Below are 72,089 nucleotides of genomic sequence, written 5' to 3' on the forward strand. Positions count from 1 at the left end.
CACGGCCTTTGTGTATAAGCATCAAGATCTTGGGACTCTGCCCTTTTCATTATCACACATACACGCAGGAACCAACGGTGTGTCCAGTGCCCTGTGAAAACAGTCGTGGCCACCTATCCAAGCACGACCCCGTCCCGAGAGTGACCTCGTGTCACCCCCATCACTAGTAATGTGGGCACCATGCTAGTATCGGCCTAGGTAATCAATAATGCCCCGTCTCATAAGGGGTAGAGTGGTTGTACATGTATGGTTGGAGTAATGGTCGCAACTTAAACCAATCCGTTTTCGAAGACAACACACTCACTTGCCTCAATACACCACTTCTTCATTAAGTGGTTACTCGACTCAAAATCTCCCTCGGGCATAAGTGGCACCCGACAGGGTTTTCAAAAAGTCTTTTGAAAATACTTTGTTTTCATCACCATGCATATACCCATCCCATTTGCTTAGCAACTACATTAGCATCCTATCTACTCCCACCGGCATAACCCTCATAGGAAGGTAGGGTCATGCACAATGCAAGTATCAACAAGGAAGTAACGGAGGCAATCCATCAAAGTGGTTACCACATCATCATGATTCCGATGCAACAACAATATGGTGCTATATGACATGCATATAAAGGGTTTCATAGACATGGTCAAAGGGCTGCTTGCCTTGGTTGGCTTGGTATTCAAAGTCTTCAAGTCCTTCTCCTTCTTCTTCTCCAACTACTTCGTCAAATACGGGGTCAAATCATCGCAAAGAAACAACAGAAAAAATAAGACAATAGCAAAACAGAAAAAACAAAGTGCTTAGATAAATGTCAACACATTTTTTAAATACTAGGATGAAAACTAAGAATGTGAAAATTCTTAGTTTTGGATTCGGAGTAATAGAACATGAGAAATGGATTTTTAGAGGGGTTTATATATATATATATATATATATTCAAATTTGAATTTCAATTTGAACAGTACATAAAAGTTGGTTGGACATGTATGAAAGTTACACCATTAAATAGGTGGGACTTTTACAAGAATTTAGGAACTAGAATTATTGCATTTGGATTATTATTTAATCCTGTGGAATTTTTGGAAATTTGACAGAAAAAGAAAAGGGAAAAGGGCACTGTGCTACTGGGCCAGAACAGCTGCAGTGCAGCAGGCCCAGGCGGGCTGGGGCGGCGAACACACACCAGGTTTAAACCTGATGGGCAGGGCCCGGCGTCAGTGAGAGAGACAGAGAGGCGAGGGAGAGGTGGGGATAACAGGCGGGGCCTACCTGTCCTCTTCAACCCTGCGACAGGGGGCCGGCGTGCTCACCAGCGGTGATGCAGGGCACGGCGAGGTTGGGCGATGGCACGGCTGGACTCAGCGTCGAGTCGCCGTTTGGGTGGTGGTGGTCATCGTTGCCGGAGTGGTTTGGTCCGCCGGCGACGAGGTCTTGTGGCGGAGGAGCGTCGGGCGTCGATGGCTCCGGCCGTTCCCAGCTGCAAAAGAAGCGGGGAGGAGAGGGGAAATGATCAGTGTCCCGCGGGCGGTTCCAGAGGAACAAGAAAGAGAGCCGGGGGAGGCCTGTACCGCGGGATCGACGGCGACCCGAGGTGGCGGAGCTCGAGCTCGATCTCGAGCTCGGGCGCTTCTGGGGAGGAGTGGGTGGTGCAGGGGGTGATTAGGTGTGGCAAAGGGCGAGTGGTGAGGAGAGGGGAGCTCGGGAGGGCCTTATATAGGCTGGCCGAGGCTCACCATGGACAGGGCGTACGGGCGGCCATGGAGATGGCTCTAGTGGCCATGGGAGGGAGCAGGGGAGGCCGTGTCGTGCTCGTGGGGGTGGTGTAGGGTGCTGGGAAGAGAGAGGAGGAGCAAGGCGAGCTCGGGGCGGGGCCCATGCTCGAGCAGGGAGTGCCGGAGCTAGGCGGCGCCAGGTTCACACGCGGGGCAGCCAGGGGAGAGAGAGGGAGGAAGGGCCGACCGCGTGCCGTGTCACGGATGTTGAGGCGCCTCGTCGAGCGCGCTGGGAGGCCCGAGGTGGCCGGAGGTGCTTGGCAGGGTGCGGCTACAGTGCAGGAGCGCACTGTAGCGCGCTCCAGAGCGCCCAAATGGCCGGCATGGCCATTTTCTATGCAATGTGGGCATCGCCAAAGGTGTCTGGTAGCTCTAGGGGGAAGTAAAGAAGTGGGCTATGGCCTTGGATGCCCAGGGGATCTACTGGAGTGAGGAGGGAGGTTGAAGGAGAGAGAGAAGCTGCTGTCCAGGGAGGTAAATGGGGGTGTTTCACCCCTCAATCATTGATCAATGGACAGGGGAAAGTTACTGGAGGTAGAAGAGGACAAGGAGGGGTTGTGGTAAAATTTTGAGCCCATGGAAATTAGTGGAAGGGGTCAAAATGGTGTTTTTGGAAATGTGGCAGAAGGTGTTTGATGCTTCTTTGAGTCACTTGCACCCACCTCCTTCTTGTGCCACTTGGTGGGGGTGATGCACATGACCATTTGGCAATGTGGTAAAAATTTGGGCTCATTTGGACAAAGTTCACAATGTAACTTTTGCAAACCCTAGAAATCAGCAAAAATGGACTTGCTTAGATCTAGCTAAGCTAAACAGTTCTCCTTGGGGCACCACTTGGTGTGGTGTCATAATTTAGGGTTTAGAGCATGTTCACAAAGTTTGAGAGAAAAATAAGAAAGTTGACAATGTAAAGTTATTCAAACTTGGATCTAGACAGAGAGGGTTTTGGGGCACTTTTGTGAAACAAAACTATTTTGATAGAGATGATACTTTGGAAGATCATCACATTATGCACATGTGACTTGCTAGAATTTTCCTGGATTTATTTGAAAATATTTCTTATAGAAATATTTTAAATGCTTGAAATGAGCAGAAATGGTTTTGGTGGGTTTTCTCCAATATTTTGCTCATAACCATGTGTGGAAACTCATATATATGGAAAATATATGTCCACTGAGTTTACCTAAATTTTCTCAAATATTTTTGAAGCTTAAAAATAATTTTAACCTATTAAAGACCATTTCTGGCCTTAAGAAAAAGCCTTTAAATAAAATAGCAAAATAACTTTTAAAATCATAATTTTGTGGCTTATGGGGGTCCTGTATCTAGTAGGAGTCAAATATGTTCTTGGAAAGATTTTTACTGCCCTTAATTAAGTACTTGTAGTGCAAACCTCAATTCAGGGGTTTTTGGAAAACCTAATTTTAAAAATCCTTTTTGGCCAAATTATTTTTATAAGAAAATACTATTATGATATATACACATGGCGTGATCAGTGGGAGAAACCTTGGGTCAAGGAGATAAAGTATAGGTGGTGAAGCTATGAGGTGACTTTCATCAGCACTTGAAACCAAAGGCAGAAATTCAAATCAATTAAAAAGCCAAATAATGCAAAAGTTTTTGTTGGACCAAATTTTCATGCTTTATTAATGCAAGTGACATGTTACAAAACACTGAGTGTGACATACTTGTACAAGGGACACCATTCGGGAGGAATCATGGCGGGCGCCTCGCCGGTCACGAGGTGTTGCACCCCGCACAGCATGTTGGAGGGGAGCGAAGGCACCTGAAGCCATGGTATCATCAGGGCTGGTGAAGGCCCACATTGGGCGAGAGTGGCGCTGGAGTTGAGCGATGTGCCGCCGGACGAATTCCCTCCTTGAGCTTGGCCACAGCCTGTTCAAGACACGCGCGAGCCGCGGGTCAGCAAGCTCCGCGTGCTCCCAGCCGGAGCTCGGTTCCATCGGCGCCGACGAGATCAGGAGCAGGGGGCTGTCCGCGGTGGCATCAACGTACACCCATTGATTCCGGAACACCTCCGCGTCCGGGCGGAGCATGGTCTCGATGCAGGAGCCCGAAGTCGCCCCCGCTGCACGGAGTGGCACGCACCCCAAGCTTTTCCCGCTGGCGCCCTTCTGAAGGGAGAAGAAGTGGCGGAGTAGAGCCACGGGCGGGGCAACGCCCACAACAAAGAACACTGGACCCGGGGTCAAGGTGTAGCGCATGGATATGGTAGTGCGTAAGCACGGCGTTGAAGAATTCTGAGAATGGCGGCAGCAGGCCGAAGAAGACGGAATGAAGATGGAGGGGTATGTTGGTGGCCTCCATGTCAGCTAAAGTCCAGGAGGCATGCCAGATATTCATCGCCTTCCACACGTTGGAATCGGCGGCGATTGCGTGCCGAACCTTATCCAGCCACTCGTGGTTGATCACCATGGACTGGCCCAGCGCTGGTTCCGGCACCGGCGAGGGTTCCGCCGCCGCAGGGGTCTTGCCCTTCTTCTTCCTGGGAGCCATGGCGGCAAGATGGATTGGAGCTGTCGGAAAATCTGGCAAAGAGGACGCGAATCTGCGAGGAGGAGAAGAAGCAAAGGGCAAGAGCGCAGCAAGGCAATGATGGCTCGGATGGAAGCACCAGGCAGTTGTCAAGTTGGGCAGTTGCCGAGGCAGCATGGGGAAGCGAAGGCGCCCACGTCCCGTCAAGCGCCATGCGTCAGCCTGGCCCGCAGCCGATTGGGGCCCGCGGTGATTCGCCCTTGTCCTTTGGCTTCGCCTTGAAGCGAAGCCCGAGCGCGCATTGGGCCCAGGGGCTACTTTCGGCATTCTGGGAACTAGGGTACCCAGACATGCCTACCTGTAGCCCACAGCATGGGTCCTTCGACGGCCTGGTATGGCCCATCTGCAAGACCACCAAGACAAGACCCTCGCGTGGGGTGAAGCCTCGCGAGGCAGACGACATCAAGACCTCCCGAGGGAGTGGCCTCCCCAGGTTGCCTCAGAGGAGCGGAGATTTCTATGGAGGTACCTAGCCTCACGAGGCTGTCATGACGCAAGCCATGACGACCAAGGCAGGCGGGCGCCACCGGGCGCAGAAGAGGCATTTTCCTCTTTGGTGCTAAGGAGGCAACGAGAGGCGTGGGTTCCTGAGGAATCTGTCAAAGGTTTCCATTCCGGCGCAACAAGACCAAGACCACCAGCACGGCAGGGAAGATGTCATCTCCGAGCCCACCGCTGCATCACGACTAGAAGCTTTGCAGGCGAAGACCACCTTTCATCAGGATAAGATGTGCTACTTGTCCCCTTTCGAATTGGCCGCTGTGGGATCACTTCCCGCCTAAGTTTTGGGGGAAGAGGACCAAGGTCACTATAAATATAGGTTAGCCACCACCGTAGAAGGGGTCAACTGATTCCTCACCCCTAAACCTCACGAGGTAGTTCATCCTCTGTAACAATTCAGCCTCAGCTCCTCATGAGGCCAATCCACCACGAAGCAGGAGTAGGGTCTTACACCGCAAGGTGGCCCGAACCTGGGTAAACTGCCATGTTTGTCTTCTTCCTTGCTCGCGCGAATCGGGCTAGGCTGTGGGCCGACGAGTTGGTAGGCTTGAGAGGTTGAGTTCTTCGCACACGCCCCAGAGTTCGAACCGTCTTGGGTCCACAGGGCCCAGTATCTGACATTACCGCCCTTGCTAATGGTTGATGGTGTCAAAATTGCGAAGTTGTTGTTGTCGATGACGAGTCTGTGACGAAGATGAGTGGTGGTGATGCCACTGTTGAACCGTCCCTAAGTAGCCGAAACACGTTAGGAAACAAAAAAACAACTGAAATTCTCAAAGCAAATGTTTCAAAATTATCGAAAGTGGTAGCGGGTAAGCAATGGTGGTTGCGGAAAGTCGTGGTGGTATGCAGAAGTATTGGTGGTAACCCAGTCAAAATTGGCGGAAGTTAGGCGGTAGAAGGAGTAGATGAGGTGATGTTGCGGTAGGCCGAATGTCCGAGCTTGCAAGACGGATGTCCACGGCCATGGGCCAGATGTCAGGGGCTCCTAATCCGTGACGAAATCGGTGGATCTCATGGGAAAAAGAAAATTTCTATGCAAAATTCAAGAGATTTCGTGGATGGAATTGGGGAAAAAGTTTGGGTAAGCTAGATCTATGAGTAACACATCAAATCCACGGATCAAATCCAACAAAACATCATCACACCAATAAATCACAAAAAAATTGGGAGGGCTATTTTTGTGGGGATTTTTCAAATTGGGACAAAACACAACAAAATTAGGATAGAAAACGAAGGGAGATACTCCAAAATCGTGATCAACCTTGGCTCATGATACCAAGATGATGTAGGGTGGAACCCTAGGGGCCGATCTTTCATGATTTGGAGGGGGATTCCCGAACAACACGACGAATACATGAGGGGAAACATGACGGGAAACGACAGGAAACACTCAAATCAACGAGAAATGATCACACAAGTGCTAGATCCATGAACACAAAGAGAGATAGATGATTCAAATCCAACAAAGGGGGATACAAAGGTCACTAGTTCATCTCCTAGAAGGATGTCATGAAACAACTTGGGGATCTTCTTCGTGAAGAGGTCGTGAATCCACTTGGGGGATCTTCTCCTAGATGGAGGGTTAGGCCTCCAATGGAGTAGGTATCAAGTGGATGAGTAAAGCTCTGTCTCTCGTATGAGCTAAATCAATGCTAACCCTAAAATTGTGGTGGAGGAGGAGTATATATAGTCTAGGGGGAGAAGGGGGTACATGAGCTTCAACACTTTTACTATGCGCAGACAGGGGCTGGATGTCCAAGCATTGGTCCAGATGTCCGGGCCTTCAAGGGGGGGCTGATGTCCGGGTTGTGGGGGCTGGATGTCCGGGGCCTGTGTGGTCAGACTTCGGGTGTGTTCTGTGAAGGGTGGCCGACTTTCCGGGGCTGCGCAGGATATCCGGGCCCTATAGCTTTGGCTGCTGGGCGGCGGTTGCGGTTGATGCTCTAGGGGCCGGATGTCTGGGACTTGGGGCCAGATGTCCAGGTCCTTGGGGCTTCTCTGTTTTCTCTTGACGGTCCTCTGCTTCCAAGCAATTGGGAACTTGTCCCTTATCATGAGCATCTCTGAGGGGGTGTTCTTCATACCTAATCACACATAGTGTTCCGGCTTTACACTACAAAAAAATACATTTCCGTGATGATACGTGTTTGTCACAGTAGGTCACGTTTTCTATCATGCATGTACATCCATGACAATTTTATGACAGAATCAAGATAGTCATACCTGTGCTATCGTAAAAGTGTTCCATGACATTACCAAAATTATCTTCATAGAAGTGTCCACTTCCATGACGTTAAATCACGCGTCATAGAAGTGCTTTCATCAAGGGTGACCGACATGTGGCATCCACCGTAACGGGTCGCCTTTAAGCTATCGGGTCCGCTTTTGGATCCGATAACCTGCTAACAGCCACGACCAATGTCGATTTTCCACGTGTAAAATTCTCATTGGCCGATGGAACCACGTGCCAGCTCCACGTTGGCACAGGTGTCACTCATCCAATGGGCGAGATGCGCCTATGATATGTTGACACGTGGACCGGCCCAAAAGTCGCCCATAAATATTAAATGGGCCAACCAAACTAAAGGCCCACAATATTTTGCGGACCATAATGGGCTGGCCCAGCTAAAGGCCCCCAAGATTTTGCAGACCATAATGGGCTGGCCCAGCTAAAGGCCCACAAGATTTTGAAGACACTAGTGGGTTGGCCCGTTAACATGATGCCATGTTTCGGACCAAATGCCGGCCCATATTAGATCTGGTCCATTAACAGCCTGCCATGTTCTGGGCCTAATAAGGGCCCATATGAGATCCGGCCCGTTAATAGCCTACCATGTTTTGGGCCATATTACGGCCCAGATCAGATCCGGCCCTTTAAGATCCTTTGGGCTAAATTATGGCCCATATCAGATTCGGCCCGTCAACTGGACACTGTGCTTTTGGGCCCACTTGAGGCCCGGTGAGGATTTCTGTTTGCTAAAGGCCCATTTAGTAACACGGCCTGATATTAGTTTCGCCCTATTAAAGGCATGTTTAACATTTTAGCCCTATATTTATTTCAGCCTGTTAAAAGTCCGTCATATAGTTGGGCCTAACTATGGCCCGCTTTGCATCCGGCCTCCTCACAGCCGATGATCTGATTGGGCCAAACAAGGACCAAGACAATTTTGGCATGTTAACGGCCCGTGATGTGATTGGCACAATCATGGGCCGGGGTCTATTTCGGCCTGCTGTCGGCCCGTGAGCTATTCGGCACGTTTCAGGCCCAACCAACTTTTCAGCCTACTAAAAGCCCATCGAATTTTCTTGCAAAAATAGGGCCGGCGGTTTACTCGGCCTATTAAAGGGTCAAAACTACTAGTGGGCCAGTTTACATTCAGGCGTGTTAACGGACCAAGATGACTGGGCCCATCATGCGGATCATACATAGTAATTTGCATGACGGCCCGATTATGTACCGTAATTTTATGGTTTTGCCGGTTTACTGCGAAGACAGGATATATATACAGTAAAATAACTGCAGTATCGTGAATAAGAAAAAACCTAGACTATACAGTAAAGAAATTACAGCATATTACATCCACTGGGCATCAAAGTTCGCCACTATGATAATAAAGCACAAGCAGGCAGCAGATTACATACACTGGGCATCAAAGATCGCCACCAGTGCAAATAAATACACCAACAAAATAATATACGCAACTGATAGCACTTTAATAGAGTTCAAGAAAGGTTAGCCCTGCTTGTGAGGTGCAGTGCAAGCAGTTGAGCAAGCTGATGAGGCTGCGCTTGTTTGACGCTTATATCCTCCTCACTCTGAAAGAGAAACAAGCAGACAGATGACAGGTTTTGCACATATAAGTATCAGTGCTGACAATTCATCACATTTCTTATTAACGAATAAAGTGACACAGTTTAAAATAACATTAACACAATATGGTATTGTTCATGTTAAGACATGGTAGGAAATGACATTGTGAAGGAGTTGCCAGCTTCACGACATCACTAGATTACAGATCAAGAACTCATAAGTATCAATGGTTAGTGTACTGTCAATTTATCCCATTTCAGATTGGCAAATAAAGAGATGGTTTAAATAATAGTAGAATGATATGACATTGTTCATAGTTAAGAAATTGCAGAATATGACATTGTGCTGTAGTGGGTAGGTTCACAACACCAATTGATTACGGATCAAGAACAGAAGCATACATGTAGTGCAAAAGAACATAACTTGTTCTGTATAGTTTAATTTACAGGGTAGGAAGAAGGAACATGGTTGTACAACTGAAAACATAAATTGAGAAGGAAAAACTTTTGTTTATGAAATACATAATAAACTTTAAACATGCAATTTGATGCAAACACCAAAAATAATCAGTTGTTGCAGTCATGCCTAACCAAATATACACAACAAAAAGTTTGAAGGCTTGAGAAGGACAAACTTACATTAGTGGTGAAGACAGGCTCTATAAAGCCGTTGTCCATGCTGATGGGGGGGGCAATTCAAGAAGTTTACCACAAGATCTTCATAAGCATTGCCTTATCCTAAATTTTGTTAAGATTAAATATAGACGTGATGATATAAGAAAAAATGGAGAATATTTAATATAAGATGAAGAGTGATGCTACATAACCAAGTAGCTATAAATGTAAGTGCAGCGATACAGGCAAAACCTACAGCCAAGAGCAATGCAGAGCTAAACTTCTTCAGTACCATCGGTGTTATCCTACCTTATGGTAAGAGTAAATATAGATCTGATGTGTAGAAAATGGAGGGCAAAGGAAAATAACATGCAAAGTGATGGTACATGAACAACTAGCTGTCAATATAAGTAGACTGATAAAGGACAGCAGGTACTTACAAGAACAATGCAGAGCTAAAAAATTTCATTGGCATTGGATATATTCCACAATAATGTAACCATTCATATAGATCAGATAATTTGGAGCGAACAATTGATAAGCAAGCTATCATGCATACTACTGTCACATAATGAACGAGGTACAAATGCAAGTATAGTGATATAGGACAATAGGTACTAACAAGAGCAAAGCAGCGGGCAGCATATTCGCGATATCCTGTCGTCCTTTTCAAACCGGAATTCTTCTTCGAGCAGATTTCCTGCAAAAGAGATCCGTAAGGCACATGCGGAAAAGTAGAAGTACAAATTGCCATGGGATATCATAGACATTACCTCATCCTAGGAACAAGACCAGTGCATAACAAGGTTTTTCCATTCAATGTCTTCTAAATTTAGCAGAGGAGGCTTCACCGGAAATTCGTTTATAGACTTGCCATCAAAGTGTGATTTCCTCGGGTAACACTTATACTACTGCAATGCTTCCTTGAAAACTGCAAGCAAGCTTTGGTTGTCATGACTTTCCAGAATGACCCTCGCCTACTTACTGTAAATCATTGATGTGTTCAATCAGCAGAAAATAGGAAAATAATCACCATGAATAATAGTACTTACACGTAAGTGGGATAGGAAGATGTGAAAATGGTGTTTGTCGTCACTATAATCTTCCCATGATGGGAGTATATGCACTTAGTCCCTAACCACATTGAAAGCATTGTCTTTTAAATTGGGAATAACTGGAATGGGGTTCCTGTCGGCGTCCTGGGAACGGGGGTACCCAGACTTGCATGCCTGTGGCCCACGGCGTGGCTCCATCAACGGCCTGGTATGGCCCAGCCTCAGCATCAACAACTCAAGACCCTCGCGAGGCGCACGACACCAAGACCCCCACAAGGAGCGGCCTCATCAGGCTGGCTCCCGAGGGGTAGAGAGTTTTATGCAAGCCTCACCTCATGAGGTCCAGATGACATGAGCCATGATGACCAAGGCCAGGCGGGCGCCAGTGGGCGTAGTGTACCAGTTTCCTCTTTGGTGCTAAGGAGGCAAGCGCAGGCGCGGAGTCCCGAGGAATCAACCAAAGGTTTCCATTCATGTGCAACAAGACCAAGACCGCCAGGACGGCAGGATGGAGGTCATCGCTGAGCCCACCACGGCGTCACGACTAGAGGCTTTTGCAGGCGAACACTACTTTTGTCAGGATAGCATGTACTAGTTGGCTCCCTTCAAATTTGGCCGTTGTGGGATACCTTCCCGCCTTCATTTGGGAATAGGACCAAGGCCACTATAAATAGGACTTAGCCACCACCATAGAGGGGACGGATCCGTTCCACCCTCACATCCACCAGCTCACTCGAGCTCAAGAACACCTTTCCTCCTGAGGTTGTTCACCATTGTACTAGTTCATCCTCAGCCCCTCGAGGCTAATCCACCACAAAGCAAGAGTTGGGTTTTACACCGCAAGGTGGCCCGGACCTGGGTAAACTGTTGTGTCTCCTTTCCATTCAGTTCGTCGAGCTAGGCCATGAGATTAGTGAGTAGGCAGACTGGGGAGGACGAGTTCTTCGCATGCACCCCAGAGTTCGAACCTCTCAGTGTTTGCGGAACCTGAAATCCGACATTTGGCGTGCCGGGTAGGGGTGCGTCGGAGCCTCTCTTCCACTGTTCGACCCGCCACCGCTCCACCGGTTCCATGGCTGACGCCCGTCGAGCTCGTGCTGAGCACCGGGCCGCTCTTGCCACCCGCGTCACTCAGACAACGCCAGCGGGTGACAGCTGTCCTCACCGTCCCCCGTCTCCAGAGGCGATCGCTGCTACCGACCCGACGAGGCACGGGCAGCAAGCTTCATCGCTACACCCTTCTATGCAGCGTGATGGGCGCACCGCCACCCCGTCAATGACTCCGGCTATTCGTCGTCCCATGCACGTCGCGGGCCGGAGAATGTGCAAGCTCTGTTGCTCATGGCGCGCGAGCTCCAGCGCTATCGCCTCGTCGAAGACCTCTACAAAGACTGGCTGGAGCGCATCGCCGATCTTGTCAGCGCCGCCGGGGGCTCTCCTACACCGTCTCTCTCGCTGCCTCGCCCACCGCCGGCTGTGGGTGACGTAGCCCACGGAGCACCTCCTCCACCTCCCCATCAAGATGTCGCCATCGGGCCTAGGCGCGAGGCCCCGCAGCACGACCCACCACACAGGGCGCTGGCGCGTGAAGAAGAAAGCTGACAGGATATCCGGCGGCCGCAAGAAGGTGCTCGTGCACTCCCAGGACCACCACGTCAAGACCGCCCGCCTGCGGCAGTGGCACGCGAGCGCCAGGATCAGGCTCCACCTCCATGACGGGCTCCCGTGACCACAGCGGGTTGCCGCGCCTTCACTCCGGAGCTGCGCAGAGTCATTTGGCCGGGGAAGTTCAAGCTCGACCTACCTCCACGCTAGGAAGGCACCCCCGACCCTACTGAGTTCTTGCAGCTCTACGAGCTGAGCATCGAGGCCACCAACGGCGAAGAGAAGGTTATGGCGAACTAGTTTCCCATGGCCCTCAAGGATGGCGCGTGCTCGTGGCCCTGAACCTGCCCGCAGGATCGATCTCCAACTGGGACGACATGTGAGAGTGTTTCGTCGCCAACTTTCAGGGCACCTGTGACCGGCTGCCGGCTGCGGGTGACCTACGGCGCATCAAGCAGCAGCCAGGGGAGACCTTGCAGAAGTATATACTGCGCTTCAACACTGTTCGCCTCAAGATCCCCAAGGTGTCGGACGAGGCCATCATCTCGGCATTCTCCGATGGCGTCCGCGACGTCAAAATGAAGGAGGAGCTCGCCATACATGAGGACCTATGCACGGATCTAGAGATGTTCAACATGGAAACCAAGTGTGCGAGAGCTGAGGAGGGTCACCTCTCCCTCTTGGAGCTCCCGGAGGCTGACCCAGAAGACAAGAAGGCCAAAGCCAAAGATGTGAACCGCAAGGGACTGGTCGTACTCGCGGCTGAACCGGAGATGAAGCGCGGCTGCGATCACCCGGAGTCATCCAAGGGCAACCGCCCATTCTGCGTCTTCCACAACGTGCACAACCACAACACCAATGACTGTCAGGAACTCAGGGCCATCCGCGACGGGCGTCTCGATCATCACCCCGAGCGCAACGATCGTGGCTACGGCCACGGAGGAGGCCAAAGTGGAGGACGCTGGGACGACCGCGACCTCCGCCAAGAGTGGCACGATCAGCCTCGTGAGGAACGCTGGTAGGGCCAGCCTCGCGAGGGCCCCTGGAGGGACCAGCCTCGTGAGGACCATCCTCGGGGCAACGCTAGCCTCCCTCCGCTGCCACCACCATGAAGAAGGAACGACGACCACCACCAGGACGAGGGGGTTGGGGGCTTCCAGGAGCCTCATGCCACCGACTGCATCCTAGGCGGCACTCAGGCCCCTGCCTCTTATTGCATCTTCAAGCAGTTTGCCCATGAGGTGAACGTGGCCCTCCCCAAGCTCGAGGCTACGCATCCGCTCAGGTGGTCCAAGTGCACCATTACCTTCAGCTCGTCCGACCAGCTCAAGTGCGCGGCAACCGCCGGTGCTCTCCCGATGCTCTGCTTGCCAACCATCAGCAACGTCCTCGTCACCAAGACTCTCATCGATGGCGGCGCGGGGCTCGACGTTCTTTCCATTGAGACATTCGACCGACTCCAAGTGCGCTATGACCAGCTGCAGCCAACCAAGCCCTTCTCAGGAGTGACCGACGGCCTCACCACCCCGATAGGGCATATCCGCCTCCCTGTCACCTTCGGCAAGCGTGACAACTACCACACTGAGCTCATCGACTTCGACGTCGTCCAAATTTGCCTTCCATACAATGCCATCCTTGGATATCTGGCCTTGGCCAAGTTCATGGCAGTGACTCATCATGGTTACAATGTCCTCAAGATGCCAGGGAGTTGCGGCGTTGTCACGGTCGCCTGTGAGGAGAAGGACGCAGTATGCTCTCTCGAGCGCGCCTGCCAGGCTGCGGCAATCGAGAACCCCGACGACAAAGGCACCGTCCACCCTCCTGAGGCCGTCCCCAAGAAGAAGAAGCAGCTGGTCTGCCAAGGACCTCAGGAGAGCGGGGTGTCCAACAGCACCACCTCAGGACCTGCGCCCGCCGATGGGACGCTTCCCTTCCTCGCATAGGAAGGCGCGCCAGGCACCCCTGTCAGGCTAGGCTCGGGGGCTCTCCTCTGGAGGGCCTCTGACCTAGCCAACGTCACGAGGGAGGTGCTCGCGCACCACATGGATGAGTGCTTCAGCGCGCGCTTCCGCCAGAAGGGCACGAGGCACGGGGTGCCAGGTGCTCAGGAGTTCATCAGCAAGGCAACCGAGGAGCTTCAAGAGGCGAGAGCTATACGCGGCGATGGACTCCCACCACCTGGCACGGCTCCTTGTCCTGGTGAGGATAGCGAGCTGCGCATGTGCGTCAACATCCCAGGGCTCAACAGGGCCGCATCTCAGGAGCTCTTCTGGCCGTCCCGTGTTGGTCGGTGCGAGGGCCGCCCTCACAACTATGTTCGCATGCCTTTTTGCCTACCGAATGCGGCTACTACCTTCCAGCAACTCATGCAGGGCGCCCTGGCAGCTAGCGAGGCCAGGCGTCAGGCAATCCTGATGGAGGAGGAGCCAGAACCTCCGGGGTCCCCCGGAAATCGGCACCGGACGACTTGTGAGGAGCGACTTCTGGAGCACGCATCTTCTGGTTTATTCAGTTGGGGGCGCCCCTGGGACTGCATTATCCCAAGGCCGCGTGGGTCTGTCCCTGCGGCTTGTATCCTTCTTGCATCTATCAGAGCTGGCTTTTACCTTCTTCCATGAGTTGCTTTATGATTATCAGTTGCCTGTCTGGTACTTCGTTGCCATGAACGTCATACACCCTTGCAAACCCACCCACGACTGCCTCATCATTAAGGACTGGCACGGCGTCTGTGCTCGGGTCCATCCCTACAGTGTCCCTAAACCCAAGAGGCTGATCTCTAGCTCGCGGGCCAGCTCCCATGCACGTCACCTCCCATGGTCCTTGGTGCCTTGTTCTCGCATGAGCAAATCGTGGGCGGATGAGTGAGGGCATGCGACCCGGTGCCTCGTCACCTCTGGAGCCATGCGCCGGTTGTCTTTCTTCAGGACCTTCGCATGAGAGACTGGGCACGACGTATGTGCTCGGGTCTGTCCCTGCAGCCTCGATAAACCCAATGGCTGATCTCTGTCTGGCGGGCCGGTCCCGTTCACGTCACCTCCTGGGGTCGTTGGTGTTCGGCCTTCTCATGCGATAACCTCAGGAGATTCACTCGGCGTAGGTTGTCTGACCATCTCGCAGGACTGCCAATAGTGTACCAAGCCAAGTTCCGGCACAACCCGCCTTGAGGTAGGGCCTCGTGAGTGCCGTGCTGGCTCATGAGTGCCCATAAACACCTCCTCTAGCCCTGTCGTGCAAGCCACGTGTCAGGGCAGGGCTGTACATGCCCCGGGGGCTCCACTCAGAGGGAGCCTCCACCCACACACTGGTGGAAGCACCATGCTCCGAGCTGGCAGTCGACATGGTCGAGGAGCGGCTATGCCCATGCAAGACCAGAAGCGCCATGCTCCGCGCTAGTGATAAACAACTGAGGGTGGCTTCACGGCCGCAATAACCTCAGGGACACACCAGGGTCGGTGTTCTGCCTCACCGCAACGCTTTCTCTTCGGGAGAGTCGTGCGAGGGGGCTGCGCACAGGGGCTACGCTCAGGTCATGCCTAGTGTATGCTACCCTGCCAGGTCCCTTGGACCTGGTCCTCGCGCGCCCCTCCCGAGCGGGATATCGGCGAGGAAAGGTATGAAGGTTTGTTCATACGTCAAGGGGGACTCCTGAGCATCGCGACTCAGGAGCCTAACAAGTCACGTAGCCCCTCACCTCTTGGGCTCGTCCTGGTGATCTGGACGACCCAACGACGGCTGAGGTATGCGCGGGGCCGGGCCCTGCCGACATAGAACACTAAGACCTACTCTTGCATCTCCTTCCCGAGGGCTGTTTGTACGTCAAGGGGGACTCCTGAGCATCGCGACTCAGGACCCTAACTGGTCACATGCCCCTCACCCCTTTGTCCCGTCCTGGTGATCCGGACGACCCAACGGCGGCTGAGGTACGCGCGGGGCCGGGCCCTGCTGACGCAAAACACTAAAGCAAACGGAAAGGAAATCGCAGAACCCTAGCAAATTATTACAAAACATATTGTCTCTTAAAAGTACCAAGCATAAGTTCTTATGCCTCCATGAAGCACAATACATGTTGTAGGGCTTAAACAGGGGGAGCGCCACCATCAAGCTTCTTCTTCAGCCTTGGACGCCACCATCGCCCACTTGGGGAGCCTCGTGGTCGACGACGACGCCGCTATCACCGTCGTCCGTGCCGCCAGCTGTGCCCACAGGGTCGACGGCAAGGAACTTCCGCAGTAGGGCCTCCACCTGGTCCTTCACGGCTTCGGCAGCGGTGGTGTAGCGTTCCGGGTCCACCGGCTCAAGCAAGGCACCAAGGTCGAAGCCGGGGTCACGAAGATGGAGGTGGCTTAAGACGCGTGTCATGGCCGAAGTGGAGAGCATGCGGGCTTCTCCTTCCACAATGGGGCCAACTCGGACGACAACACCCTCAAGCACCGTGACATGCTTGAGGAGCAGCTCGGCGGGGCCTTCCTCCGGAGTCACCAACGGCTCCTTCAACCCGCTCCCGTAGAGATCCTGTAGTGCCTTGCGAGACCTATGCTAGAGCGAGCCGAAGGTGGCATGCCCCGCGGTGGCCGCCTCCTCAGCCTTGGCAAGGAGTTTTGGCCTGGCCTCCAGCCGAGCTTTCTCGTCAGAGACAAGCTTGGTGTGAGACGCCTGGGAAGCCTCCACCTCCTCCTTCAACTTGTCCAGGTGACTGCGTTCGGTGGCCTGTTCCCAGGCTACCCTCTCCAGCTCGCGTCACGGTCGGCAACCGCGGCTTCTCGGGCCTTCAGCTTCTCCTCCCGCACTTCGAGCCGGCGGGCCTCGGCGGCTTGCTTGTCACGGAGAGTCTTCAGCTCAGCCTCCATTGCACGGCAGCGCTCCACGGTGGCCTCGGCGTCCTTCACCGCCATGTCGCAGGCGGCCTTGGCTAGGTCGACTACCTGCCGGCCCTCCTCTGTGGCCGCCATGGCCTGGCCCCAAGCCGCCCCGACGGACGCGTCGGCCCGGGGCCGCCTTGAGATCAGCTCTAGGCACCCCGACGCCCTACGCTGGTCGGGGCCCTAAAGATCACACTGAAGCTGGTCCAGCATGGAGAAGGCCTCCTCCAGGACATCGGGCGCGGTGGAAGAATCACGGCCCGGCGGTGTGATGAACGGGGGAGGAGACGGCGCCAGCGCCAAGACCGGCGAGGCAACAACAGCAGAGAGGTTTGGGGGCTTCGGAACCCTCGGGACCTCAGCAAGCGAGCTGAGGGCGGGCGCCTCTGGAGCCGGCTTGGCCGCAGGAACTACCTTCTCCTGAGGTCAGTCCTCCTAGCCTCGGGAGGACAACCCTGCCGTAGGAGCACGCGAGCCGTCCTTGTCCTTCCACTCCGGAGGCGGCGCGGCCGCGGCAGGCTGCTTGGCCTCGGTGTTTTTGGCATCCTCCTCCTTCTTCTTCACCACCGGCGTCGGCCTGACCGCCTAGCGAATCACTAACAGATCCAAGGGTAAAATACATGTTGGCATTTATGCTACTCGCTTAGCGAATCACTTTAACGTCCAGATACGCCAGCATGATTACCCCATGCCCAAGGTTTACTTAGATCACACGGCTATGGCACACCACCTCTTTATTGATATCGAGAACACCACTATGGATGTTCCTTATATCTTGGTCTTTAGCGAGATTACCCGTGATGTTATCCCTGTTTTACCCATTTACCTCTGTTTTAAAAACTTGAGCTCTCGCACCTCTGCAAATCCATAGTGGTGTTCTCGATATCAATAAAGAGGTGGTGTGCCATAGCCGTGTGATCTAAGTAAACCTTGGGCAAGGGGTAATCATGCAGGCGTATATGGACGTTAAAGTGATTCGCTAGGCGAGTAGCATAAATGCCACCATATATTTTACCCATGGATCTGTTAATGTGGAGGAGACGTGCCACAATATCTCCCAAGCTATAAGTATTTTCATCGTCCCCTTCCTAGGCATCACCGTCGTCCACCGCCCTGGTGCTCTCGGCGCGGCGTGGTCAACATGGTCAAGGAACGACTTCCATCAAAAGAGTACTGTACGTGGAGAGGCTGACAGCTGGTTCCACGGCCGCAGCAAGGAAGTGCCTCCTTATTATGCGGAAAATAATGATTCCTCCACCTAACAGCAAGGACCCATCGGATGGGCCACTGTATTTCTCAAAAAAAACATTTCCCCCTGACTGCTCGGACTCACCAGCTACATCTTCTCATGCAAGGAAGTGCGTCCATATTACGGGCAAAACAGTTGATTCGCCCCCTGACTTCTGGGACCCACCAGCTACATCTTCGCACGCAAGGAAGTGCCTGACAATCAAGACCCACCTGGTCGAAGCGTACGTAGTGTTGTCATTCTGGTCATGAACGTGTACGTACATACAGGTCGATTGGTCTGTGTGCAGGCTGCAGCAATGAACCATGGCCGTATAAGGAAGGGCACGTGTCGTAGTAGAGGCGTGCATGTAGCATGTACACGTACGTACAGCGAGGGTGCAAGAAAGTAAATACGGCCACGTATGTACATACGGGCGGGGTCTCGAACGCCTAGTCGCGCATACGTACAGCCAGGGCTCGTGTACATGGCTGGGTCGAAATGCAGAAACTGTGTTGTCTGGTGTTCATGGGGAGGCAACGGAATGCATCATGTTCATCGGGAGGCAACGGAATATGTCGTGTTCATCGGGAGCCAACCGGCTTGGACGGAATAGCCGATCGAAATGAGGCATGGCGTACCGCAGAACGGAGGGAACGGCCTTGTGTTCGACCGGCCACGGTCGAAACGGGATCATGTTCATCAGGAGGAGTCTGGCGTACCGCAAAATGGAGGAAACAGACTTCTCTTGGACCTCCTACGGTCGAAACGGGGCCCTGTTGATCGGGAGGGGTGTGGCGTACCGCAAAATGGAGGAAACGGACTTGTGTTGGAGCGCTACGGTCGAAACGGGGGTCCTGTTCATTGGGGAGGATGTGGCGTACCGCAAAACCGGACTCCACGGGATAATGTTCATCTCCACCGTAGACCTCCTCCAGCCTCCACGGGCTACTGTTCATCCACCGTCGACCTCCTCCAGCCTCCACCTGCGACTGTTCATCCACAGGCTCCTGTTCATCCAGCCTCCACTGCTCCTCCACCCTCTAATGTTCAACAAGCCCTCTCCATGGGGTCCTATTCAACCACCCTCCACGGGCTACTTTTCATCCAGCCCTCCACCGGCTACTGTTCAACCAGCCCTCCACGGGGCCCTGTTCATCCAGCCCTCCATGGGGTCATGTTCATCCACCCCCCAACCAGCTCGATCGATGGGGGTCCTGGTCATCCAGCGGTAACGGCCTCTATTACCACGGGGTCTTGTTCATCCAACCCCCCACCGGGAACTGTTCATCAAAACTCCCCCAACAATGCTCACTGTTCATCTATAGGCAGCATTGATCGGCTTCAGTTAGCAGGAGTAGCGAAGGAATCGCTCGATCGGTTTCAGTTAACAGCCATCGATCAATCGCTTGGGTTCAGTAAAGCGTAGCCTGCAGTGCAATCGCTCGGGTTCAGTAGGCGAACGCCTCGCTCGGGTTCAGTTAGAGCCCAACGCCTCACGCCCACGCGCGTACGTGTACGAGAGAAACGCGCATCGCTCGGCCCCCGACCACCCACCGTAACCGGGAACTCCCCGATATTTTCCTCGCCCTCGCTTCTACCATTGTTTTTTCCGTCATGGACGGCCCAAAGAATGTCATGCAGCTGCGTCTCCGACCTGCCTAGGACGAAAAGCCCATTTTCTGTCATGATTTTTTGTCATAGAAGTAGGAGCCCACCACATCTATGATGATACCGGGTTTTGTCACAATTATCGTCATAGAAGTGTCATAAGCATGACAGGAAAAAATTCGTTCAGCCCAAAATGTCCCGGATGAACTTTTTTTTGTAGTGTATCCCGCAGTGAACATATGTTACCAAAGGAGGGACGTTTTAATTAAAAAAACAGAGATCATTAAGACTTTTTAGTGCATTAATTGATTGATTTTCTACAGGTATAATGTGCAAAAATCAAATTTGAGCTACATGCACACGTGACAGTGCACTTAAATGGATTGCAAAAACACATGTGTCTCACTGGGTGCATGTTTACTCCCCATGCAACAAATTTCAAACATTGAGAATCTTGATTTTTAAATTCTAGTACATCCAAAACTTATTTGAAGTTCATGAAACTTATCGTGTTATCATATGGACACCAATACGAAGTGACATGTTACTTTTTTGTCAAATTTGAGACCAGTTTTGATGTAATCTTTATCTAATTACAAACGGGAGATTATTAATAATTGGGAACCAATATCCCAAACATATTATTTATTCGAACCGTGAGCGTTAGACCAACAATGGATACGTGCCATGCTTCAGTTAAGCAATAAAGCGGCAACATTAATCATCTGAATAGAAAAACAATATATGTGCCACCGCGCGACTCGTGTGCCGTGCGAGCAGGCATCAGTTGACGGGACGCATGCGAGCAGTCCGCCGCACAGGCAGACCGGGAGGCGTGCGTGAAGGTGTGTGAATTGACCGAGGCGTGCTCGCTGCGTAGTGTCATCGGGAGGCATGCGAGTAGTTGTGTGAAACTTTGGTAGGCATGCCAGTAGTCCAGTGCACAGGCTCGTCGGGAGGCGAGCCATCGGTTTGACCACCGCCCACCTCTCTCCCGCTACTCCCAATATTAATGGTGCGCATGAGTGGCCGCACCCCCATCCTCGCCACACACACAATCCTCTCTCTCCGCTTGCATCCTCGACGCCGCCCTCAGTCCTCAAAGCCGTCAGTGTATGAGGATGCTGCCGAAGTGCCCCACCAGAGGGAGTGGCGACGTTGGGGCTGCTAATGCACGGGAGCACGGCGTGGAGATGGAGACAGAGGTTGCCGTCACCGCCGGCGAGTTACCGCTGCACCCTGACGTCATCGACGGCGTCAAGCTTCCATAGCCGGAGGCGGAGTTCCACACCGACTCTGGTGACAACCCCGACGACGACTCTGACGACCACTTCGGCGATGACTCTGATGACGACGAATGGCTGGTTAGTCATCTGTACCCATTTATGTGTTAAATAGATCATAGGATTTCTCTGGTTACTCCTGCCTCCCCCTTTTTGGAATAGAAATCCTATGGTTATGTTCTCCCAATCCATGAAATCTTAGTAAGTTTCGTTAGATCCGTGTAGTGTATTGATTGTTTGAATGGTACAAGTGATTAGTTGTTTCATCTGTGCAAATGATTTCTGCTAGTAATCCGTCTAGGGTTAGTGTTCGTGATAATAATTCCTAGCCAGGACTTGACAATTGATTTTGAATGACCTACATATGTTTGTGCCATTATTTTCTTCAAGATTTGTCTGTACATAGATGACTGTGCTTAAAAATCAAACCATAATCTCTGAATATGTATAAATAAATAGCCATAAATTCCTAATCCTACTTCACGGCATGTAAACATTGATTTGATGCCAAATTTGTTTTACTATTTGTATAGGTGCTGTCTGACGATGTGGACGGCGAGGATGAAGATGGCCAGAGGAGGTACAAGAGCCAAATCCTGAGGGAGCTTTAAGCGGGAATGCATAACAGGTGTATTAGGACCTGGAACGACGGCTATCGATGCCCATTTTGCAACCACAAGCTTCATGACGCGTATCTAAGTGTTCTGGCGCATGCAAGAGGACGTGCCGTTGGCTCCTTCAAGCAGAAGTATTCTCGCAGGGTGGCGCACGACGCATACGCCGAGTAACTGGAGAAGCTTCAGGATCATGCCGGCATGTGAGATGAGATGTGGGATCGAACTATGTATGCTTGAATATGCTTAATGACGGTTGAACTATGTACTTATGGTTGAACTATGCTTGTGTACGTGTACGCCTATTATCTATGCCTGAGTATGTTTAATCTATGTTTATTTATGTCTAACCGTAGGATATGGATGCAATCAGTTCGATTGATGGAATCTACCTCCGTCTTGGTTTATTCGTCCCCTTTGTAATTTGTGTTAAATTTGGACCAAAGGTTTAACTGACAAAATGTTAGTGCAGGTCAGCACAAATTATATCGTTGGATGGCTATTTGAGCATTGTGTTCAATGATATAATTTTTGGTGACATGCATAAACATTTCTTAGTTAAATATTTGGTCAAAATTTGGTAAAAATTACAAAGGGGACCAATAAACCAGGACGGAGGTAGTACTCAATCACACACGGTTCCCAAAATTGGAACCGTGTCAATGACTTTCATTTTTCCTATTGCGTCAATCACACACGGTTGGCTCTAGCAAACTGTCGCCTCCAAAATTATTTGTGGGACATAAAACCCTCACCACCCAATTCAAAAAAGAGAAAAGAAAACCCTCACCATCCCCACATCACAAAAAAAACCACCCCGCCCCCACCCCTTCTAGTCCTCATTCACACCTGCACAAGGTCCTCTGCGTCTATGCATGGAACCGCCTATCGCGGCGGTAACCACTTAGCTCGACGCCTGCCGCCAGGCTGCCAGCAAAGCCCACCGCATTTCGCCACTTCCACTTGTCGCCGCCTATCGCCATTGACTTTCTCGACGCTGCTCGCGGTTGACCCAGCTCCTCTCTGTTGGGGAATCTGTCATACTGAGGGTTCTTTCTCATGGACAACAAGGTAAGTAATTTATTGAGATATTATCTCATCTCTTATCCCAGTTCATCTGCCTCTTTTAATCACCCGGCCGAAATCGCCGTGAATTCAGTTTTATTCGAACTGATTTGAGGGTTTTCTTCCGTTCATAGCGTGTACAGTGCGCGGACACATCAGGACCTTGCGGCCTTCGCCACACATTCCATCTCACTGTACCAGATGACTCGAGGATGCGCGCGGTATGTTCAATCTCACCTTAAATCGGCTGGCATGGCCTACTTTCCTGAACATATTCTAAATATTACTACATTTGGATAAAAGGTGCCACATGCACCATATACGTCAAAGGGGGATTTTTCCCTCTCATCTTTCTATATTAGGCAAATTAATGATGCATTGTTCTTTCGACTACTATCATATTTCCATGCCATCATGTTTACCCTATCTGTTTAATTATAGATTTTTGTCCTTCGATTTCGACTGTTGTACAGTTCTTCCAATTTGGGCCCATATTTGCATGTTACCATATTTTCTTTAACAATCCTACCATTTTCTGCAGAGCGTCCCTTGCTATGCAACAGAATCTGTAGTGCACAATCTTTCCCCTTACATAAATCAAGACTGCAGGGATGTCATACTGCACACAAACCATGGATTTACAATCGTTCCTACTTTAAGACTTGATGAACATGGTGACTCCTATTTTGGCACTGGCTTTTGGAAATAAATTTATAAGCTTTATGAACTGAAGCTGGCACTAGAATTGCACTGCACATAAAAGGACCTGATCATGAGATATATGCTAACTTCCCCGACGATATCATCCGTCTAGAATTTGTTTGAAGTAAGTTTTCCTTTCAACTATCTGCATGTTGACTTACCCAGCAATATCAAATGAATTGTGTAGTATTTAAGCAACCAATTGTTATTCCCTTTTCTTACTATATTCCTACCTAATAACTTCTACTCCCTCTATTCCTAAATATAAGTCTTTTTAGTGATTTCAAATGGACAACCACGTTCGGATGTATATAGACATATTTTAGAGTATAGATTCACTCATTTTTCTCCGTATGTAGTCACTTGTTGAAATCTCTAGAAAGACCTATATTTAGGAACAGAGGGAGTAGTTACCAATACTCTTTTCTATTGCCCTGTTTTAACTAAATATTCCCTCACTCCCATTTCTATCAGAAAGCGCCACTAACAAGGAGACATTGGAGGTGGAGAACGGGGCTGCCAACAAGCAGAGGCGGGTCGAGCTAGAACCACAAGTGAGTCCAGCAGGCCTAGACTTCGTTAGCAACCTCCCCGATGATATGTTGACAGTCATCATCTCCCTCCTGCCAATCAAATATGGGGCACGGACAACCGTCCTTTCCCGGTGGTGGCGCCCCATATGGAACTCCAGCCCGCTCGACCTCATCGACACCCACGAGCTCTGCCATGGCTATCGCGAAAGCTTGGATGTGTTCTCTCAGATCCTCGGCAGTCACCTTGGCCCAACCAGAGGCCTTAGAATGGGCAAGTTCCGTTCCAACGGCAAGGACCGAGCCAAGCTTGACGACTGGTTCTGATCCCCCGCCCTAGATTAGCTCGAGGAGCTCACTTTTGATGATGGGCATATGCGCTCGCTGCCAACGTCTGCGCTCTGCCTCGCGCCCACGCTGCGCGTCGCCAAGTTCAGGAACTGCCATCCCCCCTTAATGACGCGCCTGCTCTTATTCTACCATGACTAAAGCACCTCGAGCTCGTCGTCGTCTACCTCTCAAACGGTGACATGGAGCGCCTGCTCCGTGGCTGTACTGCACTCGAGTACCTTTGTCTTCAGGCGATCAATGGATTGAGTACCTTCCACATCACCTCAATGACTCTCCGAACTATTTGTGTGTGTTGCTGGTGCGGCAGGAAGACATCACCAGTTGTGTACCACATTATGGTCACTGAGGACACACCTGCACTTGAGAGATTACTTGTAGTTGATCAAGAAGATCCAACAAGAATCAATGTCATTTCTACGCCGAAATTGACAGTGGTGGGCTACTCGTTTGACAAATACTCCGAATTGTTATTGGATCCACACCCGTTCACGTACAACAGCCGCCTTCTGCCTCTCCTTCTACAAATTAACATTATTTCTAATTTTGAAGATGTTTGTTCGTCTGTCATTCAGAAAATGATTCCGACAAGCTTGACCCCGAAACTGCGCACAGTGAAGGTCTTGGCACTAGAATCTATCGGCCCCAACCTGGAGCAAGTTGTCAGTTTCATCAGATGCTTTCCGTGCCTGGAGAAGCTATATATCAAGGTGATGTTCCTTTCCTGTTAAATGTTAACCATAAGGGAGTTCAATTTGTGACACCTTTTTCCAAGTTTACAATGATAATGTACTACGATTTCTGAAGAATTCTTTTGGAGGATTTCAGTACATACATGTGCCCTCCCCATATTGGTTGCTTGATCCATATGGTTACAATCAATAAGCATTTCTCCTTTGGATTCATCTGTACTAGTTTTCTTAGGGAACTTTTCATCCACTCCAACCTCTTGTGAAGAAGGCTACATTTTTCAAGAATGCAATCAAATTCCCATGTTAATCATGTCGGATCAAAGATGGCATGTTAGTGCACACTACAGCAGGATGCTGCTAATGCGACACTACGATCAGAGACCCTTTGATGAAACTGTGTGCGATGCATTAATCGCAAATGGTGGTGTAAAAAACCGTCAAAAAAGGTGCAAAACATTTTCGATGGAGGATGCATCAAACTCGGTTCAGATTATAGTTGCGTGTGCGATGCTGGGCATACAGTTCAGTTCAATTAACTATTTGCGATGTGGTAGAACAAAAGAAACGGGCAGCCAGATGAAGGCGTGTGTGATATACGGCTTATGGTTCACTCGGATAAACTGTTTGTGATTAGGCAACACAAAAGAAATGGTCAGCCAATCAAGGTGTGTGCGATATACGCCATGCGGTTCACTCGGATGAACTGTTTGCATTGAGACAAGAGTACAGAAACGATTCAATATATCAAGATGTGTGTGATACGCGGCAAACAGGTATGTAATCAGAAATGTGTGCAAAGACCGATAATAACACAGACGATTGCTTCTAATAAGACGTATGTGATATGCTCTATCTACACAACATCTATTGCCCATAAGGATGCGAAGAGGCATCCTATATGAGCAAGGACTAGCTGTTCCATCAGTAGCTCATCTAAGAGAACTCTCAAGTTAAGTGTTCCCAGGCTGGAGCAGCCATCAAATGGGTGACTGGATGGGAAGTTGTCTTGATGTTAAATTAACTGATGGGATGGGTCATCCCGGTCAAATTAAATTACCTTTCACTTGGATGATCCATCCCATGAGTTAATTTAACCTCGAGGTCCTTGTTTTTTAATACATGTTAAAGAAGGTCTACCGCATTACTTTTTGACAATGTGCGATACGTGGCATACAGTTGATCCATCGGACCTGTTTGTGTTGGAATAAGCCGTGTTTGTTGTGGGCAAACGCTTGCTAGTACTCAACCATTTGCGATTGATGAATTCATCACCGACGAGTTCCCTAGTGTGGTCCGTGCTTGTCTGATCATCATCTACTTCTTGTGCTAGCTCGATGTTCCTTCTATGCTAAGTTTCCATTAATTGATGGCGTTTTATGAACATGCCACCATTTCCCGCCATTTCCTCACCTGTTTCCCGCCACCTAGCGATATTGCGCATAAACCTAGGCGGCGCGCGACGCACGGAGGCGACAAGCCCAGCCTGTAGCATATCCACCTTTTCCAAGCATGCCAACCCACCAAAGCGCCGCCTCTGCCATCAACCTCGTCAACGAGGAAAACGAGCAGGCGCCACGACCCGTCGAGGCCGAGGTGCTCCCCAGCAACATGATGGACGACGCCGTGATGCGCGTCATCGCCAGGGTGGAGTAGACCTTTGGCGCATGGTGCTTGAGCGCCGCGGATCAAGATAGGCATGTCAGCGCCGACAGGCTGCAGCTCGCCGCACAACATGATCGATGGCGCGTCGCAGAGCAAGCTAGGCGCGTCCGCGTTGATAGGCTGCGGCTCGCCGCACGGCGAGACCGTTGGAGCGCCGCAGAGCGAGAGGCGCGGCTCGCTGCACAGCAAGAGTGGATCCATCGGCGCTTGCCTGCTGTCGACACGGCGTCGCAGCTAGGTACACGTCCCGTCAGTACCCCCATTCCTCGCCAGGAGTGGACAGAGGCCCTCAGCGTCGTACTTGCACCAGAGACCGGCCGCGCCGTACTTGCACTGGACGCCCGCCGTGCCATTCGCATGGGTGGCGCCGTTCGCCTTGTCTGCGGCCCGTTGGATGCCAAGCGCTGGTCCGTAGGCTCGGCCGTCTCCTTGGCCCATGTGTCCACCTGGGCGATGTAGAGGAACATGGCCGTTGCATCCTCGAGCTGGTGATCTCCGATGAAATAGCCAAATTGGAGCTTGAGATCGCACTCCAGATGTACCGCGAGCGTTTCGACCGCTTGGATGAACGCCCGCACGAGTTCAGGCAGAACCAAGAGCTACCGTAGGCAAGGGCTGCTGGTCATAATCTCATGGACGCATTTTATTTTGTTGAGTCGTTTCGACGTGGATAGCTATGTATTCACAGCAATCATAGTATTGCTCTATTTATTCCTCTGTTTCAATGTGTGAACTCTGTTTTCCGTTCTTCTATGTTCTGTTTCAATGTGTGTATATACGCTTTCCATTCTATATATGTGGATGATAACAGCTAGATTCAAATTAGTATACAAAAACAGATAGAAAATGGAATTCATAATATATATATATATATGTGAATTGTTCATCAGTTCATCACAGAATATATATATATATATATATATATATATATATATATATAATATCATCACATATACGTGATGATACTTAACTACTAGGTACAATGCATAAAATTGAAAATGAACAATACTAAAACTAATAATCCCTCCTGGGGGCAGTATTTTGGCAGCCGCTCGCCAGCAGCTCCCTGGTGCGCGGCGTCTTCCCAGTGCGGAGGCAGTACTCCGCCTCCTCCACCTCGCAGCGCTTGACGTACCGATTTGCCACTTGCTGGCGGATGCACGCGAATGATCCTGCCATTTCGTTGGGCGCCCACCGGAGCTCCTCGTCGGTGGCACGATGGAGCTTATCGGCCCACCTCCATGCAGCAACGAGGCGCCCAACGCCTATGACCTTCCTCGCGAAGTACCCATCTTCGTACACCACCCCGGCACGACGACGCGCCCACCCCCAAAGCTCCGCCGCCTCTTTTTTTCAGGCGGCATCACGGGCTTCACAGGCCGCCTGGTACCTGGCTTCCTCCTCCGCCATCTCCTTCTTGAACGCCCCTTGCCTGGCTTTCTCAACCGGCGGCAGCGACTTCCACAGACAAAGATTGTACTGGCCCCAAAACCAATCCAAAGTTGGGGGGTCTGGCGCAACCTCGTCCGGACGCGCGTAGGGGTCCTCGTTGCTGCAATTCGAGTGAGCGTCTTCGGGGGGCGGCGACTCCTCGTCGGTGCGTGGGCAGGCCGGCGGCGCCATGGCAGAGATTTGAGAGAGAGGGGGGAGCGAGGGCAGGATGTAGATGAGAATGCAGGCAGGACTACATGAGCAAGGTAGTATTTATTGGTGGTTGGAATCTAGATCGACGGGCACAGTACACACGCCGGCCGCCAGAATTTACGAGTATTGTAGTTTGAATTACACACGATTCGCGCAGCAAATCCGTGTTTGAACATAATAGCTGACGGTTTCCAATACAGAACCGTGTCTGATTAATGATCCCCGCCACTCACCTACCAAACCTCGAGCCGCGATAGAGTGCCAATCGTGTGGGGCCGGTTGTCTAGCCAGATCTTTACATTTTCTTTTTGGAACACTAGATATTTACATCGTCTGATGATTTTTAACTCGCACACAAGTACACAAAAATATGATTTTTCAGACCTTTATGGTTAGGCGTTGCATGTAGATGTAGTTCAAATTTGACTTACGGTTATTAAATGTCTTTAAAAGGTCAAATGACCCCTGAAATTTTCCAATTTTTCACATGACAGTTGTATTAGTGCATGTTAAACTTAGAAAACAATTTGAAGGCCGTAAGAGGAAGCTATCTCCCATTCGTCATCAAACTTGCATTGTTCCCTCTCGGAACCACGAACCTTCTAGTGAGTTGCTCCGGTTTGTGAGGGGTGTGTGTACAAACTTTCGTCAAAAGGGCCAATTTATATACCACATCATCTTGGTGGCATGAGATTAAATCAAGCAAGGTTTCATGTTTTTCTGATCATTTTTTAATTTTTTTGAATTAAAATGCCATGGCACTCCATGCATGTGCCCATGCCGTGAGACCAATATGTTTGAAAATTCCTTCTAATTTACTGCACATGGAATTAACTCGCACACAAGTACACAAATATGATTTTTCAAACCGTTACAGTTAGGCGTTGCATGTACATTTAGTTCAAATTTGAATTACGGTCATTAAATGGCTAGAAAATCACTTAAATTTCTTTAAAAGGTCAAATGACCGCTAGAATTTTCCAAATTTTCACAGTACAATTGTAGTAGAGCACGTTAAACGTAGAATAAATTTTCAAGGCCGTAATAGGAAGCTATCTCCTATTCGTCATCAAACATGCATTGTTCCCTCTCGGAACCATGGAATTAACTCGCACACAAGTACACAAATATGATTTTTCAAACCGTTACAGTTAGGCGTTGCATGTACATTTAGTTCAAATTTGAATTACGGTCATTAAATGGCTAGAAAATCACTTAAATGTCTTTCAAAGATCAAATGACCGCTGGAATTTTCCAAAATTTCACATTACAGTTGTAGTAGTGCACGTTAAACGTAGAAAAAAATTGGAGGCCGTAAGCGGAAGCTATCTCCCGTTCGTCATCAAACATGCATTCCCTCTCGGAACCACGAGCCTTCAAGTGAGTTTCTCAGGTTTGTGAGGGGTGTGTGTCCAAACTTTCGTCAAACATGCCAAAAAATTTACTACATCATCTTGGTGGCATGAGATTACATCAACCAAGGTTTCATGTGTTTCTGATATTTTTTTAATTTTTTGGAATTAAAATGCCATGTCACTCCATGCATACATATGCATGTCTCCATGTCGTGAGACAAATATGTTTGAAAATTCCTTCTAATTTACTGCACATGGAATTAACTCGCACACAAATACACAAATATGATTTTTCAATCCGTTATGGTAAGCCGTTGCATGCAGATGTAGTTCAAATTTGAATTACGGTCATTAAAAGGCTAGAAAATCACTTAAATGTCTTTAAAAGGTCAAATGACCCCTAGAATTTTCCAAATCTTAAAATTACAGTTGTAGTAGTGCACGTTAAACATAGAAAAAAATTGAAGGCCGTAACAGGAAGCTATCTCCCGTTCGTCATCAAACATGCATTGTCCCCTCTCGGAACCATGAGCCTTCTAGTGAGTTGCTCCGGTTTGTGAGGGGTGTGTGTCCAAACTTTCGTCAAACATGCCAAATTTTTTACTACATCATCCTGGTGGCATGACATTACATCAACCAAGATTTCATTTATTTCTGATATTTTTTTTAATTTTTGGAATTAAAATGCCATGTCACTCCATGCATACAGATGCATGTGTCCATGTCGTGATACAAATATGTTTGAAAATTCCTTCTAATTTACTGCACATGGAATTAACTCGCACACAAGTACACAAATATGATTTTCCAAACCGTTATGGTTAGCCGTTACATGTAGATGTAGTTCAAATTTGAATTACGTTCATTAAATGGCTAGAAAATCACTTAAATGTCTTTAAAAGGTCAAATGACCCCTAGAATTTTCCAAAATTTCACATTACAGTTGTAGTAGTGCATGTTAAACATAGAAAAACAATTGACGGCCGTAACAGGAAGCTATCATCGCCAAACATGCATTGTTCCCTCTTGGAACCACGAGCCTTCTAGTGAGTTGGGTGTGTGTCCAAACTTTCGTCAAACATGCCGAATTTTTTACCACATCATCTTGTTGGCATGACATTACATCAACCAAGGTTTCATGTGTTTCTGATATTTTTCTAATTTTTTTTTGAATTAAAATGCCATGTCACTCCATGCTTAATTGTGTCATAGCCGTTAGACCAATATGTTGAAAATTCCTTCCAATTTACTGCACATGAAATTAAATCGCACACAAGTACACAAAATATGAGTTTTCAAACCGTGATGATTAGCTGTTGCATGTACATGTAGTTCAAATTTCAATTACGGTCATTAAATGGCTAGAAAATCACTTAAATGTCTTAGAAGGTCAAATGACCCCTGAAATTTTCGAAAATTATACATGGCAGTTGTATTACTACAAAATTTTCGAAAATTACTACAAAATTTCTCGTACATTTAAAACACCATCCGTTGCCACTTTACTCCAAATTCGTCTTTCAAAGCTAATAAACAATATCTACAACATCACACACAGTTGTTTTCTCGGAACAGTTTGCAATGAAAATATCTGGGTATATTTAAGTCTCCCTCCTCAAGCGTCACCGGCTCGTCTGCTCCACTGCCGGCAACCCCCAAATCCATGAATCCCGATCCCCATTCCCGCACCCCCTTCTTGCAAAGATGATGTCGTGGAAACGCTTCGTGAAGGCCCGTACGGTGGGCGCGTCCCCCCGAGCGCGGCCGCCTATGCCGAGAGTGTCGCCGCATACGCATTGAGCACAGCCGCTTCCATCAAGAGGGCGTCTGCGGCAGCCGACAGGGCAGCTGCAGCAGCCGAGATGGCTGCAGCTGCTGCGACGGCGGCTGGAAACACCGAGAGCGCTCGATCTGCCGTTCGTGCCGCTGATGTCGCCCTGGCCTAGGTCGAAGCCATCCACGCCAAGATCGAGCATGCACACGCCAAGATATTCCAGGCCACCTGGGACTCCAGCATGCAACCCATGTCCAAAAAGGCGACGGTGGCCATGGAGCCTCTGCTTCCTCGTGAGGTCACCGAGCGGGAGCTAGAGATGGGAGGCGGCGGAGATCGAGGAGCGTCGGGAGGAGGAGTTGCACATGGCTGAGGTTGAGGTAGAGAAGAGTTTGTCCGTCGAGGAATCAGCGGTGGAGTACCAACGCGAGCTCTGGCGCAGCCACTACTACGAGTACTACAACCTTGAGGACGGCGCCGAGGATGAGGATGTGGTCGACTTCAGCAGGGGGGACGCGGAGTCACGAACGGCGGCATGTCGCCAGGATAAGTCATCGATGTCTCATCTCACACCCGCGATGCATAGGCCGGCGCGGTGGCGGACTTGTTAAAATTATGCGTACTTAGGCTTTGTTTTTAATGCTGGTCTTTTGTTAGAGCAATGTTTAGGTCAACTGGCTCTGTTTAATTAATAAAATTGCTCGATTCGGTAAGTATGGTATGTCTCGTGTACGCTCTTTTGTGTGCCCAAATTAGCAAGCGATGTTAAATTAGGCAATGACGTACCCGGGGAAATTACCACCAAAATTTGAATTATCAAACTCATCCCATGCGCGTAAAGCAGAAGAATCGTCTGCGATGCACACAATCGTTCAAAGTGAATGGTCCAGCGGCACCGCATGCAAAGTTTCCCTCCACATTTCCAAAATTTTGGCCTACCGCCAAAATATCTACCCCCGCCCCCTCCCCCATTCCCCACCCCCTTTTCTCCCCGACCACAAGTCACATTTCCCCTGTTTCCTCCTTCCTTCCTTCCTAAGCTATAACCGCTTCCTCGCTCTCGCCGTCTCGCATCCTACCGCCGGGGTCGCCATGGTCTTCTTCAAAGACCTCTCCAGCGGTTCCTCCTCCGGCGACGACTCCTTCACCACCCAGGTATGCCACTCTTCTCTCTCTCAGGCTATGACTTGGAATGAAGGATTTTAACCCGGCGGTCGATTTGAGTCATTTCTTCCTCTTGCAGCTCCCTAGGACCATCAGTGGCAACAAATGGAGCGGGGTAGCTGAAAATCTATCTGCTCGTTGTCACCATCAATCTCCATCTGTGAAGCTAGTTGCGTTTGAATCTGTGGACAATGGGAGGAAGTTTCTGGCATGTGCAAAGAAGGTTAGACCCTCTTTCGTTGTTACAAATCATTTGTTAGATCTGATTCGGACACTGTCATGGTCCCAACCCATTCATACTACTCCTCCAACCAAACGCATCCTAAGACAGTGTCACAGTTTGTACCTAGTATCTTAAGTTGTTGCCATCTCATTGGTGGTGCCATTAGCAAATTATTTGGCACCGCTTCAGCAGTTTGTGCATCCAACTTGTGTCCACACATCCGAGAAGCCAAGCAGTAAAATACTAAATCTTTATGGCACGAAGGAACTGGGCATCGGAGCAACTATGTGCTCCGGAGTCTGGGTCCCTGATTTTTGTCCGCTACATCGGCTCGCCAGTGGAGGGCACCGGTGCGAGATGTAGCAACAGTTTTCTTTACCCCAGTTTTGGCATACATATTGGACGGCCTTAGTGCTATTAGTTCTATGTTACTAAATTTGTGCATGTACACACCTGTTAGTATCAATTTGCTGTCATCCAAACACTGTCGCTATGTTGTTGCAGTTATATTTACCTTCCTCATAAAATGTTCAGTTTGTTATTTATTGTACATGAGTAAGAACGTGTAGCGTTGTTGTAGTTAATTATAGCTTCTGATGTTCCAGAATTTGGTTGTTGTCTTAGTAGCTGATTAATTCATTTGCACATTGATCTTTTTGAGAAGATATGTCATAATTAACATGTTTCTTCAGTTTTTCAAAATAAGCATTGGTGATTTTCTATGTTTTTATAAACCCATTTCCCCTACAATTGTTACTGATCTAGTTTTAAATATTATAGGATGAACGGAAGTGTTCTTACTTGGAGTGGGTTGATCAAGAGTGGCCACAGTCTTTGAAGATGTGCCTAGCGAAGCTCTGGAGCATGTATGAGGAAAAGAACAGACGTAGGCTTAGAGACACTGTTGTCAACGCTGAAGAATATTTGAAGATGCGGGATAAAAAGTTGAAGGTGGAGAATGAGCTCGGATTTTTTAAATCGGACTTTGCTAAGATGGTGTTGGCAAAGGAGGAGGCACTTTCCCAGTTGGCCCATGCAAAACAGGTTCTTACTGAACTAAAAGCAGAGGTGGATAAGACGAGCCTGGATGATCTCGATTAGGGAAATGAATATATTGTTCTAATATTGTTCTTATGAAGTTGAACTAGCTATATGTTGTACTGTGTTGTTTTCATGTAGTTATCGTACTGTGATGTTTTAATATATTTATGTGCCTAATATGAAATTGGCAAACAGCTGTTCGATATGAAATGTGAATTTGCGTAATACTGGAATTATTAATTTTAAACTAATAAACCTGCTAAATGTGTCATGGAACTTTGCAAACGGTTCTAGCAGTAAAAGCGCTTGTGATGGATAGCCCAATGCCACACATTTTTCTTCATCAAATCGTGTGTGATGTAGTTGATAAAAGGAAACAGTTAACCAAGGCAGAGCGTGTGTGATAGTTACACCTTTCACACACGAGCCTACACATAAAACTGTGTGGGATGTACAAACGAACGAAAACATTTTCCCTGGATTGACTGTGTGGGATGTACATAAGAACGGAAACGTATTCCTTGGATTGACCGTGTGTGATATACATATGAACGAAACGTTTTCCCTGGATTGACTATGTGGGATGTACATAAGAACGGAAATGTATTCCTTGGATTAACTGTGTGTGATATACATACCTACGGAAATGTTTTTCTGGGATTCACCGTGTGGGATGTACATACCTACGGAAATGTTTTTCTGGGATTCACCATGTGGGATGTACATACCTACGGAAATGATTGGGTTTCGATGCCTCGCCCGATCGCACAGGAGCTCATTTGGTGTTCCAGGAGGGCCTATCCCCGACAATTTCTGGGTCATGTGGGAAGGACCCCCTATCGCCCACACTCACTTGGCGACGGTTCCAACTGCCGTCGCGGAAAGGGGTTTAAAACCGTTTGTATAGCACCGACACGTACTAGTGGCATTTTACAAATCCTGCAAGCCAAATAGGCATGTACTAGTGTTCAAAATTGCATGTAGGCACTAACACGTTTTCTTCTTTTGCAGATAAGATTAGGCCCAGTGGTGGTGTGACGCCCGGATAATTAAGCTACAGTGAACCTCTGCTAATGATGCCACGTCACTTCGATTACTATTGCTAATCTCACGTTAGTTCGAAACCGATTATAATTCAAAATTCAAAATCAAGCAAACAATAAAAGTTTTCAAATATTAAAACTAAAATGTTCATCATGTGGCAAATAACCCCTAACTAGTTTTGGTGGTGGAACCAACCTTTTACAAAGTGTTTAAATGCCCTAAACTAATTAAAAACAGCGGCTAAAATAATAATTTATTGCTGTTGAAAATATAAAAATATTAAACTAATTTATTTTGGGTCCAAACTAGGTTTGGCAGTGGCCTATTTTGATAATACTAATTCAGGTGCTAACTTGGTATTTTCAAGAATCTGAAATAATTAGGAACAAAAAGAAAACAGAAAAGAAATATAAAGAAAAAGAAAAACAACTGCCCCCCCCCGACTGGGCCTTGGCCCAGTTGGCCGTGTGGCCGAGCGGCCTGCCCCCCCCCCCCCCCCGCGCGCCCTGGCCTACTAGCCCCCCCCGGTCAACCCGTAACCGCACACTCCCCCTACCACTCGCTCTCCCCCCCACTCCCCCGATCTAGATCGGGATCGGGGCGACCACGCCCCCGCGCGCCCGACGCCGCCCCGCCGCCCGTCGCCGGAGCTCCCTCGCCGGACTGCCTCCTCCACCTCGCCGAACGCCTCGTCCTCGCGGCCCCCCGGCCTTCTTCATCACCCTCCTGCACCGCGCCCATCTTCCCCGAGCTCCGCAGGACGTCGTGCTCGTCGCCCCGACGCCAACCACCGCCGCTCACCGAACCCGGAGCCACCTCGACGCCGCGCCTCGTCGCCCGACGCCGCCGGATCCCCTTTGCCTCGACCTCGCCCGTCCTCGTCCTCCTCCCTGAGCCCACGTACGCACATCTGGAGGGCCCGGTGAGCAGCCGTCCCTCCTCCCTTTCCTCTCCGCCCCGGCGCCGTTCACCGCGCCGCATCACACCCACGTACGCGCAAGGCAGCGCCCCGTCCCGTGCGCCTCCTATCCTCCTGGCCTCGCGCGTCCCGCCGGCGACCTCGCTGGAGACCACCTCGCCGGAGGCCCCGTCGCGGGTCTGGTCTCCCTCCGTCCCCTGATGCCCGCGCCTCCCCCTCTCCCATCCTCTGCGCCCCCCCCCCCCCCCCCCCGCGATTGGATCGGGGGGATCAAACCGTCGCCATGCCCCGGTGCTGCCCCGCCGTGGCCTCACTGGTGCCATCTCCGGCGCCCGGCACCCCTCCGTGCCCGCTGGCCCTCTCCCGGGTCAGGCACCTCCAGCGCCCCATCGCCCGCACCCGCACACCCGCTAACCCGCATCGGCCCCGTGGGCCAATGACATGTGGGGCCCAGTCCCTGGAACGCAAAAAAAAGGATATAAAAAAATTAAAAATAATAATAATAAATAAAATATCAATTAATTAATAATTAACTTAATTAATTCTGTTTAAATTAACTAATTAAGATTAATTAACCTAATAACTAGTTAACCTAATTAACTATTGTTAATTAGCTAAGCAGTCCCTAACAGGTGGGACCCACCTGTCAGGTTGACCAGGTCAACGGTCAACGTTGACTGCTGACGTCATAATTACCTTTTTCTAATTAAATTAATTCTGTTAATTCTAGAAAAAGATAAAATCCTTTTTAAATTAATATAAAATAAACCGTAGCTCGGATGAAAAAACTTTGTACATGAAAGTTGCTCAGAACGACGAGACGAATCCGGACACGCAGCCCGTTCGTCCGCCACGCATCCCTAGCATAATGAACACGCAACTTTTCCCTTCGATTCATCTGTCCGAAAACGCGAAACACCGGGGATATTTTCTCGGATGTTTCCCCCTTCGCCGGTATCACTTACTACCACGTTAGGGCTTACCTAGCACCCCGTATTGCCTCGTTATGTTTTGTGATGTTTTGTTTGCTCCGTATTTACTGTTTATTCCCCCCTCTTCTTCTCCGGTAGACCCCGAGACCGGCGCTGATGCCACCGAGTACGACTACGTCACCGACGTCCCTTCTCCCTATACAACAGAGCTTCCAGGCAAGCCCCCCCCCCCTTGATCACCACATATCACCTACTCTACTCTCTACTGCTTGCATTAGAGTAGTATAGCATGTTACTGCTTTCGGTTAATCGTATTATGTTGCATAGCCTGTCATTGTTGCTACGGTTGTTACCCTTACCTGCTATCCTACTGCTTACTATAGGATGCTAGTGTTCCATTAGTGGCCCTACACTATTGTCCGTCTGCCATGCTATACTACTGGGCCGTAATCACTTCGGGATGTGATCACGGGTATATACTATATACTTTATACATGATACATGTGGTGACTAAAGTTGGGTCGGCTCGTTGAGTACCCGCAAGTGATTCTGATGAGGGGGCTGAAAGGACAGGTGGCTCCATCCCGGTAGAGGTGGGCCTGGGTTCCTGACGGCCCCCGACTGTTACTTTATGGCGGAGCGACAGGGCGGGTTGAGACCACCTAGGAGAGAGGTGGGCCTGGCCCTGGTCGGCGTTCGCGGATACTTAACACGCTTAACGAGATCTTGGTATTTGATCTGAGTCTGGCCATTTGGTCTATACGCACTAACCAACTACGTGGGAACAGTTATGGGCACTCGACGTCGTGGTATCAGCCGAAGCTCTTCTTGACGTCAGCGACGGATTGGCGCGCGCTGGATTGGACTAGAACGCCTGCTAGGCTAGGTCTGCTTCCGGCCGCGTACGCAACGTGCAGGTGTGCAATGGGCGATGGGCCCAGACCCCTGCGCGCATAGGATTTAGACCGGCGTGTTGACCTCTCTGTTGAGCCTAGGTGGGGCTGCGACGTGTTGATCTTCCGCGGCCGGGCATGACCCAGAAAAAGTGTGTCCGGCCAAATGGGATGGAGCGTGTTGGGTTATGTGGTGCACCCCTGCAGGGAAGTTTATCTATGCGAATAGCCGTGTCCCTCGGTAAAAGGACGACCCGGAGTTGTACCTTGACCTTATGACAACTAGAACTGGATACTTAATAAAACACACCCTTCCAAGTGCCAGATATAATCCGGTGATCGCGCTCTAACAGGGCGACGAGGAGGGGATCGCCGGGTAGGATTATGCTATGCGATGATACTTGGTGAACTTACCATCTACTCTCTTCTACATGCTGCAAGATGGAGGCTGCCAGAAGCGTAGTCTTCGACAGGATTAGCTATCCCCCTCTTATTCTGGCATTCTGCAGTTCAGTCCACCGATATGGCGCTTTACACATATACCCATGCATATGTAGTGTAGCTCCTTGCTTGCGAGTACTTTGGATGAGTACTCACGGTTGCTTCTCTCCCTCTTTCCCCCCCTTTCCTTTCTACCTGGTTGTCGCAACCAGATGTTGGAGTCTAGGAGCCAGACGCCACCGTCGACGACGACTCCTACTACACTGGAGGTGCCTACTACTACGTGCAGCCCGCTGATGACGACCAGGAGTAGTTAGGAGGATCCTAGGCAGGAGGCCTGCGCCTCGTTTGATCTGTATCCCAGTTTGTGCTAGCCTTCTTAAGGCAAACTTGTTTAACTTATGTCTGTACTCAGATATTGTTGCTTCCGCTGACTCGTCTATGATCGAGCACTTGTATTCGAGCCCTCGAGGCCCCTGGCTTGTATTATGATGCTTGTATGACTATGTTGTAGAGTTGTGTTGTGATATCTTCCCGTGAGTCCCTGATCTTGATCGTACACATTTGCATGCATGATTAGTGTACGGTCAAAACGGGGGCGTCACAAGTTGGTATCAGAGCCGACTGCCTGTAGGAATCCCCCTTTCCAACTCCTTGGCCGAAGTTGAGTCTAGTCAGTGAAAACTATTTTACTAACATGGTTGTGTGGCTTACGGGCCCACGTCGCCATTGGGTGGTCTTAGGATCTTTTACTCCTTGTCTATACTCTGGGACTCTGAACTCTCTCCTATTCGGGTTAAATGATTTTGCTAAAAGGACTAAATGTAGGTTCTCGTAAATACTTTCTCCCGGAGAGCCCTTTATCACAGATGGTCGCCGACTGCACCAGAAGATGTTGAAGATACTCTTCGATCATTCCCGAGACCCTTGTGCCCTCTGCCTTTTCAATTCCCTACTACCGATATATCCATATGGATAACAACATACACTTGTTGTTCATACAATTACTCTGAGTTTCTCTTGTTATTACCAGATACATCGAATTGCTCTCCAGCTTTTTAAGAATCCCTTGTACCACTGCCTTGCAGTTCTTTGCCACCTGAATACCCCTACGAATAATTTCTCGCACTTATCGAGTATCCGCTCATCCCCAAATGATTCATGTATTTCACAAAGTCTTTGAAATACCATTCGATCTTCCGAAAATCCTCAGCAACCTATTGCTCTAGAATTTCTTGCTTGCTTTAATTATGATTAATCCCATAAGTCTGGTAATCTTATTAGCATCCTTTGTCATTATCATTTGAGTCTGTTGATTCAATATGTTGCGATGCTCGCATTCCTCAGTCAAATCCTAGAATTCATCCTTCCGGCTCAGTTGTCATTTGAACAGGAGCTGGTTCTCGACTAATCAAATTACTGTCGATTGTATCCGTAAGGCTATTCAACTTTTCCATCCCTAATCAGAGCATTGCTTCGGATCCCTTGATTTGAAAATCATAATTCCTTTGCCTTTGAGCTTTGAGTTAGTCAGTTGTTTCTATAATCTGATCTCCTTGCATTCTTCTTCCTCTAGTGGAGTACCGTTGCTCACGTCAGATCCCTTGTGGACCACCAGATCCTTTGTTGGATTTTATCCGACAGCGTCCTTCATATTCAATAAGCCTGTGAGCTTTTCCTCGGATACATAATGCCTTTGGTAAATTGTATCCTCTGCTTTGTCAACCATGCTCTACTTTTGAGCTTGTGTTATTTACTCCTGAAGTTGTAGTATATCTTTGTACGATGCTCCGATGGGTTGAACCTATGCCTTCCTTAATCTGTGTGAACCCGAAAGATTTCGCGGGACATACTTATCTGGTATTGCACCAGGTAAAACTTTCGACAACTAATGTCATTATCAAAATACGGGAGGCGAATGGAAGGTTATGCATTGAAGAAGTGGGAGTCGACCTTGAACCTTTGTGTTCATGCCCATGGACAAGATGTAGATCCTATCATGGAAGCTTCTTATAATAATAGCTATTTCCCTGGTATAATATCATCTGGTATCGGTGAATTGATCCTTTGCAATCGTGGTTCCGACCATGTTTCTCCTTGATTCCGTTTCTCGTGCAAGTTTGAGCACTTGTCTTCTACAAAGCAATACCCTAGTCCAACCTCTACCTTGATCTATCGTCGAGTATTACCCCCTGGTATCTCGAGATTATCATGGAACTGCATAACTTCTTATGAGTTCTTCATCAAGTGCTACATTCTCACTGATTCCAATTTTCCACGGGCTCTGAGTTATTAATCACGCAAAGACACCGATAACTGAACCGAGTCCGTACTACGGTTCAACAACTCTTAGTAATCTTCTTTAAGTACGAGTTTGTACCCGATCACGCCATTCCTAGCCTGTTTGGCTATATCATTATCTTGATGATTTTAACTGTGCTACCTGGTCCTTATTCCTGGAGCACCACTTTGGACGATGAGCTAAGCTTACGTCGATTTTCCTCGTCATATCGTTTCACCTCGAACAACAAACTTGACCCCGAGTTTGTGTAGTATCTGTGGCCCCAATAATCTTTTGTTGCATCAGTCCTTTTGCTTGATGCAGTCGCTGATCAATTGCTTCTTCGTGGATCCCCTCGACAACAAAATGTCGTGATCATCATCAACATTTTGACTCCTTCCAGGATATCAATGGAATTCTTGATGATAAGTGCCATCCTCGTTCCTTGGTAATTTGAGTTACCATCGACAACATCCTTACATTCCTTTCATCACAAACTTGATCATGTTATGGAGCTCCTTGCTAACCAGCTTATGTTATGTTCTACCTTGGAGTATTACCATCTTTTATGTCAAGGATATTGTGAGAATTTCTCCACCTCTTGAGAATTCTTGATATAGTAATACTTCTCGCCATATCCATTTGTTTTCTGATCCCCGTGTTGTTTCTAACCGGAAAACCGACAATTGAACTATGATGTGCGACTTCAAAACTTCTAGCAACCCTATTGCTTTGAAGTTAATGGTCGATATTTCATTCTTAGACCATTGGTTATCGAATCACCGTTCTAACATTGATCATTCTACCTAAGCCCATATTTCGGGTGCACCTTTCAACCAATGTTTAATTGTGTATGTTTTCCTCGAGCATACCTCATTATATCATTTGATCTGACAAATATTATCTCCTTGTTCACATAAGTGTGGAAATCCCTCTTTTTGGAAATCTCGAGGAATTGTCGCTGAGTCCATCAGCCACCCCCTCATCCTCTCCTTGGTTTAATGATGAACTCTTGTTTCGGAACTTGCTTTCATAGTTCATTTCCCGAGAATCGTCATCCCATCAATTTGTGTTGCACCTTTCTTCTCAGACATCCTGAGTCTGAGGTATCCTGACACCAATCAGATCTGAACCTCGGTCAGATATGATGGTTGGAACATATTTCCAAGAGTTATACATTGGTCTTTATATGACCCGGTAGGGTGATGTCATGCCTAGCACAACTGGCCGGAGGACCTATTGTTATAGTTCTTCATTTCAGCAAGGTTATCCATTCTTCCATGAGGAAATTGTAAGACTTATTCTATAAGTTGTTCCTGATGGATCCTTTTTGTTTCCAAAGTCTGATCTTCACCTGTTTACCATGTCAATGCTATCTCGAAGCATGTCTGTGGTACTCCAAATTTCACTAAGAACCTTTGAAGCACAATACTAAATTTTCTTTATCAATTATTCAAACACTGTTGTTTGGGTAATGTCATGAAATTCCTCTCCCCTTACCTAAATGGTTTTGTACTTCTATCCTATCATGGATATCATGCTCTGTTTGGCCTTGGGAAGGATATACCCCTGAAATATGTGTCTAAACACATTTTCCTTTCCATCGTTCTGTTTAATCTAATAATCACATTTCCCTTTCCATTGTTTGTTTAACCTTCTTGAGGTTTATATGATCTAAGCAGTAATAAGTCACTGCTTTTGTAAGCACCTCGGTGTACAACTCTGTCAGTAAGAACCTGTTACTATTGTTGATGACATTCCGGTATCCACCGATGGACGAGAACTTTGCCTAATGGTCCGCCTCGTCCAACGAGCAGGAAAATGGTTCTCTTCATCCCTCGCCCTTGGTACCGATGTTGTTGCCGACATAACCGACAGACTACCCTCTAACATGCCTTGCTTACATGACCGTGCAAGATGTCACCGACCTTCCTACTTTTAGACCACATGGTGGGCCCATAACCCACAGTTCCACAGGATCGAAACCTGACTCTCATGTACACCCTGTTGTCAAAGTTATTCCTCGAGCTTGACTTCGTATGTAATTCACGGGACACATGCCTAGTAATCTATTCTGGTATCAGACGCAATACTTACTCTCGCCGCTTTGAACCCCTTTCTCACTCTGGTTCAGACTTTGAGCAAGTATCTATCCGCCGGGAACCTCTTATTGTACCTTCGAACCTTACTCTCGATGTATTTCATATGTTCAACTCGAGAGATAATCTTATGCTCATTCATGGGTTAACCCCAGATTGTTTTCCCTCATAAGCATTCTGTCGTAGCCGAGCTGCCCCTTACCTATTCGTAAGTACGTTGGAGATCCCGAAGAAAGGATGACGACTTGATCATGGTGACTTGAAGCAGGGAAATGAAGACATCCACGAAAGGGATCAACCTCTTCGGAAGGGCAACCAAGACCGAGATGACTCGTTAGAATTTCGTAACCAAATCTTTCCCCCTTACTTCACCTCTTAAATCTCGGGACGAGATTTCTTGTAGTGGAGGAGAATTGTGACGCCCGGATAATTAAGCTACAGTGAACCTCTGCTAATGATGCCACGTCACTTCGATTACTGTTGCTAATCTCACGTTAATTCGAAACCGATTATAATTCAAAATCAAGCAAACAATAAAAGTTTTCAAATATTAAAACTAAAATGTTCATCATGTGGCAAATAACCCCTAACTAGTTTTGGTGGTGGAACCAACCTTTTGCAAAGTGTTTAAATGCCCTAAACTAATTAAAAACAGTGGCTAAAATAATAATTTAATTGCTGTTGAAAATATAAAAATATTAAACTAATTTATTTTGGGTCCAAACTAGGTTTGGCAGTGGCCTATTTTGATAATACTAATTCAGGTGCTAACTTGGTATTTTCAAGAAACTGAAATAATTAGGAACAAAAAGAAAACAGAAAAGAAATATAAAGAAAAAAAACAACTGCCCCCCCCTGACTGGGCCTTGGCCCAGTTGGCCGTGTGGCAGAGCGGCCTGCCGGCCCACCCCCCCGTGCCCCTGGCCTACTAGCCCCCCGGTCAAACCCTAACCCGTAACCGCACACTCCCCCCCACCACTCGCTCTCCCCCCACTCCCCCGATCCAGATCGGGATCGGGGCGGCCACGCCCCCGCGCGCCCGACGCCGCCCCGCCGCCCGTCGCCAGAGCTCCCTCGCCGGACTGCCTCCTCCACCTCGCCGAACGCCTCGTCCTCGCCCCCCCCCCCCCGGCCTTCTTCCTCACCCTCCTGCACCGCGCCCATCTTCCCCGAGCTCCGCAGGACGTCGTGCTCGTCGCCCCGACGCCAACCACCGCCGCTCACCGAACCCGGAGCCACCTCGACGCCGCGCCTCGTCGCCCGACGCCGCCGGATCCCCTCCGGCTCGACCTCGCCCATCCTCGTCCTCCTCCCTGAGCCCACGTACGCACATCTGCAGGGCCCGGTGAGTAGCCGTCCCTCCTCCCTTTCCTCTCCGCCCCGGCGCCGTTAACCGCGCCGCATCACACCCACGTACGCGCAAGGCAGCGCCCCGTCCCGTGCGCCTCCTACCCTCCCGGCCTCGCGCGTCCCGGCGGCGACCTCGCTGGAGCCCACCTCGCCGGAGGCCCCATCGCGGGTCTGGTCTCCCTCTGTCCCCTGATGCCCGCGCCTCCCCCTCTCCCATCCTCTGCACCCCCCCCCCCGATTGGATCGGGGGGATCGAATCGTCGCCACGCCCCGGTGCTGCCCCGCCGTGGCCTCACTGGTGCCATCTCCGGCACCCGGCGCCCCTCCGTGCCCGCTGGCCCTCTCCCGGGTCAGGCACCTCCAGCGCCCCATCGCCCGCACCCGCACACCCGCTAACCCGCATCGGCCCCGTGGGCCAATGACATGTGGGGCCCAGTCCCTGGAACGCAAAAAAAAGGATATAAAAAAATTAAAAATAATAATAATAAATAAAATATCAATTAATTAATAATTAACTTAATTAATTCTGTTTAAATTAACTAATTAAGATTAATTAACCTAATAACTAGTTAACCTAATTAACTATTGTTAATTAGCTAAGCAGTCCCTAACAGGTGGGACCCACCTGTCAGGTTGACCAGGTCAACGGTCAACGTTGACTGCTGACGTCATAATTACCTTTTTCTAATTAAATTAATTCTGTTAATTCTAGAAAAAGATAAAATCCTTTTTAAATTAATATAAAATAAACCGTAGCTCGGATGAAAAAACTTTGTACATGAAAGTTGCTCAGAACGACGAGACGAATCCGGACACGCAGCCCGTTCGTCCGCCACGCATCCCTAGCATAATGAACACGCAACTTTTCCCTTCGATTCATCTGTCCGAAAACGCGAAACACCGGGGATATTTTCTCGGATGTTTCCCCCTTCGCCGGTATCACTTACTACCACGTTAGGGCTTACCTAGCACCCCGTATTGCCTCGTTATGTTTTGTGATGTTTTGTTTGCTCCGTATTTACTGTTTATTCCCCCCTCTTCTTCTCCGGTAGACCCCGAGACCGGCGCTGATGCCACCGAGTACGACTACGTCACCGACGTCCCTTCTCCCTATACAACAGAGCTTCCAGGCAAGCCCCCCCCTTGATCACCACATATCACCTACTCTACTCTCTACTGCTTGCATTAGAGTAGTATAGCATGTTACTGCTTTCGGTTAATCGTATTATGTTGCATAGCCTGTCATTGTTGCTACGGTTGTTACCCTTACCTGCTATCCTACTGCTTACTATAGGATGCTAGTGTTCCATCAGTGGCCCTACACTATTGTCCGTCTGCCATGCTATACTACTGGGCCGTAATCACTTCGGGATGTGATCACGGGTATATACTATATACTTTATACATGATACATGTGGTGACTAAAGTTGGGTTGGCTCGTTGAGTACCCGCAAGTGATTCTGATGAGGGGGCTGAAAGGACAGGTGGCTCCATCCCGGTAGAGGTGGGCCTGGGTTCCTGACGGCCCCCGACTGTTACTTTATGGCGGAGCGACAGGGCGGGTTGAGACCACCTAGGAGAGAGGTGGGCCTGGCCCTGGTCGGCGTTCGCGGATACTTAACACGCTTAACGAGATCTTGGTATTTGATCTGAGTCTGGCCATTTGGTCTATACGCACTAACCAACTACGTGGGAACAGTTATGGGCACTCGACATCGTGGTATCAGCCGAAGCTCTTCTTGACGTCAGCGACGGATTGGCGCGCGCCGGATTGGACTAGAACGCCTACTAGGCTAGGTCTGCTTCCGGCCGCGTACGCAACGTGCAGGTGTGCAATGGGCGATGGGCCCAGACCCCTGCGCGCATAGGATTTAGACCGGCGTGTTGACCTCTCTGTTGAGCCTAGGTGGGGCTGCGACGTGTTGATCTTCCGCGGCCAGGCATGACCCAGAAAAAGTGTGTCCGGCCAAATGGGATCGAGCGTGTTGGGTTATGTGGTGCACCCCTGCAGGGAAGTTTATCTATGCGAATAGCCGTGTCCCTCGGTAAAAGGACGACCCGGAGTTGTACCTTGACCTTATGACAACTAGAACTGGATACTTAATAAAACACACCCTTCCAAGTGCCAAATATAATCCGGTGATCGCGCTCTAACAGGGCGACGAGGAGGGGATCGCCGGGTAGGATTATGCTATGCGATGATACTTGGTGAACTTACCATCTACTCTCTTCTACATGCTGCAAGATGGAGGCTGCCAGAAGCGTAGTCTTCGACAGGATTAGCTATCCCCCTCTTATTCTGGCATTCTGCAGTTCAGTCCACCGATATGGCGCTTTATACATATACCCATGCATATGTAGTGTAGCTCCTTGCTTGCGAGTACTTTGGATGAGTACTCACGGTTGCTTCTCTCCCTCTTTCCCCCCCTTTCCTTTCTACCTGGTTGTCGCAACCAGATGTTGGAGTCTAGGAGCCAGATGCCACCGTCGACGACGACTCCTACTACACTGGAGGTGCCTACTACTACGTGCAGCCCGCTGACGACGACCAGGAGTAGTTAGGAGGATCCTAGGCAGGAGGCCTGCGCCTCGTTTGATCTGTATCCCAGTTTGTGCTAGCCTTCTTAAGGCAAACTTGTTTAACTTATGTCTATACTCAGATATTGTTGCTTCCGCTGACTCGTCTATGATCGAGCACTTGTATTCGAGCCCTCGAGGCCCCTGGCTTGTATTATGATGCTTGTATGACTTATTTATGTTGTAGAGTAGTGTTGTGATATCTTCCCGTGAGTCCCTGATCTTGATCGTACATATTTGCGTGCATGATTAGTGTACGGTCAAAACGGGGGCGTCACAGGTGGATAATGTGATACAATATAACAATCACGTCGAATGCCTAGATCCGCATCTCTCAGAAATTACTTTGAACTCCTACCTAGGGACCTTACCGGAGATTATATTCGCCTGGTTCTTTGTTCTCAGAGCAAGGGTGATGAAGGAAATGAGGTTTTCCCTACATTCATTTCGCAAAAATGAATGGTTTATTGATCAGCGCCGGTGCCTGCGGCAGAATGGAATAGGCTCCAAAAAAGCTGAATTTCATTTTGGAACTTCAGATGACAGAGTAATCGGAAGTGATCGTGTCAAGCCCATACATGGCTTCTCAATGGCTGACCCCTTTGCAAAAATTGTGAGGTTTCGAAACCAGACTTAGAAGTGGTAATATTAGTTTGAACCTCTCTGATACCATGTTTAGCGAATCAGCGTGAGCGTTTGCAGCTGATGAGCTGAATTTCATTTCTAATATCAGTTTGAAACTTGTAATCTTTGAATTTGAGCCATATAACTCTGGAATTTGAACCTTGTAATATTTCGAGCTTTTGTGGTACAATCATTGAAATGGCATCGTATGAGACTCGTATATTGGTAGCACTATTTTGACCTTAATAAGCAATGGTCTTAGATTTTGTTAACCATTCTCGAATATGTTTACCTTGTCGATCTCACAGCACACGATCTGTATAGCTAACTCGACTGCGATCTTCGACATTATTGCACACAGTTGGTTTATTCCACCGTGTGCCCTATAGAGCACAGAATTAATTATCGCACTCGAGTGTCCATCATCACCCTTCTGTGTAACTTTGACCTCATCACCCACGGGTAAACTTATGACCGAAGTAATTCCACACACTTCGTTTTTACAAAGCTTTTTGCCAATAAATGCCCATGATTTGTCCCTCTTCTAGCCGACGAGTGGCCAAACTAGCCGGGCAGGAAGCTTGTGCGGTAAATTGTGCGGTAGCACGGGAACAGGCTCACCGATGATACATTTGGTGCCTCTTCGAGCCCACGGAGCGGTGCGGTGTTGTCAAGTGTGCACTGGAATCCTCCGCTATGAACGCCGTGACAAGATGTGACGATTACAGGCCGGCCGGCCCCCATTTATTACAACGGCCATTTAACCCTTGTGTCTCTTCAACCTTTCAATCGCGCCCCACCATTTCAAGAAGCACACCCACCACGAGAAATTCTTAGAGGGTATCCTGCGCGGCACCAATGGCGCTCCGAGCGGCTGCCGACGACGAGCAGCAGTTCACCATGCGTGCCGTGGTGGACACCCACAGAAGGTTCATGGACCTCTCAGTGGTGTACACCAACGACCCGGTCTGGGTGGAGCACTCCATCCACATCACGGAGCTGTTGCTTGCCGAGCAGAAGTACAAGGTGGTCGGGTTCAAACTCGAGTACACCCACTCTCGTGCCGGGTATCGTCCCAAGGTCGCCGCCACCCAGATGTGCATGCGCCACCACGTCCTCGTCTACCACTATTGTCTGGTGACGGTGTCCTAGACTAGGGGTACTCACCACGTCATCTCCCGACCAGCTGGATCGTGCCAAGGACCCCCATGGCGATTCACTATGGGCCACTTCGGGCAGCCCATGTCGAATACAAGGGGGATTCCACAAGACTTGGCGCAAAAGATAAGGACTCCTCTAACCCCTAGGCCTACGGTGCATATATAAACCGAGGCTAGGCTAGTCAATGGATGATCTCATATATTCATTAGAACAATCTCGTGGTAGATGTATGTACTCTGTACTATCCCCAATATGAATACAATCAAAAGAAAGATGTAGGGTATTATCTCTTCGAGAGAGCCCGAACCTGGGTAAAATCATGTGTCCGTGTTACCATCGCTCCAAGACGATTAGCTTAGGACCCCTACTAAGATATACGCCGGATTTAATACCGACATTGGTGCTTTCATTGAGAGCCTGTTGGGCGATCGCCGCGGATCGATGGGACGATCTTGTGATATTTTCTCAGTTAGACCGGTTCCATATGAATTAGGTTCTTTGAAAATTATCGCTGTCAACTCAGATGTTTTTCTTTGTTTTGTTTGTAGATTTTTTGGTGATCGAGCTTCAAAGGAACTCGAATGGTGGTTGCGGCTTCAACGGTCCTCGATCCGAGCTGTCCGTAATCACTGACGTGCACGGCCATGGCAGCAGCCGCAGACAATTTCCTGGACGATTTGGTCGATGGGATCATGGAGCAACTCGGCTGGTGGCCGGTGGAACTACTCGCAAGAATTGGACACTGAATTTTCCAACAGCACCTAGCTCGAGGAGATGCCCTGCATCAACAAACGTCTGGAAACAGCAAACCGCCGGTGGGCAAGTTTCTCTCCACGTGAACCATCAGGAAAGCTAATTTATTTCCTCAAAAAGAATAACGCCAATCGATTTCCTCAATTAATACTAGTACTCCGAGCATAGCACGGCTGCTAGCACAATTTTTAAGCAATGAATAGTGCATCTTGGCTTTGCTTTACTAGGTCACACGAAGGACCAAAATTAATGTTTGATTTCTTATTGTTGCAAACTCCTCGTGGAGAAATATTCTTCCAACAATGGTCCTGCCAGATGACCAATCTGGTCCGATGGGCAAGTTCATCTGCATCGATTCCGAACTCGTCGATCGAGATCGGGAAGAATTCCAATGATGGCTTGAATCAGGTGCTATACTTTCAGTTAGATCAATGCCCATAAGTTATTGTTTAATGAATTATATTGTCCTTGGTTCGCATTATTCTCTTCATAGATCTATCCAGAAACAGGCAGCAATTTTTTTGCGGTGAAGCGCGGCCTCAAGCGATCACCCTGATCCGAGGATCAGTTTTTTGTTGTAGCATCTTTTTCGTCAGGCTCGGTACAATGTTCACCGCAGACCCTAGCGTCAAAGGCAAGCCAATGTGCACTCAAATAACATTGCAATTATATCGATATGAAGATGACCGCTGAAGTTAAAAGCATCAGGGAAGCTCTTCTTCTCTTTATTTTCCATCTAGTACTTGCGCTACCTTCTACTTTTTGCTGGAAAGGTGCATAGACTAACAGTACTACTAAACCCATTGAGTACTAGTGTTGCAGCACTACACATGAGGTCCAATCAATGAAATTCTAGTAATTCAATTGCTAGTACTGCTATTTCACGTATTGGTGAATCCTCCTAAAAAGATCAAGGACAAAGTTATCTTATACGGACCCAGATCGATTTTTATTTTATCTGCTTCGGTCTATTGTGGTCATCGCCATCAGGTTTAATTTTTCTTGGCTATTTGTTTAGCACATAAAATTATTACACACAGATTAATTTATGCTCTTTTGTATTGCATTAATTTTGCAAAGAAATTGTACCGACGCTCGTACATGGCGTCGATCTGGCCGGTTTCTCCCTGACCGTCTCCTGGTCGTGGACATACAAAAATCTATTGTTATTGTGTTGTGCCGTCACATCGGTCAGCCGATCGATGTCAACGTCTATACATCGCTGCTCCATCACGCTGCCGATTCGACTCCGGCGCCCAGACCATATTTCTTAAATTATTTATTTTGCATAGGTAAATTATAGAAAGGGATTTTTTATTCTTCATCTTGCGCTGCTTTATATATGCAGGAAGATTAACTATGGTCATGCTATGCCGCCACCTCGGCAAGACAACATCGTTGTCCCAATTGGCGTATATCGGCTCGTGTGATCGCCTTGCTGGTCAAATGGCCATACCGACATGTTCGATTGCCTCGGGGACTTCGGCATCGCTGAGAAAACTCTACCTCGTCGGGTCTTCGGCGCATAGGCCAAATTCCTCTAAATTATTTACTTCACTTATGTCAATTAAGTAGAAGATTGTTTTATCTTTTTTTTTCTTGGCTTGCACTATTTTATATGTGCAGGTAGTCGACTTCGGCTGCGTCATGTGGTCACCTCGGTGTGCCGATGTCGTCGTCCCGCCTTCATCGACCAAGTTGTATTGTCACCCTGTCGAGCTACTTTCTCTCCTCGGCTGGACTGGGGGCTTCACCTCTCCACATCGACCGGGTTACGTCGCCACTTCGGAGTGCCGACGTCTTTGTTCGGCCACCTCGGGACCGGCTTGGGGGCTGAGACCTTGTCCCGCCGTAAGCTCAGGTTGCGTCATCGACACCATACACATTAACCAGCTAAGTCGCTTTAATGCTCAACTTTTTCAAATTTTTATTTCTGTCCGGTTCGACCAAGCGTCATATTTGTGTTTAAAAAAAGACCTGTTTGTCTAAAACAGTGTCTGCTAAAAACAACTTTCTCTTCCTAGGTTAACTAGGGGCTCCTACATTAAATGAGCCATTTTATAATAAGTGTTTCCTTCTTAGTCGTTGAAAAGTCTTTTTCTATCACTCCTTTTTTGACGCGAGTGTGTGGTCAATAGCTGGGGAGCCTAGTTTCTCTCTCAAAGACGCTCGAGTTTAGTTCACTAAACTGGCCTAACGAGAAGTACTCCGCCTTTGGGATAGGAGGTTGCAGCCGTAGGCTGACCCGCTTGAAGTCTTGAGATCGGATGTGTCATATTAATGCGCGACAGAAGCACAATTTAAGACCAATTTTCAGATTGGCACCAAATGACTTGATTTATTTCGGACGTCAAGCTTTTACATAATTTTTTTGGCTTTTCGAGCTTATGGCACATCTTTTAGCTATTTGTATGTTATTTCAGGAAGCGGGACATCCTCATGACTGAGGTTCCCTGCATTCTAGTTCAACTCGGGAGATCTTTTCCGACCCACAGCTCGGCATCTTTCCCGCTAAACTACACCTCGGTGTTCCTAAAATACACGCCACATCGAGACTAATTCCCTAGCAGTGCAATGCCAGACGCCTTTAAAGCATTGGCAATATTAACGGGGGCTGAGACTACAGCCGAACCCACCAAAACCAAGGTACCCCATGGAGTCCTCGGCACGAACATTGCTTTATAAGCATCGGTTTCGAATTGTGACTTCGGTCAATAGTTGGATTGTAAGGCTCCTGTGCTTGCCTCCTACGTTCCGCTCTGTTCAGCTAGGTGTGCAAAGGGAGAACCACTGCGACTGTGCTTCCAGCTCGCTTGGTTAAGCACCTCAGTGGAGAAAGCTAAAAACTGACTGTCACAATAAGCGTAAACTGGTAAGTGATCCGATGACTGTGTTAAACTATAAGATCGACGGAGGTCACCCCGTGTTAAATGACGGGTTGTTCATAACATTGGCCGAATTGTTAATGGCTTGTCCTCGGCTGACGCCGAGCACTAACCGGGAGCTAGTAACTGAGTTTAAGCTCCTATGACTAAGTGAAAGTTATAAAGCCCACATATCTAATTGCCTCATTTCTGCTAACACAACCGCCTCCGGGCACCGAGACGTCGGCTAAGGGTTGTCTTGTTATTGCGGAAACTCCTTGCGTAGTATCTACAAAGGGGTAGAAGCCGACGATGGGCCACTTTCAACTGATAAACGGTCGCGACGGAGTCAAAATAACCATATATCATCAGTATTTGTATTCAGTATACAAGCGCTGCCTTCCGTAATTATCGTTATAAAGCCATGAATATGCATCAAATTTGACATAAGATTTTGGCCAAGCTGGGTTGCCTGGCTCCTGTGCTTACCCCTACGTTCCTGATCATTCGGCTAAGCGGTAAAGGGAGCACCTCTGTGATTGTTACTACTGGGTCATCCGAGTTAGTACCTCAGACTGGGTGAAGCCGAAAGCTAGCCATCTTAAAGGATATAATTAGTCGGCAATGATGAAAGTGAAAATTTAGGTTCGCTAAAGACCACATAGTTCGGGAACTTTCCCCAAACTAAATCTTCATTATTTTTGTTCCCACATTGATCAGAGCTGAGGTTTCATGATCATGCTTAGCATGAAAAACTGAAGAAAGGAACCGATAGCGGGACTATTTTCTTTGGAAGACGTTTCTTATGTTAAACAGAATGTAACATATCTCTTTGTGTACCTTTGTTTATAAAACCATATGGCCGGATTGCCTTGTTTGTCGTAAATCTTTGCCCTCATAAAGGATTTACAAAGTAGGACAAACACTCCCCGGCTACTGGCCGAGGAGGTTGAAGCCGATAGGTCAATAAAGTTTTGTACAATACGGATCCGATCATTGATGATGTAGAGTACTTGGATACCTAGAATCATTACACCTAATTTGTGATTTTACTCTGGATATCGATCCTTAATTCGGCCACCCGTGCCCGCATTAAGGCTCGGGGGCTACTGGGCTTCGGGCTTATCGTTTACTAATATTAAAGGGGCACATCGATCCCCTCATCTGGTGTTGCCACCCGACCAGTGTCACGGGGGCTACTGCATTACCTATTCAATGCAAAAAATTCAAAGTGCTCAATGTTCGGCTTGACCAAACTATGGGCAAACGCGTCTTCGGACAACAATAGGTACCAACTAAGACTTATCCGGCATTGAGGTAATATATTACGATGACTTCTCAAAACCCTCTCTCAAGGGCCCGTCCGCCGATCACTATCTCCTCTAATGTGCATCTCGGATTTTAGGCTGACACACACACCTTGAGGGCTACTGGCTATATATCTCGTCAGTAAATAAATTGCATCAATCAGAAATAAAATCCGGAAACAATCAGCCAGAGCCCGAGGTGGTGCATCGCCTCGGAAGCAGACTGGCATAAAGCTCGGCTGCGAGCAGCTGGCTCCATAGAGAACTTTTCAGCCTTAAGCTCGGATAGCCTCCTTCAACTTTCTAAAGCCAAGGTGATCTATGACACCTCGAATATAGTCCGGCGTTGGAGCTCGGATACAGTCCGGCATTGGAGCTCGGATATAGTCCATCGTTGGTGCTCAGCTGCAAAAGATACCTCGAATGCAGTCCGGCGTTGGAGCTCGGATGCAAGAGGACACCGCCGCACGGGAACAACTTCAAACCCGAGGTGTGGCATAAAAAATAACAAGGCATTGATAAAGGCCGAGAACTTAAAGGGGCTCCTCGGATACCCGACGTGTAAACTCTTCGGATTCACTTCGGTGATCCTCAAGATCGAAGATGAGACGATTTGTTGAACCAGTTTTCAAGACCGATGACCGAAGATGAAGAACAGTTCGGAAGAATTGAGGAGCGTCCCAAACTTGAAGACCAGTTCAGGGGGTTACCGATGGAGTCCTGGACTAGGGGGTACTCACCACATCGTCTCCCGACCTGCTGGATCGGGCCGAGGACCCCCATGGCGATTCACTAATGGGCCACTTCGGGCAGCCCATGCCGAATACAAGGGGGATTCCACAAGACTTGGCACACAAGACAAGGACTCCTCTAACCCCTAGGCCTACGGTGCATATATAAACCGAGGCTAGGCTAGTCAATGGACGATCTCATATGTTCATTAGAACAATCTCGTGGTAGATGTATGTACTCTGTACTATCCCCAATATGAATATAATCAAAAGAAGGATGTAGGGTATTATCTCTTCAAGAGAGCCCGAACCTGGGTAAAATCATGTGTCTGTGTTACCATCGCTCCAAGACGCCTAGCTTAGGACCCCTACTACGAGATACGCCGGATTTAACACCGACACCTGGCCACAAGGCCTTGCGAGCGTTTCCCCAGGTTTGTCAACAGCCCCAACTACATGTTCGCTATGGTGGACATCACCAATGATGTAAAGGTGCTCGAGAATTTGGCCATCGCCTACCAGAATCTTGTCGACATCCAGGTCCAATACAAGATTTGGGGAAGCAAGGAGCATGAGAATGACTCACTGGTTCACCTCGCCGAGGCCATCATCGACCCCTACGACAGAGACATGAAGGATTCGTGCAACAAGGACAAGCGTGCCTAGCACTCGGCCTGGATGGATAAACTCGACAAAGCTCACGTCATGTACGTGGCCAAGTCGGCGTACACGAGCTACGACATGCACAGGAGGATCGTTGACATGAGGAAGTGCCTCCTTCCCCAAAACGGCCAGGGATCCAGCTGGAAGCAGAGCAATGGCAAGTGTCGTCGCAACAATAAGTAGATGATTAGATCCTCGTTTCTCCTAGTTTAGTATGCATGTAATTGCTTACTTTGGTGTGTGGAAATGTTATGTGTGTAGTCACTTGTGTAATTGTATGCTTAATTTGGTTATGCAATGCTGTCTTTTTAAGTATATATATGTTGATGCTCTGTAGATAGAGCATAGATGTTGTGCAGACAAAAAAATCACATCGCACACGGACTAAACAATGGAACCCATCGGTGATGTTTTCATCAATCACTCACAATTATATACTAGCAATCGTTTGCTCACAAAACACACTACTTGTTAGCAGCAATCGTCTGTGTTGTTATCGGTCTTCGCACACATTTCCGATTACAAACCTGTTTGCCACGTATCACACACATCTTGTTAAGTTGAACCGTTTCTGTTCTCTTGTCTCAACGCAAACAGTTCATACGAGAGAACCGCATGCCTTATATCGCACACACCTTGATCTGGCTGACCGTTTCTTTTGTGTTGCCTAATCACAAACAGTTCATCCGAGTGAACCATATGCTGTATATCGCACACACCTTCATTTGGCCGCCTGTTTCTTTTGTTGCTCCTCATCGCTAACAGGTAATTGAACTGAACCGTATGCCCTGCATCGCACACGCAACTAAAATCTGAACCATGTTTGATGCATCCTCCATCGCAAACGTTTTGCACCTTTTTTGACAGTTTTTTTACACCACCGTTTGCGATTATTGCATCGCACACAGTTTCGTCGAAGGGTCTCTGATTGTAGTGTCCCGTTAGCAGCATCCTACAGTAGTGTCAGGGCCATTGGGGACGACCATGCCCTTCGTGGGATTACCTGGATAACATGGTGCTTGACGTGGCTATCATGCTGGGGTCTTCGGATGGCAGTGATGTGGAAGGCGGCGGCAACCCACGACGCATCAAGAATGGGGACAACCGTTCCGACGAGTCGTGTTTGCTGGTGACTCCATCTTCCCTATCTGGGCCTCCGGCAGCCTCACCATCCACACCTGCCCTCCGGTTTCTTCCTCCTAGCTGGGAAGCGGTGCCATCCTGATCCTAGGGAGACACCGAATCCCAGCCGGGCCCACCTCCTACCTCCTTGGTCCTTCCCTGTAACTTCCTGAAGGAGATGGACAAGGGCAAAGCCATCACGGGGCACTTATCTTTTTTCAATCTTAAACCTGTAGGCACTTGCCAAATTTTAGTTCAAATAATGTAATCTCTTGAGTCCATGTCTGTGTCCTGTAAGGTCTGTACTTGTTTAATCAGCATATTAATGAAAAAGATGAACCTTGTCGGGGACTCGTGCATGTATACGTCCATGCAGAGGTGGAATGCCTCTATATTTTTAAATCAACACTGGTACAGTGAGGTGCTATACAAACGGTTTTTGACCCCTTTCCGCGACGGCGTTCGGAACCATCACCTAGTGAGTGACTGCGATAGGGGGGTCCTTCCCACATGACCCAGAAACCGTCGGGGATATGCCCTCCTGGCACACACGCTCGGAAAAGTAAGGTTGTGTGCGAACAGCGAGCGACCAAATATGGTTATACGTATAGTAGTGCTAAAAATACAACTATACAGGTGAAATCGTTTCCGGTCGTAAGTACATCCCACACAGTCAGTCCCCGCTAAATGTTTCCGTTCGTATATACATCCCACACAGTCACTCCAAGGAAAACGTTTGCGCAAGGTGGTGTAACGCAAACAGTTTTCAAGAGAATGTCGTGTGTGATTGTTCATTGATTCAACACGGTTTATTCCTAGAAACTGTGCGCGTTGCCTGAGGTCATCGCCCACGGTGTTTTCGCAATAACCGTTTGCAATAGGAAAATCCAATTAGAAGGATATTTGGCCAATTAGCAGGCTAATTGCCCTATTATTAATAATCCATTTACTAATCTAATTGACATTCATATTAAGCACATAATATATTTCATTTCCATATTAAGAAAGCGGGATTTCATAATTGAACTACATCCGAGTACAACATGATATAGCTTCACCACTCAGCTACCCCATTACACAACCGCACTAGCACCAAGTTTCACACGCAACATCTAGAACCTTTCGAAATTCGCATCATAGATGGTACATAGACAGATGCATCGCATATGGAAAACTGCTGAAGCGGAAGGCGAATTTTGAGCCTTCATTCATGTTGAAGGTCTTTGCAACATTAGGCCAGTGCCTGTGGACGATTGACCGGCATCCATCGACCTCTTCAGGAACACTTCAATATTGAACCGTGGGTGTTGTATGAAAACTTTCCTCGCTTCCTGACCACAGAGTTGGTTTGAGAGTTAATCATCAGTGAACTGCTTTGGAAAGGCCTGAAAACAAGGATGTGCATAAATATCTTCTCTATATTGGAAATGGGGCAAAGGAATAAAAGGCAGGGTATAATAGTTAGTACCATCTTGTAAACCTCAGTGCTTCCCATTGTTTCCCTGCAACACATATAAGGTAGTTAGTCATCAGGTTAAGTAAGGGTCCGCATGCTATCAGTAAAATATGTTGATGATAAATAAGCACATTGCATATTCATCACATTAATTCAAGCCACATGGAAAACCCATTTATCCAAAGCAAGCATGATTAAGAACTAGGAAATATAGCACTTGTATATGTTTCTCATGTATTAAGTGCATCCAAATTCGATTTATTCCTCACATGGTATACAATAACAGAATGCAGCCACAACAATTGAACATCGCATTGCAGAATTAAACCAAGTAGTTAACTAAACACCACAACAAATGAACCAAATGTTAACTGAGCACCACATTGCACAATATAACATACTCCTAATAGAAGATCAGACAGTTAACCAAACCAAGCATGCTTAACAACTTAGAAATATAGCAATTGTATTTGTTTCTCATGTATTTAGTACAGCCAAATTCGATTTATTTCTCACATGGTATACAATAATAGAATGCAGCCACAACAATTGAACATCGCATTGCAGAATTGAACCAAGCAGTTAACTAAACACCACAACAAATGAACCAAACGTTGACTGAGCACCATATTGCACAATATAACATACTACTAATAGAAGATCAGACAGTTAACCAAACCAAGTATGCTTAACAACTTGGAAATATAACAATTGTATTTGTTTCTCATGTATTTAGTACAGCCAAATTCGATTTATTTCTCACATGGTATACAATAACAAAATGCACCCACAACAATTGAACATCGCATTGTAGAATTGAACCAACCAGTTAACTAAACACCACAACAAATGAACCAAACGTTAACTGATCACCACATTGCACAATATAACATACTCCTAATAGAAGATCGGACAGTTAACCAAACCAAGCTTGCTTGACAACTTGGAAAATTGCACCCTGAAGAATTGAACATCGCATTTGCAGAATTGAACCAAAGAGTTAAATGAACACCACATTGCACGACATATAGAACATATACTCTAGAGCACAAGATTGCATGGTAAAAGTAGATGGCACAATCCACTAGAATTTGTAAAGGAAAGGCAGTAGCTAGGAAACTGAACATGGGTCCTTATAGTGAGCTAATAAGGCAAGCTACTCCTCATTGTCGGAGATATCGATGACGATTGGCTCCTTGGACATGGAAGAGGGCGAGGCCTCCGCATCGTGGGTGCCCTTGTCGTGGTGGTGAGTTTCCTGAGCCGCTCCAGGCACCAACCAGCTGGCTCCCGGGATGAGGTAAGCACGTGCACGTTGAGAAAACACCTCGTAGTCTTTGTCAAAGGCACCAACGGTGGCCTCGATAAAATGCCACGAACTGTCGTTTAAAGCAGCCAACCGCGTCACGGCGTCAGCGCGTGAGGCATCAACGGTGGCCTCGACGGCGAGGTGCTCCTCCAAGATCTGGGGGTCGGTACAAATGGCAGCTATCGCGACCTCATCCGCGCGTGCGGCCGCGATTTGCTTCTCCGCTACCAAATGCCCCTTGAGCTCCTGCCTATACTACATGCACCATGGCCTACGGCGGCGCTTATTTGGTGGAGGGGTCAGTGATTTGGGTGGAAGGTGTCGCACCGGCGGTCGGGGCATGTGGGATGTGGAAGGAGGAGGATGGGGGTCGAGTGTGGATTACCTGCCTGGATAGACGAGGCCGAGCAGCGTGAAGGATGGTTGTCAGCGAGGAGGCGGCGCTGCAAGCAAGGAGTAAAGGTTTCAACTTGGAAAGGAAGGTGGAAACAGGGGTAATGTGGCTTTTGGTAAGGGGGAGGGAGCGGGGAGGTAGATATTTCCGCGGAAGCCGAAAATTTGGAATTGCTTTAGCGAAAAAACTGGAGCGCAAAGTGTCATACTATAGTCGTCGCACCTTCTCGCGTAAGCCGTATGCGTACTATACTCCGACGGTGCTCCAAGATATTTTGTGTCTCATCTCACACGATTGGTTATAATAATCTGTGTGGGATCTACTTGATTTTTCGTCTTGATTTGAATTACATAATGGGGTCACATCGGCAATGGACGGTGTTTTAATTGCTAGACCTTTTATCTGTAGCGAACATGCAATTATATGTGTGTCATAAAAGAACTCGAATTATTCAGGGTTCATTTGCACATTTTATACATTAAATTGGTTTTCTAGCCATTTTAGGTGCACAATTCAAAATTAAACTACATGCATATGCTCCGGCGCACCAACATGGGTTGTAAAATCATATTTGTGCCCATGGGTTTATGCTTATGTCCCATGCAAGAAATGGGGATGAATTTCGAACACCACGGCACCATGGCTCTCCGGCAAATGTTGACGTACTTGCTTTTGTACTTCTAGTAAATCCAAATGTTGTCCGAAATTGAAACTTGGCATGCTATCATGGAGCGGCATCAACATGCCGTGGTAAAAATTTTGTCCCATTTGGGGCAGGTTTGGGTATAAGCTTCTCATAAACCTGAGCTTCTCACAACAAGCGTGATGGTTTCGGTAGGGAATGTTTCACCTTTCTAGATGAAACGATATCCGTTGCCTCTTCTCGATTTCAATTTTTTTTTCCTACTATCAACATAGAACAACAGGAGTGTTGTGTCAATTTTTAGGATTTTTCGGGGTTCGCTTGGACATTTTTATACATTAACTGAGTTTTCTATGCATTCATGTGCATAATTCAAATTTGAACTACATGCACATGCTCTAATGCATATAAATTAGTTGAAAATTCAAATATGTGTCCTTGGTTGCATGCTTAGGTCCCATGCAAGAAATGGGAATGAATGTCAAACACCCTGCCACCGTCACTCGGCCGCAAACATTGAGATACCTGGTTTTTAAATTCTAATAAATCCAAAACTCGTCTGAAATTCATGAAACATGGCATGCTATCATGGAGCGGCACCAACATGCCGTGGTAAATTTTTTGTCCCATTTGGGGAAAGTTTGCGTATATGCTTCTCACAAACCAGAGCTTGTCGCAACAAGCATGATGGTTTCGATAGGGAACGTCCCACCTTTGGGGACGAAACGATATCCATTGCCTCTTATTGCTTTCAAAAAAAATCTCGTGTCAACATAGAACAACAGGAGTGTTGTGTCAATTTTTGTGATTTTTCGGGGTTCATTTGGACATTTTTATGCATTAACTGAGTTTTCAATGCATTTATGTGCATAATTCAAATTTGAACTACATGCACATGCTCCAGTGCATATAAATTGGTTGAAAAATCAAATCTTTGTCCTTGGGTGCATGCTTAGGGCCAATGCAAGAAATGGGAATGAATTTCAAACACCCTGCCGCTGTCACTTGGCCGCAGACATTGAGATACCTGGTTTTTAAATTCTAGTAAATCCGAAACTCGTCTGAAATTCATGACACTTGGCATGCTATCATGGAGCGGCATCGACATGTCGTGGTAAATTTTTTGTCCCATTTGGGGCAGGTTTGGGTATATGCTTCTCACAAACAAGAGCTTCTCACAACAAGCATGATGATTTCGGTAGGGAACATCCCACCTTTGGGGACGAATGATATCCATTGCCTCTTATTGCTTTCAAAACAATTCTGGTGTCAACATAGAACAACAGGAGTGTTGCGTCAATTTTTGTGATTTTTCGGGGTTCGTTTGGACATTTTTATGCATTAACTAAGTTTTCAATGCATTTATGTGCATAATTCAAATTTGAACTACATGCACATGCTCCATTGCATATAAATTGGTTGAAAAATCAAATATTTGTCCTTGGGTGCACACTTAGGTCCAATGCAAGAAATGGGAATGAATTTCAAACACCCTGCCACTGTCACATGGCCGCAGACATTGAGATACCTGGTATTTAAATTCTAGTAAAACCAAACCTCGTCTGAAATTCATGACAGTTGGCATGCTATCATGGAGCGGCATCAACATGCCGTGGTAAATTTTTTGTTCCATTTGGGGCAGGTTTGGGTATATGCTTCTCACAAACCAGAGCTTCTCACAACAAGCATGATGGTTTCGGTAGGGAACGTCCCACCTTTTGGGACGAAATGATATCCATTGCCTCTTATTGCTTTCAAAAATATTCTCGTGTCAACATAGAACAACAGGAGTGTTGTGTCAATTTTTTTGATTTTTCGAGGTTCGTTTGGACATTTTTATGCATTAACTTAGTTTTCAATGCATTTATGTGCATAATTCAAATTTGAACTACATGCACATGCTCCAGTGCATATAAATTGGTTGAAAATCAAATCTTTGTCCTTGGGTGCACGCTTAGGTCCAATGCAAGAAATGGGAATGAATTTCAAACACCAGGGCACCGTTGATTGCCGGCAAAACATTGAGATACTTTGTTTTTAAATTCTAGTAAATCCAAAACTCATCTGAAATTCATGAAACTTGGCATGCTATCATGGAGCGGCATCATGCCGTGGTAATTTTTTGTCCCATTTGGGGCAGGTTTGGGTATATGCTTCTCACAACAAGCATGATTGTTTCGGTAGGGAACGTCCCACCTTTGGGGACGAAAGGATATACATTGCCTCTTACTGCTTTCAAAAAATTTCTCGTGTTAACGTAGAACAACATGAGTGTTGTGTCAATTTTTATGATTTTTCGGGGTTCGTTTGGACATTTTATGCATTAACTGAGTTTTCAATGCATTTATGTGCATAATTCAAATTTGAACTACTTGCACATGCTCCAGTGCATATAAATTGGTTCAAATTTCAAATATGTGTCCTTGGGTGCATGCTTAGGTCCCATGCAAGAGAATTTCAAACACCCTGCCACCGTCACTCGGCTGCAAACATTGAGAAACCTGGTTTTTAAATTCTAGTAAATCCAAAACTCGTCTGAAATTCATGAAACTTGGCCTTCTATCATGGAGCGGCATCAACATGTTGTGGTAAATTTTTTGTCCCATTTGGGGCAGATTTGGATATATGCTTCTCACAAACAAGAGCTTCTCACAACAAGCATGAAGGTTTCAGTAGGGAACGTCCCACCTTTGGGGACGAAATGATATCCATTGCCTCTTATTGCTTTCAAGAAAAATTCTCGTGTCAACATAGAACAACAGGAGTGTTGTGTCAATTTTTATTTTTATTTTTTGGGGTTCATTTGGACAATTTTATGTATTAACTGCGTTTTCAACGCATTTATGTGCATAATTCAAATTTGAATTACATGCACATGCTCTCGTGCATATAAATTGGTTGAAAAATCAAATCTTTGTCCTTGGGTGCATGATTAGGTCCAATGCAAGAAATGGGAATGAATTTCAAACACCCTGCCACTGTCACTTGGCCGCAAACATTGAGATACCTGGTTTTTAAATTCTAGTAAATCCGAAACTCGTCTGCAATTTATGAAACTTGGCATGCCATCATGGAGCGGCATCAACATGCCGTGGTAAATTTTTTGTTCCATTTGGGGCAGGTTTGGGTATATGCTTCTCACAAACCAGAGCTTCTCACAAACCAGAGCTTCTCACAACAAGCATGATGGTTTCGGTAGGGAACGTCCCACCTTTGGGGACGAAATAATGTCCGTTGCCTCTTATTGCTTTCAAAAAAAATCTCGTGTCAACATAGAACAACAGGAGTGTTGTGTCAATTTTTTTGATTTTTCGGGGTTCGTTTCGACATTTTTATGCATTATCTGAGTTTTCAATGCATTTATGTGCATAATTCAAATTTGAACTACATGCACATGCTCCAATGCATATAAATTGGTTGAAAAATCAAATCTTTGTCCATAGGTGCACGCTTAGGTCCAATGCAAGAACTGGGAATGAATTTCAAACACCAGGGCACCGTTGATTGCCGGCAAAACGTTGAGATACTTTGTTTTTAAATTCTAGTAAATCCAAAACTCGTCTGAAATTCATGAAACTTGGCATGCTATCATCGAGCGGCATCATGCCGTGGTAAATTTTTTGTCCCATTTGGGGCAGGGTTGGGTATATGCTTCTCACAAACCACAGCTTCTCACAACAAGCATGATGGTTTCGGTTGGGAACGTCCCACCTTTGGGGACGAAAGGATATCCATTGCCTCTTATTGCTTTCAAAAAATTTCTCATGTTAACATAGAACAACCGGAGTGTTGTGTCAATTTTTATGATTTTCAGGGTTCGTTTGGACATTTTTATGCATTAACTGAGTTTTCAATGCATTTATGTGCATAATTCAAATTTGAACTACATGCACATGCTCCAGTGCATATAAATTGGTTGAAAAATCAAATCTTTGTCCTTGGCTGCATGCTTAGGTCCAATGAAAGAAATGGGAATGAATTTCAAACACAAGGGCACCGTTGATTGCCGGCAAAACGTTGAGATACTTTGTTTTTAAATTCAAGTAAATCCAAAACTCGTCTGAAATTCATGAAACTTGGCATGCTATTATGGAATAGCACCCGACATGATGTGGTATTTTTCGTGTCCATTTTGAGAGAGGGCACACTCGAATAACAGCCAACAAAGGCATCTTGAAAAAATAGCTGCCACTTTACTATCTCAAACATTTGTATAATTCAAACCGTGTGTGTTCTGTTAACCATTGACGTGACGCCATGTGTCTTGGTTTTAATGGCTATAGGTTTTAATGGCTCTTGATCGAAACGTTTTAGATAGAACACCCGTATGCAAAGTGAGAGCAGGATTTGTGCATCTCTTGAACGCAAACGGTTATTTTGGATGACCCGTGTGCAACCACTTACAAACAATTTGGTAAGATTTGCATCTGTCATATTGGGTATGTTGCCATTTGTCAAACTGGAAAGATTGACATCTGTTGATCTAGTAACATTGCCATTTGTCAACCTTGTAACACTGCGATTTGTCAAAATATGAAGCTGAAAATCACTAGAAGTATCTAATTTTTGCAACTAAAATTCAGTGACTAAGCATAGATGGAGGCGAGGATGCGTATTCAGCCGGGCGTGCTGCGGGTGGCGCAGTACTATTTGATTTGACAACAGGCAGCGCAGTTACCGATACGGCTTTAATGAAGACGAGGGAGAGGGTAGCGGTTCCCGAAATGTCGAACGGCCGATGATGCATCCTCCTTAAATTAGCACTGTGTGAATGCATGAGGGAGGTAATGGGTGGAGGACCGGGAAAAGAGGCCGCACAATGTGAATGTAATGCAGTTTGCATTCATATTATGGTGCCCCTCCATTCCAATGCATCTACCACATCGTACGCACCTAAGCAGTTGCCTAAGCACCTACACTAATAAGCGCAAAAGTGCTCATTCCAGACCCATGGTGGCGATGCGCGCGAGTGGCCAGCGGCTGTGCCAGATGGTCCACGATGCCGGCCCGCAGCATGGCACTGAGGATCGTCTCCAAACAATGTTGGCGACCAGCTGGTGGATGACCGCCGTCGATGCCAGCTACGACTCTCGGTTGGATCAGATGATCGTTGCCACCACCAACAAGTTCACCGTCATCAAGAAGCTCGCGGATGACATCGCCGTACTCCTCCAGCCCGCGTGCCCGGGCTCCTTGTTTGGTAATTTTTTACATTTTTTTTGTACAAATGTTGATTGGCTTCATGAAGGTCTATCTCATTACTTTTTGATCATTTTTGTTTTTTGAACACATGTTGATTGGCTTGAATGAAGGTCTATCCCGTTACTTTACGATATGTTTCCAAAACATGGATCTCGAGGTTAATTCAACTAATAGGACGGAGCACTATATACATTCAACACAATTAAATGTTTTCCAAAAAAAGTGATATGATTTCTGTGAAACTTATAAGTCATGTATGTCAAATTAACCTCTGTGTACTTGTTCTCGAATTAACCACCGGGCCTTTTTGCCGCGTATCACACACATCTTGTTAAGTTGAACCATTTATGTTCTCTTCCCTAATCAAAAACAGTTCATTCGACTGAACCGTATGTCGTATATCACACACACCTTGATCTGGCTGATCGTTTTTGTTGCTTTCACTAATAGCAAAAAGTTCATTGGAGCAAACTGTATGCCATATATCGCACACACATTGATATGGCTGCCCATTTCTGTTGTTCTGTCTAATCGCAAACAGTTCGTCTGGATCAATCGTATGCCCTGCATTGCACACGCAACTAAAATCTGAACCGTGTTTGGTGGCTCCGCCATCGCAAAAGTTTTGCACCTTTTTTGACGGGTTTTTTACACCATCATTTGCGATTATTGCATCGCACATAGTTCTATCGAAGGGTCTCTGATTGTAGTGTTGTGTTAGCAGCATCCAGCAGCAGTGAAACGAGTTTCCCCGGGTAGGCTATCCTACCAGTACCCTCTATTTTGTTGCCCGTGAACTAAGCCTACCGGGCACAAATCATGATGAGGGACCAGCCCCCCACCAATATTTTTCATCAAAGGCCACTGCAACCATCCTGACCGAAGCAGCGTTCGAGTCGAGGGATGGGAGCGCCTAAGTTTCAAAAAGCGGTGAGGTTCTCTTATGCACAAGTTTTTGCTTACAGAACACGTATGGACAAGAGATAAGACTTATCTGTTTGGCTTGCCGGAGATCGTAGTGTTGGTTCATCTTTCCATCTTCCCTTAGAGGCCAAATTCCCGGACGGAACTTGCAGTTTTATGCAGATGGAAATGATGCCAGATGCGATCTTATCTACATGAGTATGCGATGCTCATGAAATGCTTGTGCATGCATGCACCTTGTCGGGGGCCCCCGGCGCTTCATTTATTTCCCTGTTGCTCAGGGTCTGCGCCTAGCTTTGTACAAGGGGTTACCTGCAACTGTGGCATGGCATGTACAAAAGGGTGGCTGCCGGGTAGGGCCCAGCAGCCGCGCCTTACGGGTAGAACTTGCGGAGATGCTCAATATTCCATGATTTTTGCAATTGAATGCCATCTCCGGTCTCCAGACGGATTGCGCCAGGTCTGGTGACTTGTACTACCCGGTAAGGGCCTTCCCACTTCGGTGTCAACTTGTTTGTACCCTTGGCGGACTGAATGCGCCTACGGACAATAGTTCCATGGGGATAAATAATTCTGCCCCATAAACTAGGGAGAAGGAAGTCTGCCCAGTAGCTCGATTTGCTGTCATTCTGAGGGACCAGAGAACTACCGGCAGCTCATCGATCCATCGCATGCCGCACTTCTGTAGTGTATCAAATGTTCTTGTCTTGAGTCCTCGCAACACTTCAGTGTTTGCCCTCTCAGCTTGTCCATTGCTTCTGGGATGTGCCACATAGGCAAATGTGATCTTGCTTCCGAGGGCATGAACATATTACATGAAGGCGCGGCTCGTGAACTGGGTGTCGTTGTCGGTGATGATCCGGGTAGGGACCCCGAAGCGGCACACCAATCCTTTCAAGAACTTGATAGTTGACTGAGCAGTCACCTTTCTCACGGCATCTACTTCTGGCCACTTTATAAACTTTTCAATGGCAACGAACAAGAAATCGAAGCCCCCGACAGCTCGGGGGAAAGGGCCAAGGATATCGAGTCCCCAGATCGAAAACGGCCATGACAAAGGGATTATCTGAAGAGCTTGTGCAAGCAGATGGATGTTCTTGGAATGGAACTAGCAGGCTTCACACTTATTGACTAGCTCGACCGCATCTTGGAGGGTTGTGGGCTAATAGAATCGTTGTCGGAATGCTTTCCCAACTAACGTCCTTGATCCAATGTGGGAGTTGCACATGCCTTTGTCTATTTCCGCCAGAGTTCCTTTCCTTCTTCCCGACAGATGCACTTCAATTCAGCGTCGTTGGGCCTTCTTCGGTATAGAATGTCATTGACAAACTGATACATACTGGCCCTCCGGGCTACTCTTTCAGCTTCCTCTTGCTCATCGGGAAGTTTTCCAGTTTGGAGGAAATGGACTATGTGCCTTGCTCAAGTTGGAGCCTGGGCTCGGCAACGAGGACTAGCGGCACCTCCTCATCTGCGGGAGCGCATTTCTCGACCGCGGGGACCAGTGGCCCGGTAGGAGAGCGCAGCCCGACAATCAATGTGGAGTTGTTTCCGGCAGGGTCCCTACCAGGAGCCCTGGGAGGCTCTACCGGGAGAGGCTTACCGGAGTCCAACTTCCTCCTCTTTGTGGCCATTGTTGCCGGGGATACGGAGGGCTGAGTAAGATGGAGAACAAAGGTTCCTGGTTCCACAAGAAGTTTTTGCATAGCACACTTTGATAGATGATCAGCTATGTTGTTTTCCGCACGGTGTACGTGCTCTGTTTGCAATCCGTCAAAGTGCTCTTGCAATCTTCTCACTTCCTGAACGTATGACTCCATCAATGGATTTTGGTAATCCTTGTTGACTTGTCTCACCACAAGTTGTGAATCTCCTCGAATGATTAGCTTCTTAATTCCCAATTCTGGGTCAATCCTGAGCCCAGCAAGGAGCTCTTCATACTTTGTCGTATTGTTGGTTGCCTCCTCCCTAGGAAAATGCATCTGGATGACGTACTTCAAGTGCTCTCCCGTGGGAGCAATGAGAAGCACGTCAGCCCCTGCACCTTGCAGAGAGAATGCACCATCGAAACACATGATCCATTCTTGGGGCGCCTCCTTGCCGGGGGTAACTGTTTCCAGTATGTCCTCATCAGGGGTTGGCGTCCATTCTGCAATAAACTCTGCCAATGCCCTGCCCTGAATCGTTGATGTGCTCTCAAATTTCAGGCCAAAGCTGGATAACTCCAAAGCCCACTCCACTATTCTGCCGGTAGCCTTGGGATTCCAAAGTATCCTTTGCAACAGAAAGCGGGTGACAACCGTGATCTCATGGGCTTGGAAGTAGTGGTGCAGTTTCCTTGAGGCCATGATGAGGCCAAAAATCAACTTTTGAACACCAGAGTACCTCGATCTAGCCCCCTGTAATAGGGAACTAACGAAGTACACTTGGCGCTGCACCACTTTCTTCCTTGCCACGTCCTTGGGGTTGCCCCTGCTGCCGTGCTCTTTGCTACCCTGATCCTCATCCGGTCCTGCCAGGCTTTTCTCTCTCTCTCTGTTTCCTCTACTTCCCGCTGTGCCACTAGGGCTGCACTAACCACTTGATTAGTTGCCGCTAAGTACAGCAGCAACGGCTCTCGTGGCTTAGGGGCAACCAAAGTGGGCACAAAGGACAAGTAGGTCTTAAAATCTTGTAAAGCTGCATCTGCTTTCGGGGTCCACTTCATCGGCCCTGCCTTCTTCAAAGTTTTGAAGAACGGCAGGGCGCTCTTGGCAGACTTGGAGATGAATCTGCTAAGTGCGGCAATGCACCCTGTCAGACGCCTAACATCTTTGACTGTCCTGGGTGCCTGGATCTGCTTGATAGCCTTGATCTTGTCAGGGTTGGCTTCAATCCCATGATGGGACATGAAGTAACCAAGTAGCTTGCCAGAGGGAACACCAAACACACACTTCTCCGAATTTAGCTTCAAGTTGATCTTGTGCTGATTAGCAAATCTCTCCTCCAAATCCTGGATGAGGGTTGATGTGTCCTTGGTTTTGACCACAATATCATCCATATAATCCTCAATGTTTCTGTGCAACTGTGGTTCAAAACCAATATGGACTGCTCTTGCAAAAGTGGACCCAGCACTCTTTAACCCAAAAGGCATGCGCACAAAGCAGTACGTACCACAAGGGGTGATGAACGAGGTCTTCTCTTCGTATTCCTTGGACATGAAGATCTGATGATACCAAGAGTATGCATCCAGAAAGGAGAGCACATCACAACCTAAAGTGGAGTCCACAATCTGGTCAATGCGCGGCAAGGGAAATGGGTCCTTTGGGCAAGCCTTGTTGAGATCTGTGAAATCTATGCAAAGCCTCCATTTCACGTTGGCCTTGCTTACGACCACTGGGTTTGCTAACCATGTTGGATGTAGTACTCCTCTGACCAGACCAGCTGCCTCAAGCTTCTTAATCTCTTCATTAATGAACTGCTGCCTCTCCAAGGCCTGCTTCTGAACCTTCTGCTTGACGGGTTGGGCATGTGGGCAGACAGCAAGGTGGTGCTCGATTACCTCCCTGGGAACACCGGGGATATCAGATGGTTGCCAGGCTAACACATCAACATTCACCTGTAGGAAGGCAACGAGCGTGCTTTCCTATTTGTCATCAAGGGTGGCCCTGATAGTGAAGGTACCATCAACGCCAGCCAGCCCTGCCGGGACCTTTTTCACATGTGGTGCTGCGACCTTGGATCTCTTGATGTTGGAACTCTCCGGCAAGTCATCAACAGGCGCAGCATACTTCGAAGAGGTATGCTTCTCGGATTCCTTGCTGGTGTCCCTGCTATCCTTCTTCTTTCCTCTATTTTCCTTGGCGGGGACTGCTACTGCCGTGGCCTTTGCTGCGACTGCCTCTCGGTACATCTTATCCATGCAAATTATTGTGTCTTTCTCGTCTGACGGAATGCAAATTACTCCTACCAGCCCTGGCATCTTCAAGTTGTTGTAGGCATAGTGGGATGCCTCCATGAATTTCACCAGAGCTGGGCGTCCATGGATCCCATTGTACGGAAGGGGGAAGTCGACCACGTCAAACACAACCTTCTCAGTCCGATAGTTCAATTCTCCCCCAATATCATGGGCAACGTCATATTTCCCTTAGGATGACTCCTGCCGGGATTAATTCCTTGAAACATGCCCATGACCTTAGGTCTTCCTCTACTATCTAAAGCTTGCTGATAACCTTTGGGGAAATCAGATTCAACCCGGCCCCACCGTCAACCAACATCTTTGTGACCTTGAGGTTGCGAATCGTTGGAGAGACCAACAACGGCAAACATCCTACCGCGGTGGTGCGGTCAGGATGGTCCTCTTCGTCAAAGATGATGGGCGTGTGTGACCATTTGAGCGGCTTCCGAGACTCTACCGCTGGCTCCGCGGCGTTGACCTGACATGCCCATTGTTTATGTTGGCGGTGAGAGAAGTGCAAAGATGCACCCCCGTCAATGCACAGGGCATCAGTGGCCTTCTGGAACTCCTGCTCGCTGGTTTCCACTTCATCCCCTCCATCACTTTCATCATTGCTAACTTCCTTCCCTCGGCCCCTGGCGGGTTTTCCCTGGTTCCAAAAAGTCTTGCCAGGGGGATTTGCTTCACCGCCTCGGCCCTTCCCGCCAGTGCCATTCTGACCTTTTTCCTTATCACGCTTCTCATATTCAGCCCTCCGCCTCTTGACGAGCTGCTCAACCTGATGACACTCTTGGAGATTGTAAGTGCATCTAGTGCCCCTTAGTGAATTTGGTGTATTGAAGACTTATAGGTTAAGGGACTAATGTGTTTGTGAGTGTACACAGGTTCTATAAGTCTATGAGGAGTTTGATATTTGTGATGAAAGTCGACTCCTAAAAATGAATGTCTTCGGTTGAAGACTTTGGTTTTCTTGATGACTTTGAAAGTGAGGAAATTGGTGTGACCTTGAAGACTTCGATAATAATGCGAGGATTATGAAGAGTGAAGACTTTTGTTTTTGTAGTTTCATTTTCTCTTTCTTGAGTCATAGGAAACACTGTACTCTTAAAAGGGGTCGAGGTAAAACTAAGGAAACACTTTCCAAGTGATGCTCAACTCTAAATCCTACACATACCCAATCCTTTCAAGTGAAGCCATGGAAATCTCATACAGTTCAATCAATTTCTTCAGTGACAAAGACGAAGATCTTCTGTTCTCTGAGGAATTTGTTCTGACTGAGGAGTTAGGAATTCGCCAGTGCGGATTGCCTACAAGTGAGGAACATGATAGCCCTGAGGAATTTGAGAGCTCAAATATCTGACCATTGTTGTGCTACGCGCCAGCTGTCCAAAAATATCTTATCCACCTAACGGTCATATCATTGAAGGGCATTTATGTCTTATCATGTCGAGCTGCTCCCTAGGCTATAAATAGCCACCCCCTACGACCACTAGTTGGTTGGCTGCTCCGAGAGAAACTGACACTTGTCATTGAGAGCATCCCATCCTCCGAGGACTTTGAGCGAAAATCATTAGTAAGGAAAACCCAAACACCTAGAAACCCAAAGTGATTGAGCATCACTAAAGAGACTGTTCCTGTGTGGAACCGATGCTTGTTACCTTTGAGGATTGTGCATCCTCCAGACGGTTAATCGTCATGGCCTAGAGCATCCAAGAAGAATTGTGAATCGCCGAGTGACCGAGTCTGTGAAGGTTTGGAAGTCACCTGAAGACTTACCACAAGTGATTGGGTGAGGTCTGTGTGATCTTAGCTCAAGGAGAATACGGTGAGGACTGTGTGTCCGGACTGTGTGTCCTCGGGTTCAAATACCTAGCCGCTCCAACCAGATGTACGACTGTCATAGTAGTTTGAACTGGTCTACCAAATCATCGTCTTCACTGAGCTACTGGTTCTATTTCCTCAACCCTTCCATTTCCTCATTCATGTATTGATGAACCTGACTGTTATAGTTTGAAGACTTTGACTAAAGACTTCCTCAATTTCCTCAACCCTAATGCTTCAGTCACTTTGTCTTCAGCCTGCTTATCCTGTTTACATGCTACTTGTGCTCTGTGCTTGTTTCATTTCATTTGATGACTGTGTTACTCCATGTTACGCTTGCACCTAAGTACTTATTCCACTGCTAGTAGTTCTTTACATAGGAAATTCCGCACCTATAATTTCCTCAGTGACGAATTTGTAAATATCGCCTATTCAACCCACCCTCTAGTCGATATAATGCACTTTCAATTGGTATGAGAGCAAGGTACTCTCTTGTTCTGTGTGATTTTGGTTTAACCACCTGGATTTTTAGTTATGTCGACTGCAGGAATGAAGAAGGTGACATGCCCCATCTTTGACGGTCATGATTATCCCAAGTGGAAGGCCATGATGAGGAAGCACCTCATGGCAATGAACAGCAAGCTGTGGACCGTCACCGAGATTGGTCTTACCGATCTATGCAAGACGGCGGATGCTGATGATATTCGCAAGTACACTCGACTTGACATCATGGCGAAGCACATCATCTGCTCCTGCCTATCCAGAAATCAGTTCAGGCTCATTATGCATCTCTGCAATGCGAAGCTAATCTGGGACCGAATCTTTGACGTCTATGAAGGTCATCGAACTTGTCATGATCCCTGGTTTGAGGATTTCAAGGAATCACTCAAAACGACGACTTTCGAACCTGAACCATCATCTTCGGCACCATGCCTC

Source organism: Aegilops tauschii, chromosome 4 (genome assembly GCF_002575655.3).
Source record: "Aegilops tauschii subsp. strangulata cultivar AL8/78 chromosome 4, Aet v6.0, whole genome shotgun sequence".
NCBI classification, from domain to species: Eukaryota; Viridiplantae; Streptophyta; class Magnoliopsida; order Poales; family Poaceae; genus Aegilops; species Aegilops tauschii.